We start from the raw sequence: 72,089 nt of genomic DNA, 5'->3' as shown, positions 1-72,089 counted from the left end.
GCCTACAATGATATAACGAGGTTTTTCCAATTTCGTTGATGTTTTTAAATTCCATAGTACATTTTTCGTGTTTCCGAGTTCAGGGTAAGTATATGTTTCAAATGATCTAAATGGTATAAACAAATGTTTTTCTTTTTCAACTATTTTCATTAACTTTAAACGCTGGCTATCATCAACACTAACATGAGGAACTTTCCAAACAATATTCTTAATATTCACACTACATTTAGTTGCATCATCACTTTTTTTAATCAATGCATTTAAATCACTATTTGATCTAGTTAATATGAGTTCTATTCGTGAATTTAATAAAATTTTTCTATAATGCTCAAAAAAGCCTAACCAGTATTTTAGTGGTATACATGCTGTAAAATGACCATTTGTGTCTGATATGGATGAACTATTTTTGAAAGTCCATCCAGCATTTTCATAACAATAATAATTATCTGGTGTACTTGAAAGATATCCTTTGATAGAACTTGTAATATCTAACATTCGTGAACTATCTATCTCGATACCATTTAATTCTAAACGAACTTGTTCAAAAAGAAAAGATAATCCAATTATTACCTAGTTTTACTTTATCTTTATCTTCAATGTTGCCTTCGATGTATAAAAAGTTTTCATGTAAATATGGGTATACATCAGTTTGTTGTACACATATCCTAATTTCATCATTATTATTAAAAGCTTTAGTATAAGGAATATATGAGTGAAAATCAAAATTAGTTATTTTCGAATCTGACACATAACCCATATCAACTTCCAAAATATCATTTTCAGGCATTTCGATTACTTTTTAATTCAAATCCAAGTTGTCTTAAAATATTTTTATTCTTCGACGTAAGATTTATTTCTGTTTTTCTCCTTGTTGCTCGGTCAGATTTCGTTTTGGGAATGGAAGATTTTTTATGTGACGGTTCCTTTATATCTAATATTTTGTTTTGGAAATTAAAAAATTTCAACCCCATTTTATGAACCGTACCGTCTGATATGAAAAACTGTTGTAATTTTTTCACCTAAATTCTTTAGCGGTCTTTGATCCTGACCAACTAACTTTACCGTTATATTATTTATTTCATTTGTTATCAATGGATAATATATTAAGTTGCTAGGTGCTTCAACAATTTTTGATCCGTGTACTGCTGTAGGGTAAAACTCATAGACTGAGTGTGAGGGTTTGTTACCATCAAATGATCCTTGAGCAATACTACATAATACTTTTATTGAATTAATCATACTAATATTAACAGTTTTTTGAGATTCGTGTAATTTATTCGGTTCTAATTCCACTTCATCAAATCCTAAAACATGGCTTAAACTATTATCAATAGTGAAATCGATTGTTTCAGAACAGTGAACATACGATTTAAATGTATTGATGTTTGGAAATATGCTAAGTACAATATTTGGATGGGTTTTTTTAATCATGTTTTTAATATATTCATTTATTTGACTTAGTTTATAATACCCTGGTTCTATTTCAAGCTTTAAGATTTCTTTATCCGTTTGTTCACTCAGAATGTGTTCATTACTTTTTGAGAAAAAATCGAAAGATTTATTAATATTACTCGTATATGATTCCGTGAAATATTTAGATAAATGTCTTGGATTATGATCAATAGCATTCTTATCTGATTCTAGTGAAGAACTACTGCTTACAGAAACATCGCGTTTATTTATTATTGTATTGTTCTTTATAATTATTCTCAATTTATTATTGCTTTCATTAATATTAGGAAAAGAATTATATGTCTGAAGATTTAATAATGCTATTTCTGAGTCCTCAGCTATAGTTAGTGATGGAAAAAAATTTGTTGATAACTCTGTAGTGTTACCTGATAAACTTATTGTTGTTGATTCATACATTGTAAAAAATCAATACATAAATGACCACAAATAAATGTATTATAATTTTGATATTTTGAGTAGTTATATAAAATATTGTATCCTTTAAAACGATTTTGGAGTTCAATTGGTGGTGGTAAATTACCAAAGCTATCAAAATACCATATGTTGTTATATTTTTTAAAGTAAGCTACCCAATGCGATCCTTTTTGACTTATTCCAGCAAGGTTAATAACCGCATATTCGTTTTTAAAAATAGTTTTTGGTAAGCTGTCACGTGAAAATACACCACGGAAATGTGGAATTTTTAATTGTGCAACATGTTTTATAATGTCTTGAGAGGAAAGAGGTCTATTAGGTAGCATAGTAATTAGTTTTTTTTCTTAATATTTCTTCTTTTCTTCACACCTAAACCTAATTTGTCTAAGTATAAATCTTTACCATTACGAACATTCAAATATAAGCCTTTACCAATTTTTTTCGTTTGTCCATTTTTAGAATCTTTAACAGCTTTATAGATATTTTCTGCACCAGACGCAAGACTACCGAGGGCTGAAAGTCCTGCAAATATTGGTATCAAAGGTATAGCAGAACCCCTTTGATTTGGTACCTTAATTTTTCTAACTTTTTTAGACTTTCTTCTAGATATTCTTTTTCTTACTGCTCCAACTAATTTACCACCTTTTTTAGCTTTGCAACAACCCATACCAATTTTACGTTTAGCTTTCATAATGTTAGTAACGGTGTAGGCTGCAGCTTTTTCCCCGAATGAACTATCTTTTGCTTTCACCCTATCCCACGCTTGAAATTCTAATTTTTTATCAGCTAAATTACGGTTTGTTACGTCTTTATTTTTTAAATACGCTATATCGTGGTCACGACAAGCCTCATCAAGAAGATTTATAGGTTTATCACCTCTAGCCAATCTTTTTTCAAGTTTTGTTCCAGGTCCACAATATTTATAACCTGGTAAATGTGCTTCGAACGGAAGTTTATTTATTAGTGTATTAACGAGACCTTTACCGGTTATACACTTTCGCACTCTCGGCATTTCCTATATATACTAAGTATTTTTTCTTAGTTCACAACTATTATATATACAAAAAAAAAATGCGTTTTATAGAACAGAATAGTAAATTAACTAGCATATTAAGAACCACTAAATATTAAAAATATAGACACAGAAATTTCTAATAAAGCAATCTCAAGACATGGACCTTTACTACCAGATAGTATCCGATGTATTATTGTTGGATCTAGTGGCTCTGGTAAAACAAATGTAATGTTTAATCTTCTCACACATGTAAATGGTTTAAAATTTGAAAACGTTTATTTGTATACAAAAACGCTTAACCAAGAAAAATATATTTTATTGAAACAAATTTTTGATGGTCTAGAAGGAGTGAAGCTGTTTATTTTCACGGAAGCTGAAGAAGTAGTTAAACCACAAATAACGAATCCAAATTCTATTTTTATTTTTGATGATGTGTTGTGTGATACTCAAATACCCATTCAAGATTATTTTAGTATGGGGAGACATTTTGGTGCTAATTCAGTTTTCTTTTTAGTTCAAAGTTATTCTAAAGTTTTAACACGATTGGTACGCGATAACTGTAATTTATTAGTGGTGTTCAAACAAGACGAACGTAATTTAAAACATATATTTAATGATCATATTTCAACTGATATGGATTATCTAGATTTTCAAAAAATGTGTATTTATTGTTGGGGCTATGAAAAATATGGTTTTCTTGTTATAGATAAAACTAGAAATGTTAATGATGGTCGGTACAGACGTGGTTTTGATGTCTATATAAGCTTGGTGTAAACTGAAATATTTTTTAGTTTGCTAAAATGTCAGAAAACAAAATATTACTTAACAATTTGATAGAATCAAAAAATAATATTAAGCGGAAAATTATGGAGTTAAAGCGCGGTGTTTTAGATTCTGAATATACACTTAACGAAACATTTAAACCGATTATAGAACCACTTAATATGCTAGTTAATGACAATAAAATGAATAATATTATTGATGAGGAATTATCTGTTACAACAAATGAGGAAAATGCTGATCCTCAATTATATGAATTCAACAATTTCATGAAATTACCTCCAAATAGAAGATCATATAATCCATCTTATGGTATGCGTTATGATAATATTGATAATCAACTAAAAATTGGTAACTTCCCAGTATTCATTGCCAACAATAAAATTTATGTAGCAGACAAAGACTATGATTGGACCCCAGGTCTATGGTCGTTACTTTGTGAAAAAAACCCTAAATTAACTACACGTCAGGATTTTAAATCGTATTACAAAATATTAGATGCTACAGAGGTTCACTTAAATGTTAACGGAGGACCTAAATCTAGCCAATCTCATAAATGGACTTTTATTGTTAAGCCATATTATACTGAAAAAATGTTACAATTGAAGACAACAAAAAGAGCGAAACTTGATGTCAGTTTTATAGCTTCAAAGGCAGCGGAAGCTGTTCATTCAAAAGATCCAATCACATTTGAAAAACCTACTGACTTAGAAAAGTCAGACGATTTTAAGTCAAAAGAAGGATCTGGTATATTATATAAGAATGTACAACCTAATACACAAATCATTTATTATGATAATCCAAATGAGTTAGTGTCTAGGCTTGCTCTTTTAATGGCTTCTAAAGAGGCTCGGAATACAGGTGTAAGTAATGAAATAATATCAATAATTGAAGAACTACGTGAACGAAAAATTATTGTTTAATTTAAAAAAAAAAAAAAATATATATAAATATTACCACACCTCCTCTATACAATTATTTGTATTGTCTTCTAAAAAGTATTTTTTGAGTGAATTTAAATTTGAATTAAAAAAAATAAATGGTATTTTTTTAGAATTAATTATTAACAAATCATATTTCTGAATTATAGTATCCACCCATTCATCGATTTCTTCCCAGCTTAATTTGTCTTCTTCTTCTTCTTCTTCATCCTCTTTCTGATCCAATAAATCTTTTCTATACCTATAATATTTTAATATATGGTTTAAAAATAGAAGATGTTTTACATTTTTTTATACTACCAATAATCAATTTGTTCATCTTCTTCAACATCATCCTCATCTTCTATCTTGAACTCCTTAAAATATTCTCTAATGAGTTCAATTTTCTTGGTATGTTTTAAGTCGTCCGGAATCCAAGGAACATAATCACAACATGTTATAATTTCCAAGTTGTAATTGGAAAAAGTTTGTTTTATAAATTTTTGATTGTTGATGCAAATCATTATGAACTGTAAAATAATGTAATAAAAATTAAGGTGATAGAAAAAAAATTATTTCAACTAGTTTACATATTAATCTATTATGACTTCATTAAGAGATATAGCCAACGAATTACATAGACTAGCTAGAAAAATATTTCCAAGACGTAAAGTTATTACAAGGTTCATGGATGAACTTTGGCAAATTGATTTAATGGATATGCAGGCGCATTCGAGGAAAAATAGTGGTTTCAAATATATTTTAGTTGTTATTGATACGTTTACTAAATACGTATGGTTAGAACCTTTAAAAAATAAATCAGCAATTACTATAAAAGATGCGATGATGAAAATATTAAAAACTCATCAGCCTAAATTTATTCAATCGGATTTTGGATCAGAATTTCTTAATGAGAAATTTCAAAATATTATGAAAAAATATAACATTAAACATTATTCAACTTATAGTAGTATCAAGGCGGGGATGGTAGAACGAGTGATTAGAACTTTAAAAAATTATATTTATACAAATTTTACAGCTCAAGGCAGTTGGGACTGGATAAAAGCATTACCAAAACTAGTAAACAGATATAATAATAGTAGACACAGAACAATTAGTTGTACTCCACAAGAAGCCTCATTCTGTTACACATAAAAGTTATTCTAGCAAAAGTTTAGAGAAAAAACCAAAATTTAAGTTAAATGAAAAGGTTAGAATATCAAAATTTAAACACATTTTTAATAAATCTTACACGCCAAGTTGGACTATGGAAATTTTTACTATAAGCAACATTTTAGATACGAATCCTATAACCTACAAATTGTCTGATGAGAAAGGTGAGCTAATTTTAGGATGTTTTTATGAGCAAGAAATTAAAAAGACTAATTACCCTGATACATATCTTATAGAACGTGTCTTGAAAAGATCAAAAGGAAAAATGTATGTAAAGTATTTAGGACTAGATTCATCTCATAACTCATGGTTGAAAACAGAAAATATTGTAAAATAACTTTTATTTAAAAAAAAACTAAAAATAAAAATATAATTTCTTTATATTAAATTATTAAAAATAGTAACTTAGTTATATATTTAAAAATTAAAGATTTATGTGTCTAGTTGACTAATATAAAATGTTAAACCAGTTAGGATCTTGTAGTTTATATGCTGATCTTTCAGAGCCAGCGAGGAAGATTTTATCCAGTCTACACTTCATTTGTACCCGTTCATCTCTATTGGTGGTTGAATGATGGACGCAATTGACAATACCCAATACCGGTCTAGAAAATCTGGTAGATTCTATCCGTTCAAAGTGGTACATATTTAGTTTTTTATGACCACCACATACAGTACGTTTAAATGCAGGATTTGATGCCAATAAAGACAAAACTTCACCGTTATCGTTTATGGTTACTGCAGCATTCATATCGAATTGCTCAATGGATGGATGTAGAAATATTTTCAAAATATCATTATTGGCTACGTAATCCGGTCTTCTCCTAACATAATATGTACCACCTGCATGTTCATTCCTCCACTTGCGTAGCACAATACGTGCATTGCCATCAAGTATATGACCGATAGGATATACATACTTGGCACCATTATCTATCGTTGGTACAAACGATGGAAATATCTCTTTTAGTTTTTCATCATCAAGCTCTCTATTATGATAAAATAGTATGATATCTGTTTCTGAAACGTCATCAATTGTTTGATTAATATCATCGTCTGTCTCAAAGATAAAAATAAGAGCTAATTCTCCAGGCATTGCTGCAGTCACATTGAGTGAACGGAATGTTCGAAAAATTTCCAAGAAACGGTTGAATCGCGCCATCTAAATAACAGAATTATTTAAATAATTTTTTTAACATATAAAATTATTTACATATTTAAATTTTATAATGTTCATAAATATTTGTAGTGACCATGTGCTATTGTATCTATCCCATTTTCCAATATTATTCGCTTGTCATCGCTTGCACTAAGTGCGAGTTTGTAAATTTTTTTTTAATATACTTGATGTTTTTCTAATTGAATTGTGTTTATAGATTGATATGTTATTGTATTGTTCTGACTAAAAGTGTTTTGACTAGAATATGCTTTTAAAACGCTGATATAATGTTCCATTTTCATATTTTTTTCAATCACATACTTTTTTACTCCTTTTGCTTTCTTTGTTTCTTTTCCTCCAACATTAAAAGCATACAGTTTCGGTCGCAAGGTTACAAATTCAAGTAAAATCAAACTTTTTAATTCGTCTTTAAAGTAACCTGGTACATTCTTCCTCCTTTCTGAAAAACATGGATGATCTTTGGGAAAATTTGATGTATCGAAATATGGTGACAAATCATTTGTGAGATCAGTCATAAAATCGTCTGTAATAATTTCATAGATTAAGGAATCTGTATCGGAGTAGCATAATCTAATGTTGCGACCATACTTAGGCTTCATTACATTATAGTGAAAATTATACATAATAGTTTTGGAAATATCTAGAATAGCTAATCCTACATATATGGGTTTATCAAATTTAAGTTTCTCCTTGAACATGTGTATAGCCATTAGATTATTAGAATAAATTGTACGATCTTTAAAACTAGGTTTTATCATTAAACGATGTGCCTGTCGATCAGTTGTAACCAATTTCATATTCATACGTTTTCTCACGTTTTCCATACATTTTCCAAAAACAGAATTGATAGCGAGTTTCCAAAACGCATTTTCAAACTCATTTGTTGCGTTTCGTCTCATTTCAGTACAAAGTTTCACGTAGGGTGCCATCCATTTCTTTTACTCGAATTTAACAATTCTATGTACTTTTGTCACAACTAAACCGTTTGCGATAGCTTGCTTCAGTGAACGATAATGTACAACATAATTTCGTTTAGGATTAAAAGTAGTCATCAATTTGTTCACCTTTGAATTAGGTGGGAATGTAAATTCGGGTAAAAATGGGAAATCGTTATGATCATTGTGTAAATGCTCAGGGTAATCAACATCAACTTCTAATATATAACCATACTTTGAATTGTTTGGTATTGTTGTAATATCTAATGATAAATCTTTTAACCATTCGAAATTACGAAAAGGTAAAACCGATAGCATAGCTTTCCCATAGAGGTTTACACAGTCAAAATATGTAAGCCAAGACGTGGGTTTACCAGGATTGTAATTAATTCCCTCGACATTAGGGATCTTAGATTTTACGTGTCGTTTAACACTGTTACACATATCTCCGCGAATACCGGTTTCAAGCATGAGATGCATATCATAATCTTTTAGCCTTTCAAGTTCAACATTAGTAAATTTCAACATTGCTTGGAATGCAAATCCTGGAGCTGTAAAATAATGTGATGCATCAAGATGAAATGTGTTCATACAAAGATTTCGAAATGACTCGAAAACATCGGCTAATATTAAAATATCAGTCAATAGATAGTGATCAGAATATTCACCTAAAGTTTTTATTCTAAATGTATTCCAAACAGTTTTCGCATGGTTATAATCTTGGTTACTGATTTCTTCATCATTTAGTGAGTTGTAAAAGTGTTTTTTGGATGGTAAATAAGTCTGTTCAAGTTTATCCCAGTTATTCACGTATTCGTAGGGGAAACAACCTTTACGACATACTAAATCTAATTTATCTATTGAAAAAAATCGTAATGTCTCTTTAAACCTAGATTTGTCGTCGGCTAAATTATTAGCAAGCGTACTTAAAGGCTCTGACATAAATCTAAACGTATCTATGAATTTTATTTTCATAGTTTTGGAAATTTCTTTGCTAAATGATATATATTTTTCACTCGAATTAGGAATAACATCAATTCGTTTGTTATTTATTCCTAATTGATGTACTATGAAATGACTATCGTACGCTAAGTTATGAAAATAAATTGGAATGAAAGTTACATTTTTCAACTTGAAATTACAGGTCAAACATAATACATTTCTAAATTTACCCGTAAAATGACAGTGGTCTCTAACTTTTATGGTATTGATAAAAGATCGCTTACATATTTCACAATTGCTAGCGTTTTGAAATCGATTTGTTTCTTCACTAGTTAAAGGATTCATTGCTATGTTTGTCTGATATAATTTATCTACTTCTTCTCCGACTTTTATAAGAGCTTCCATACATTTTTTGGCAGCATTTTCACCTCTGTAAATAACTGGTTTTTTAGGTATTTTAAATTCATTAACTAATTCAGGTGGAATGGTTGTGTAATTAATTTTAACATAAAAGCCAAAACTCATCGGTTTGTGTTGAAAAGTTTTAATAGATTTCTGTTTTTCATTTGACTGTTCCATAAGAGGTTTTAAAAAACATTCAAAATCTGCATAGATCACTTTTGGTACGCGTTGAGTAGCTATATAATTTGTAAATTTGATTACAGAATCATCATGATCTTCAAGCATAACTGGTCTGCTTAATTTATGTTGAGAACAGAATTTTTTATGTTCTCGTAGTCCTCCAAACCCCCATAATTTATTCTTACAAGGTGTGTTGTTAAAAATAGTAAAACATCGTTTGCAAATATTTATTTGTTCTTTGTGTTTAGTTCTTTGAGACCTAATAAGTCTTGAAAAATTGGATATAAAGCAATAATGTTGTCGTGAAGTGTTGCTAAGTAAAAGTAAGTCAAAATGGTTTCGTTTTTCAATATCGGAAACTAGTATTGGATAAATTAATGATTTACTATCTAGTCCATATATGTTAATGGAAACATTATTGATCTTTGCAAATTTTCTTACTTCTTTAATCGAAGTTGGGAATGTGATACACTTGAAATCAAATTTATTTTTAGTCTCTAAATAATCAAAATATTTTTTAGAGAATTTACTTTTATTATTACGCCTATCAAACTTAGACAATATTGCATACTTAAAACTTTTTTCGTCGTTATTATTTATGTTAACTATAGCTCTTCTACCCTGAATTTTTTGTGGTAGAGGAATGTATGATGAACCTTCTAAAGGATTTACAACATTTATGCGCAGCTGTATACCATCAATATTTCGAAGAGACCAACCACTGCCTTTAGCAATAAATTCACTTTCTTCCTTCAAAAGTTTACAATATATTATTCAACAATACCGTAAAATCTGATCCTGATGTTGTGAATGTGTTTTTTGTTTTAAACGAAATATCTTGCAACTCAAAAGTTAAAACATTTTCATACACACAATCCAAGTGAAGATTAAATTTAATTGAGTTATTTTTACACGCTTCCTTAATTTTTGGTAAAATAAATGTAGTAGCATATTTGAAAAAAAGTCTAGAAACTTTAACTTGGTTTTTAAAAAGAAAGTTTTCGACCTGGACCTAAATCTTCCTATTTCTTGTAAACCATCACCAGTTGAACTCAAACGAATGTTTTTGGTAATTTTCATGTTTTTTTTTTTTTTTAAACTAGAAATATAAAACCAAGAGTCACATAATCATATACAAATACAACAACAACAAAATTATTGATAAATTTAAATATTTTCTTTTATTGTTTTTATTATGTTATACATTTTTTTTTATTATTTCTTCATCTAATTTATTTTTTATTTTATTTTTATAATTCTTTCTTCTCCTAGCATGTTTGCTAGGCTTGCCTAGTGCCTTAATTATTTTTATTTTTTCCTTAGGATCTAATAAAAGCGTAGATGTTTGTTGTGCCATACCTTGATTGAACAGTGTTCGAATGCGTTTGATACCTTGATAGTAGTGAGGACTGTTACGATATTCTAAAAAAAAAGAATCATAATGTTCATTCTTCATACTATTTTTTTTTTTTTTAAAGACACTCAATATTTTTCATCCGTTGGTGACATAATTAAAATATATATTTTTTATTAGCACTGCTTTCAAATAAATGACGGCGACTTAAATAAAAAAATATGATTTTAAAAAGCACTACACAACTGGAGTAGAAAATTAGAACTGATAGCTCAATTTACACATCCGTTGGTGACATAATTAAAATATATATTTTATTAGCACTGCTATCAAATAAATGACGGCGACTTAAATAAAAAATATATTTTTAAAGAGCACTACACAACAAGAGTACAAAATTAGAACTGATAGCTTAATTTATGCATCCGTTGGTGACATAATTAAAATATATATTTTTATTAGCACTGCTATCAAATAAATGACGGCGACTTAAATAAAAAATATATTTTTAAAGAGCACTACACAACAAGAGTACAAAATTAGAACTGATAGCTTAATTTATGCATCCGTTGGTGACATAATTAAAATATATATTTTTATTAGCACTGCTATCAAATAAATGACGGCGACTTAAATAAAAAATATATTTTTAAAGAGCACTACACAACAAGAGTACAAAATTAAATGTCTTTAAGTAAAAAATTATTACACTTACATAGCTAAGAATGATATAGTACTGTCGAAAACACTTCACTAGCAGGAGACGGTGTTTCCACTGGTAAAAGACGATCACAGACTGATGTTTAAAACACACGACTAGGCAGTATTTATGCAGTCGAAAGGAGGTTATTCTCCTCCTCATATTATAATTTTAAAGACATTCACAACATATACCATTTCTATAGTGTATTAAAAAAAAAAATTAAATCGACCTCGCTTGGAGAATATAGTTAAACGTCTATAGCAGTTAGGTTCCTCAAGGATTATAACACGTAGCGCGCAACGAGTCGTAGGGTTTCTGTGGTCCGTGGTTAGTTCATTGAATCGTATTTATACATTTTTTTTTTAGCTATTGTACAATGATTGTTACAATGTTACAACTGGAATGAATAAAAGAAGGTTAATTATCTTTCTCATATTATTATTTCGAAGACACTCTACATGGTATTATAAAAAACAGAATCATCCCACTCCGTACATATTTTCGCTTAAGTTATTTTTACCATACAAATTTGAACGTTAGCACTATGGTGGGATATTTTTTATTTGTCAAGATTGGAATAAAACGAGAAAAAACATAAACATCAGAGTTATATTAACATTAGTTGTGTGACAGTACAGTTCGAATTTATTTTACAAACAAAATGTCGATTCTGGAATCATCCGACGAGGACTTCTTCGCAGTAAGTTAACTAACTAATAATAATAATAATAATATGAATGATATAAAAAAACTTTTTAGGAGACCTCGCAGAGAAATGATGAATCAAGCTCGTTTGATCCACCGCAAGTGAAGAAACCCAAAGTAGTTAGCAAAAATATAAGAAAACAGCCAAAAAACAACAAAACGGTATTATTTAATTATATACTTTTTTTGTTTTTTTTTTTTAAATAGTAAAATTATGTATTTTTAGTCAACAATTTTTCAAAAAGCGTTAAAGGATGCAGTTATTTTAGATGAAGCGAACTATGAAGAATCGATGCTGCTTTTACGTGACAATGATCAAAAATGCGTCATTAATATTAAAACACCGAGTCCAACGTCTTATATAATTATACAAGAATATTTGGTAAATGATGTATTAGGATTATCCTATAGTGAGAGGTGAGAATTTTTTTTTTATTTTGGTACCAAAACGTAGCATAATTAATTTTTTTATAGATGGCGAAAAGTGAACCGATCTGCTAAAATTGGTCTTACAAATAATAAGGCGAATTCTAAAATCAACAATTTATTGAAAAATCTATTTGATGAATTGGGAGAAAAATTTTTATCAGATGAATCTCGCACAATAAAAATGACAAAGGAATGATATTATTACAGCTATATCAACTATTTTAAATACATGATGGTGGAGGTTCTTTTCATAATAATAATATTAATATTGTATGGTATTAACGTAATGATATATTGTTAAGACGAGTTATATTTTTTACTTATATACCATTGTTTTTTTTTCAGTAGTATAGCAGAGGTATAATACCACCTGTTATATTTTATACTAGTATCATTATAGTATTAAAATAAATTAGAAATCATTGTTTTTTTTTTCAGCAGTATAACAATATTAATAATGGTAGAGAACATTTCATCATAATAATAATATTGTATGATTTTAACGTAACGATATACTGTTAAGATAAGATTATATAGTATTACAATAAAATATTTTAAATTAGAAATCATTGTTTTTTTTTTCAGTAGTATAGTAAAGGTATATAATAATAATATTAATGTTTATTCACGTGTAAAGAAAGTTAACTAGACTCGAACATTACCCACATAAACCGCATAAACCCAGATCACGCAACGTATAGAATACAACAAACCACAGGGTTCCATTGACGCGGTGTGTCTTGTTCAATGAATCGTAGTAATTTTTTTATGTAATGGTTGCTATGAATCAAATGATTATATTTATTACAAGGCGAAACTGTTTCACTAAAAAGTAAGTAGGATTTTTTTTTTTACTATCAAACTTAGTGTATGAGTAAGAGCTGTTAGTTCAAAATGGACAGCGATTGCCTATCCATCGTCTGCTAGAACGGTAAGGCGTTGCAAACGACGGCGGCGACCGCGTAAAATGCGAACACAACGGCGACGGATAGGTTCTTACACATCTCTTGAAACTGATACTACCGCATCGCGAAGTCGATCGGTAAGTGTTAATTCCAGTACTAGTTTTTTTTCATTATCACCCCCAACGTCAACGGTCGCTCTCGTCGACTTCATATTCTCCTTGGAGCTCGAGTAGCGACGTGAAGTCTTTTCATAGCAAATTAACACTGTGGTTGGAATGTAAGTTTTAAGGGAGGTATTTATTATTGTTGAAAACATGAACGTTGGAGATCACTGTAAGCTGATTTTTAATTAGTAAAATAAAAAAAATATTTCAATATATATTTTTTTTTAAAGGTTAACAGATAGAGTTGTTGGAAATTATTGTCATGTGTACTCTACGCTATGAGACTTAAATATGAGTAATTATATAATTTATATATATATATAACACAATTGATTAGTTAATAGAATGTTTATTAAACACTTTTTTAAATTCACAATACAATTACATTATTTAATAAGATTAATAATACTTTAAAAATAATCCTCGTTCACTCAGATTTTGTTGAATTTTTTATTCTGTAAGCGCTTGGATCGACGAGCATCTGGCGTTTTCACAATTAATACTGAAATATCATTTTCTAAGTTTTGATTTAATATTTTAACACTATTTTTGGTTGCTTCGATAATTATATATTTTAACAAACGACACTTTCGACAGGAGCACCATTCTAAATGTGAAGGCATTATAATACCTTCTTGTAAGACGGCTATTTCTAAACTAAAACGAGTGAAATATTTTTTTAAATAATTAGCTTGTATACGTTTTCCCTCTCTCAATACATATATTTTTTTTCCTTTTCGAAATTATACTATAGTTACTAGAAGTTCTCGCATAATCAAATTTATAATTTGATCATAATTAATTTTTAATTCATGGATGAATAGCGCATTTGTATCCGTTGCAAACATTTGAAAATCATAGTTTGCGACAAAAGCCGTTATGAAATCAATACGTCGACATTCACTTGAAAAATTATTAACATCATTAAGTATAGCTGAATATATATCGTTAAAAGATTTTTGATACAACTTCAACTTATTTAAGCGTTCAGTTATATGTGCTTCAATACAATTTGAAATCATCTGAAGTGTCAACAAATTTATACGCGTCAATTTCATACGTTCATTTTTATTACGTAATATCACTGAATCTGTTTTAGGGTTGGTAGTACAACTAAAATCTGAACCTAATTGTATTCGCTTTGCATTGTTTTGAATTGTGTTCACAATGTTGTTGAATGTTTGAAATTCCATCAGAGTACGCCACTGTTTTTCATCAAGAATTAGCTGGTCTTGACTATTTTTATAATCTAAATAAACAATAATAGTGACGGAGTGAATTAAAGTATGACTCAACCTCAACCTACCTAGCCTAGCATGAGTGCTATCAATCCACATCCTATTAAATTTATCCTAGAAAGTCACGCCTTAACCTACTACACCACTGCGTCTACAATGTGAATTCATGGTTTTACTAGTATTTAAAGAGTTAATTTAAATGTAAGAATGTTGTAATAAATTAACACCTTTTTTTTTATTTAATAGGTTTTAAAATCAATGAGGTGAACCCTTCTTTAACCGAAGATAACCACAATCTGGAGACCATCTTGCATGCTCGATCCAAGGTTCGTCGTTCGGCTCCCAAGATCTCAGACCTTGACGACAATAAAAACATGAGACATCATCATTTGATCCATCACCAATATAAATAAAACCGGCTTCACTCATAAGTTCTCGCTTTGAAATAAGTAGTGTATTACTACATTTATCAAAAGTCTTGTTACGCGTTTTACAATCTAAATAGTCTAATGTACAAAAAACATCACATTCACTATTATAATCATCCATTATTATACTGTTTAAATTGAATTAAAATTACTGTAATTTATTTGAAACATGTTTTTATATATGATTTATTTCTTCCACTTCTTATTTAGTAAAACACTCAATGTTACAAATAATTTTCTATACTAAACAATATATAAGGTTAAACTATAATTTGTAAAAATGGGCGGTAAAGCCCCAAATTACTACTTCTTGCATGTACTATTATGTACTCGATATCAAAATGGTTTATGTGGAATATGTTATTGGAAAATTCACCGACATAGGAACATTAATACACAAACACAGAAGCAAAATAGTAAAATAAAAAAACTCAAAATTACCGTATATTGTTAAATATCTGTAAAATGGGCACACGGATAGATATGGTTACTGGAATTATTTCATTTTACATTTACCTAAACCCTGTTATATTATTTAGTAAAAGTTCAAGACTGTCGTTATTTTCCACTTGTTATCGCGCATTACTACTATTAAACTCAACCAGTTTTGTTGATTTTGTTTGAATGCAAATTAAAATTAGTTTTTTTTTCAAGATGAATTCTATACAAGATGGTCAGTAGATTTTATTTATGTATACACATTTAAATGTACACAAATATTGATTGACAAAAAATATGAAAAATGTACAATAATACATTATATTTTGAATAGTCAACTTTATTTTTGAAGCATAATTAAAAAAAAAATAAATTACCGACACTCAAAATTAAATGACATATATTTTATAGCAAATTTTCCAAGGTTTAAAACAAGTTTTTTTTTATTCACTGCGTTTGGCGATTAAAATAGAAACCGTAACAATTAAAACGATTTTTTTTTACTTTTTAGAAACATCCTTTACAATTCAAAATCGATATATTTAAAAAAAAAGTAGGGATCGCTATTTTTGAAACCTTAAATTGATATGAAAATGTTTTTTTAGCCTTTATTTAAATATACATGTAAAAGGAAACCTGTTCTACTAATGTAAAATGTATAAGGTTTCCAAAGGGTTAGATAGAATGGTTAAGTTAGGTTTGGTTAACAAATCGTTCTTATTTTACATAATTAAATTAATTGTATTTTATGTCATCAAGACAGAACACTTAATACATTATGTTTTCTGTTATATTATATAGTCAAACCAGTTTAGAATTTTTAATACTACTCATTTTTTAATTTTACAAGTGATGTGTAATATAGTATTAATAGATGAGAAACAGCGTCACGCCAAAATAATAAAGTTTGTGTAAACTTATAATATAGGCTGGTTGAATTTAATTACAATATGTATTATAGTCAGGTAATCGCAATGAAGTAAGCGAAAAAGCGAGCTGCAGTGTGATCAGATTGACAAAATTACATTTCTCTGGTAGATATTTTTAATTTTGTTTCACTAACTACAACTATTTGTTACAAACCATTTGTATTTTCGGTTAAAAAAATGTATCACATGACATTATCATGTGAAATTCGAATTTACCTATTGATCTGTATAGTTGATCGGTTAGGTTTAACAACTTATGTTACGTATCAGCAGTTTATATAAATACATATGGTGGGAATTGTCAACCATACGCGGGTGCTGCACCGGCACAACTCGTCATTCGTGTAATTTGGGTTTCATAATAAACATTAGCGAATATTATTATTTATACTAATCTAATTGTGTTTTACTTTCATGCTAAGGTATAACAAATTGGCGACGAAGAAAACTCTTTATTTCTCACATAGACCATACTGTCTATTAAAAGTAAATTAAAATTATTTACGTGTCTAAGAAGCTCAGTGAATTTGTAATAAAATGTTTTTAAAAAATGGTTGAAACCAAAGAAACCGTTTAATTCAATCAAGTAATTAGAACATCCGGAACATTTGAACCTGGAATGGACGTGACCATATTCGAATCTAAGCTGACAAATTTTTTTCTGGCAAACGGAATCGAAAACGAAGTTCAAAAGAAAGCCATATTGCTTTCATCAGTTAGTGAAGAAATTCATAAAATTTTATTCAGTTTATGCGTTCCAAGCACACCAGACACTCAGACGTATGCTACACTTATTGGTCTTTTAAATAAATACTATAAGCCAGTAAAGTCCTACTTCGCCGCGAGACATGCGTTTTATCAAGCCAAAAAACGTACAGATGAAACAGTTGCTGAATGGGGTGCCCGAGTCAAAAACCTTGCATCCAAATGCAATTTCTCGTCAGAATTATCTACTGTCATCCGTGATATTTTCGTAGTGGGTATGGATCCGGGAAAAGTGCAAGACCGACTACTTGAAGAAGATGCTTCTAAAGTAAGCACAACATTTACAAGCCTCTCAGAAATAGCTACTGCTAAAGAGGCTACTTTGAAAGAAAAAAATGGCTGGGAGAAGGACGAAGCCGACCTCAAATACCAGAGGCAGTCGCGCAAGTTCAAACCAGCTGATCGTCGGACAACTTCAGATAAACCAAGGTGCGGGGTATGCTGTCGTTCAAACCACGCCCAAAAAGACTGCAAATACAAGAACTACAGCTGTAACATTTGTAATGTCAAAGGTCACCTGGCTCCTATGTGTACTAAAAAGGGTAAGAATGATCAACCAAACTATAATAAGTCTGCCCATAATAAATTTATATCACAGAATTCGAATGAAAATGTAGATGAAAATGTAGATGAAAATGATATTATGTATAATTTATCTGATACGTAACAACTTATAAAAAAAAAATGTTTATTTCTATTTCAAGTGGTCACACTGTCGGTCACCTTCTTGATTACATCGTATAGGTTATTTTTACTCTATGATTATAATATAGGTAACAAGTTAGGGTTCTTAAGACCTCGTGCTACCAATGCTGCCATAGCCATATTTCTGGTATTTAATTCGTATTTAGAGCCAACTACTTTCACAAGCTTCGTAAAGAGTTTTAATTTTATATCGTCTGAAAACAAAAAACAAAAATATAATTAAGTTGAAAATTTATTATATACTTAAATTTTTAGAATATATATATATATATACAGCTGCAGTTTTGCAGTAACAAGTCACAAAAAATTAAAAACATAATACAAAGTTTTTGCGAAACAAATTTCTTATTAAATCTAACACATGAGTTTTAGATTATTTTTCTAGTAATCAAAAACTAAATTTTAATTTTTAAATTTCTTATGCTTAAAACATGGCGTGAAAATTTTTATTATTATAATTTTAGAAAAATAAGTAATTAAAGTTTTTGCTAATAACTTTAAAAGTAAGTCAGACCGACCAAAACTGACTTCATTATCGTCATCAGCTTAAAAAAACCAGTACAGTGTGGTCGGGGCATAGTGGGGACGGAGCAAAGTTGGGCCGGGGCATAGTGGGGACGGGGAGGTCACAGGTTTACAGGAATTTTTAAATCTGAAAGTGTTAAAATCACTTTCGAAAAAACGCCTCGATGCAAATCGGTAGTTAGTATTTTCAAGCCAGTACAGTCCAAACCAGCAAAGTTAGAAAGTTTTAATTTGAGGTTATGTATTTACAAATAAGCATCAATGCGTTAATTTGAAAGTGATTTTATCCGAGAGGCCTAGTACAGTAGAATTTATATTCTAATATATTTTCCATTAGGCCTATGCATAATGGAATCAAAGCAACGAGACAACGGAGAGGTCACAGGTCTACAGGAATTATTATAAATTAAATTTGTGTTTGTTTAATAAGAGTATAGGAGCAGTATCATAAAGAAAAATCGATTTTCTTACATTTAAATTAAAATAATACGTATACTGGTACTGTGATGGAGAAAACAATAAATTTTAGCTACATATATTACTTATTAGTTAAATATTACTAACGTGTATAGCCACTAGCGGTCGGCTGTTGCCTGTTATTTAACAATAACCTTTTATGGAGATTTTAAAAATTGTGTTATTTTAATAAAAGCATAGGAGCGGTATCATAATGTTAAATGTTCACGAGATTTAATCTAGTCATAAAATAAAGTATTATCATTCATGACTTAATTATTATTAAAATATATCTTAATTTGAACATAGTAATAAAATAATGAAATATTTTATACAAAATTAGATCTACAAGTTCATAAACTAAACAATTAAAATTAGCACGAAGCAGATTATCTAATATTAGACAATTAAAACAATCAAGCGTGAACCTCTTCAAATGAATAACAGTATAATAATATGCAAAACATTAGTGTTCCTTTAAAAAAATTGTGTAGTAAAAAATACATTTTGGGGCGGTATACTGCATAAAAACCAACTCTTAATCTGAATCCAAAAAACAACAGTCATCTTCATAATTTGCAGGTAGTTGGACCTTATATACTCATAGTTGACCTTCGGTCGGTAATATAACGCGGGTGATAAAATAACGAGATAACGACAGTGGTTTTGTCGTGTCAGAATCATTAAGTGTCTGAATAAGTACACGGATAGGTTTTTTCCCCAATAAATCGTGTACCTATTATAATCAGTTGCACGATTTAGTCGTCTGTGATATCATGTAATGATATCACAAATTTCAACCCAAAGGTCTTAAAATTACGGCTTAAAACCCCGAAAAACAAAAAAAACTGTACCCCCCTTGGGGGGTGGGAAATGGGTATAATTTAAATTTGATACAACTGACGTGTGCGGGCCGGGCATACTAAATAAATATTCCTTATAAATTTCATCTCGATCCGACTCTTTTTCTCGAAATTGTAGCCAGTAAAAGTTCTACTCGTACGATTTGTTTTTTGTTTTTTCAAATTTCGTCTGTGGAGAAGTAAACTTTTTCAACTTTTACCCCCCCAAACACTTTTTTAATATTCCAAAAATACATATTTCTATAAAATTCTATGACCAAATTTCATTATTTTTTGGTGTTTATATTATATATTTTGCTAGGTAGGTATCATTATACTTTATATATATATATATATATATACATTAACATGGCTAACATCGTGACAAATTTATTTAAGTACCAATAACAAATGACAACTCTGTTGTGGTTTGTGAATACTAATAAAATATATTACAACTTTTATAAGACATTTTCAGTGTTGAGTGTTGAGGGGATGGGTGTAAACTACAATTACTAATAATTCAAAATATTATTTATGAATATAAATAATATTTATAATCATGTCAAATTGAAATAATTAAATTATAGGTATATACTAATTTATATTATAAAATCAGTCACTAGTCATCATTGCAACGGTCAACTTGTTTATCCTCTTCATCCGTACATAACTTTTTGTCTTAGATTTTTCGTTTGCAAAAGTTCGGATAATATCTTCGAAGTCTAATGATTTTAAAAATTCACTTTCGATGCTCAAAGTTCCAAGGTTTTAGTATTTTAGTTTGGAGGTTAAATTTTGTTGATGTAAATATAATTGCAACACTATCATTAGGTATGTGGCATTAGGCATTGTTGGCAACTTTAATATGATCTTTTTAACAATATTTATTTTCTGCAAAGGTATTAAAATCAGAAACTGAATAGATACATAACACTGGAATGCTATTATTTAAGACCTTAACCTAGTCATGGTAGCCTTAAATACCGGTCTAGTAATTTGAACAGCATTTAATAAAGCAACATCTGTTTTTAAAAATTGCATGTTTTCAATAAAGAAGTCACATTTGAAAATCATTTTCTTCGCTTTTCTTTTTGCATGATATAACTTGAGGCGGAGTCCAATACACTTGTTCTGGCCCTTTTTTTATTTTTATAGTTTTGTTTAGTTGAATATTATCATTAAAAGTCAACACTAACAAAAAAAAAAAATTGTTCTGTAACTTCTATTACTGTGATCTCCAAATCTCTTGGTTTGATACCAAATTAATCACGAAATTTCTATTCAATATAGTAGAGGATTTTATTAAATATTTATTAAGATATATTCAATAAAAATTGTGTATTATATTATGTAGTATGACAATTGAATCGGTAGCAATAATTAATATTTCATAATATTAAGTATTGGCTATGCTGTAACGGATTAAGCTCACCGAGCACATGCATGTTTGACCTTCTGAAGTACTTGAGCTCGTGACATCTATTATTTCTAGATAATCTAACCAAAAAGGCCTTTTTTTATGAATTTATAGGGATTAATTGATATCTAAATCGATATTATATGCCAGTGGATACAAACTATAATGCAGCGTACATAAACAGTGTTAATTAAATTAAAAACCAATGTTTTGCATATTTACGTTGACTTCTGAACACACATTTGCTATTTCAGTTTTTAGCTCATTAACGTTTAATAATGTTTTACTGTAAACTTTTATTACCCAACTGTGTTAAATCTTGTTGTTGAAATGTTACCTGAAATCGGTCAACGACTAATAGAGTAAATCAAGAGTACTACGGTGTTAAACGTTGAAACGGTTTTCAAATAAAATCAATCAATCGATTTCAGTAGTGTCGAATAAAATTTTGATTACAGTTAAATCTAATTAAATCGACTTGCAAATAAAAACACGTTGTAAGTACTTGTAAATCGTAATTGTTAAAAGTTAAAACTATTACTAAATAGTAAATAGGTACAGACTACAGTATACACTAGTCGCTAAAGTAATCAGATATTATTGAGTATTTAAACTTTTAAGGTTAACCGTTAACGACAATGCGTGTAATATTATAACATTGTGTACAGTGAATGAAATAGTAGAATATTTACTGATCATTGTAATATGTGAAATAAGAAGAGGTACAGCTTGGACCAAATATTTTATTTTTTAGTTTTGAACCATAATTTTAAAAAAAAAAACCTATCATCCCATTTGAAAATCAAAAGTTGCTATCGAAAAAACTAATTTTAAAAGGGTGGTAAAACCAAAAAAAAATTGTGAAAAATTGAGATCACGTTGTATAAAAATACTATGGTTAAAAAAAATTAAATTATTAATTAAACCCAGTGGGATAATGAGTGCTTCACGATAAGTGGATCACCCTGTATATTAAATATATAAAACATTTAATTAAGTTAAATATTTTTTAAATATCACCAAAACTTCGAAAATTCCTAGAAGGTGTTTTTACCGTAGTTTTTTTTTTACCTAATCACATAAAACAAAAAGGAAATATAATATTTTTAAAAAAATCGAATTATCAAGAATATTTTTTATCGAAGAAACCCCAAAAAACCTAGTCGTACCATTTGCGTTGCTTGTACAGTAGTTGTTATTGTACATTTTGTTCAATCAAATAGGTGCATCTGTTTGGACGCCTACAAAGAACACACGCCGTTTCTATTTAGACATAGTTGAACTTGTTCAAACAATGTATATTGTGCTCGTGTACATTTTTCTATACGTAAGTTATTAAGCTTTCATTCGTCCAACTTAACGCTGTTTTTTGAGAGTTATAAACGATTATTATTTCATCATGCAAAAATTCACTATTTTTTTGTAGTTTTCGTTATTTTGGAAATATCATTGGGTAATATCTTTTTGTATTTTACCTATGCTACTTTATTCTCAGGATAAATATCCGAAATTATCAGTGTAGTTATGATTTTAAGTTAATCAATTAAATTGAATAAACTGTATTGGTTGATGTAGATTACTTAAATGTATTATATATATATATATATATTTGAGTAATCTACATCAACCAATACAGTACACATATATATTTCCCTTACAAACCTATGTGTGCAAAAGTGAATATATATATATTGATACCTAATTTTTTATATTTAAATTTAGTTACACGAGGTCTGCCGTATCCAGGTAAGTAATAATTAACAATACACGGAGCGTTATATATTTCACTTAAATTGTACACATTTCTTTATCTTGTACATAAATTGTTTTATAATACTATTGTTAAGAATTGCAGTAGAAGTAGAATAACAGTATATAGTTATCAATTATTTTTTTTCCTATATTATACCAAACGTAACTTTTAAATTAGTAAACGGTAATTTAATTTGTATCGTTTGTTGTATTAGGTTTAAATGACGCGCAGCAAGACGAAAAAGGTCAGTACAGACTGTAGAGACGGTTGTTACTTAAAACTTTAAGTGCATAATTTCTCACATATTTAAAAAAAAAATAGTTTTGATTATTTTAGTTGTTTAGAAGTTTACATGTTACACTACTATTATAGTTGCTGTAGAGAGATAAATTCTCGACAGAGGTTATCCCCTTTTACCCTTATACTCATTATACAAACACAATACCGTTTAAATATTTATTATTATTTATCCAGTTTAAAATATAGACATGTTTCTGGGCTGGATTCAAACAATAATTTGTGTGGATAAAAATGTGTTAGGTCGTTCAATGGCGGCCGAGTCTGTTGTGTATAGAGCGACCCGGTCACGGTTCAATCCCCGGCCGTACAACTAAACTTTTTGAATTTTTTTCGACCATTTTTTTCGGGGGTTATTATCAGGTTATTTCTTGTTTAGAAGCAGGTTATTATCGGGTCATTATAAAATAAAAATTGCAAAAATTAAGTGCAGGATAGGAGATTGTAGGTATAGAGAGAAAAGGGGTAGAAGAGGATATTTTTGAAGTTCAATAAAGCCCTGTCTACAGTTTAGACATACGGTGTTTGGCTGTGGAGACCTCCCCTAAAAAAGTTACCATTTTGAAACTTATTCTTCATTATTTAATATTTATACTTACATATATACATATACACACATGTACATATTTTATATTCGTTATATACAAAAATTATAACATTCAAATATTCATTATTATTTATTTACACATAAAGCAATCCGATCCATTTTACCCCTTATAGTAAGGGAAGATTAACGTTCACTAGCAAAAAAAACCGAAGCGTTACAATGTTTTTTTCAATTTACTTATACATTCGTACTAATTGTAAGAGTTAAAAATATTGATATCTTCTAATGCATTTTTCCCCTGTACCATTATGCCAATTTTTAATTAGCTAGCAGTAAACTGATTTTTATAATTTACTGAATTAGGCGAAAAAGCTGTGGGTGAATTTCCAGATGTCGTAAAAGGTCAGTATAGATTATAGATTATGTAGAGGGGGTAAAAACAAAAAAAAAGTGTGAAAAATTAATATCACGTGGTATAAAAAAAATATGAAAAAAAAAAAATTTTAATTTCTTATTAAACCCTATGAGATATTGAGTGGTTCACGATAAGTGGATCACCCTGTATATACATACAGAGTGTAATGTAAAGTTCTACCGAGCTTCAAATGAGACATTCAGGATGCTTTATGGGTACAATAAATGGTATTCATTGTTTTTTAATTTAAAAATTATTTAAAATAGAAATCGTATCTCATTAAAAAATTGTTTTACGAAAAAAAAAAAATTTTCAGATTTGAATTCAGAATTCAGGAGAAAAAATTTTAGGTTAGATTTTCATTCTCTATTCAGTGGTTTTCTTAGAATTATTTTATATTAAATGATGTGTCGCATGTCATATGTTGGTTTTAGTCACATGCCGGCCACTCAGTGGCCACTCGGTGGTCACCCTGTGGACGTATGTGTGACCAGATACCAAAAAATCATGTTACATATCAATCCAACACGATTTTTTCTCCCAATTTCAAATCTGATATAATTTTTTTCGTGAGACAATTTTTTAATGAGATACAAGTTCTATTTTAAATAATTTTGATAATAAAAAAAAATGAATACCATTTATTATACCCATCAGAGCATCCTGAATGTCTCATTTGAAGCTCGGTAAAACTTTACATTACCCCTGTTTATTATATATGTACATTTTATACTCGACTCGTATATTATTATTTATTTTTAGTATATTTTATGATTATAATTTTTTATCAAATAACAACCCATCGAAATTGACCTTGAGTAGAATCAAAACAATGAAATAACAGAATTTAATGGCCACTGATTTGACAAAAAAAAAATTATATGATGAATTTAATAACTTCATAACTTAATTTAGCGAACGTTTGTAAGTTAAGTTCTGCTGGCTTCGTGAAAATATAACAACAAATACATTTCTGTCGAATATAACTTAATGAGTACAAAAAATTTATATTTATTTTAACATATCTAACTTAATTTCTGATTGTTTTTAGATTGTGTGAAAAATATCACATCAGGTATGTTTTTTCATCACATTTTACCTCATTTCAGTTCCTTAAATTGAAGAGTTTCCAATTTGAAGTTATGTTTATTCGTTTAGTTAAGTGCACCCGTGTTAGTACAAATTAACTATGCTCGCACAAGTTTTAATTTTTAATTTAAAAATTTTTAAACTTATTAATTACCTAATCAATAATGTGTGCACTGTAATGTGTCCGCATAATTTGTGATTTATGCAATATGTAACCCAAATTAAATAGGATTTATATTTTTCAGTGTTTTTTTTTTAAATTATACATAACTCGTGTTAAAATTATTTATATGTTTTCTGTAGTGGTCGGAAACGCGGCTAAGCAAGTGGGAAAATGTTTTAGTGGGGAAAACCTAAAAGAATGCTGTGGCCTAACGCACGGTAAACAAAGATTACTTATATTCTATTTTTAATTTGTATCTATTTAAAAATTCATACCTTATTAATTTGATAATTCATATTTAAAAAATTTCAATAGTTCTGTGAGTTAATTTCCTAAAAAAAAAAAACAATTTCAGCTTCAGAACAAGGTCTTCCAGGTCATCACCAGGGATCATAAGGTAATCTAATCTAATATATTATTTATATTATAAATATATATATATATATATATATATATATAAAGGCCAAATCGCCAAATACGAACATACTTTTTGAGCACCCCCCCCCCCGCCCCTCCCATCGCAAAACTTTTTACAATCTGATAGACATTTTTTTTATTTTGCCGAGTAACGGAAAGTTGCCCGAAATTTTAGATTTTTTCTAATATTTTTTTTTAGAAAGCTGAGAAAATGTTACATCATGTTATGTGTAAATTTCAAGTAAAAAATTTGGAAAACTATCTATACTTTACATAATTATTTCAACTATTTTACTGTAATCGTTTTATCAAATTTTCTATGGATTTTCAACAAATTTTTGGTTTTCTAAGCGTTTATTACCTATATTATAGGGAACCTAGTTTGAAATTTACACATTTTATGAAAACAAATTTCTCAGCTTTCTGAAAAAAAAAAAAGAATAATACTCGAATTTTTGGCAACACAAAAAATCAACTTTTTAAATTGTAAACTCAATTTAAATTACTTACTCAAAAAAAAAAAAAAAACCAATTTTTTTTTTAGAAAACCGAGATTATTTTACATAAGAAAATTATTATTAATAGTTTGTTTTGATGGGCGAAAATACTAAAAACCCGATAAAATAGAAGACTAAATAAAAAACTAAAATACTTTGTACGATAATGGCCAAAATAGTAAAAAAAAAAATGTTCAGGGGTAAATTAAAAAAATATGTTTTAAAATTCTAATTGTAACATACGCAAACAATTTACAATTCGTTTTTATCAACTTAAATTATTTTAAAATAAATTATAGTTTAAGCTATGAATGATAATAGGTAACTAAAATACCATCGTAACAAATAAAATTATATTTTTCAGTTACAGAAAGGATCCAATTATACAGTTTTTGTTAAACACAATATAATTATCATTAAAATGTGTACATTTATCCTAATCCTAATTATATATTTCACTAAATCGTAATAAACATTAATTACTATTTGGTAAACTTAACGTGTTTTATTTTTTATAAGTTTGTTAAAAAATACTTGTTATTATTGATAAACTGACTGGTTTGAATTAAAAGACAATAGTGGTCTGATTGATTGAGATCCTTATTAAGAGATTTCTTTTGTGACAATTAATTTTTATTTAGTTTGAAATGACAGTTCAAAATTCTATAAAACTTATGTGGTTCCAGCAATGATGCGTTAAAACGTAAATATTGGACATTAAGTGATATATCTGATAGAAATATACTTTGATTAACTGTTTTTAGGTCAAATTAATGTTGTGTTTTTAGTAAATATTATTAATTACTTTGAAAGTAATTATTTAAAACTGGCAATCGATTAGTCAACATTTTCAGCTAATTATTCCTTGAGTTTATTAAACATAAAAATTATCATTTAAACGGTTGATAGAGCCTAAAAAATACTTGAAAAGGTAAATATTTAGTAATTTTATTATATTTTAAAATTATTTAAAGAATTATGTTTTATTAAGAAACAACTTGTTTTCGGTACAAACAATATAATATTAATATCGTGTTACGGCGCACCGGGTATGCAATTTAACTTCATACGTGCCAACTAACCAAACGGTTGTCTCTTTTTTTATTACCACATATTGTTTTATTTTTTCTAACTAGCTCCCAATTTATTTTGTAAAACAGAAGCAATTAATAGCTGATATACCGAGCGATCCATCCGATGTAAGACACTTATTTTTTCAAAAAATTTGAATGTTTTAAATAATATTTTAGCTTCGATGCAAAGCGAGAAGGTTTTTTTTTTATCTGTATACACTGTAACTTTTTTAATACTGGACCAATTCCTTCGAATAGCAACTCTATAAATCGAAATTTTCATCTAGTTGGTACTTCGGGGGGTTAAAAGTTGAAAAAGTTTAATTCTTCACAGACAAAGGTTGAAAAAACAAAAAAAAAACCGTACGAGTTTTTAAGTTAGAACTTTTACTGGCTATAATTTCGAGAAAAATAGTCGGATCGAGTTGAAATGTATAAAAAATAATTATTTGGTATGCCCGCACACGTCAGTTGTGTCAAACTTAAACTATACCCATTTCCCACCCCCCTAGGGGGGGTACAAGTTTTTTTGTTTTTCGGGGTTTTTAGACGTAATTTTAAAACTTTTGGGTTGAAAATTTGCCAGTAGTTGGAACTCATATGTACCCATAACATATTAAACGGAAAAAAAATTCGGCACTACAGTTTTTTTTTAATTGCCGGGAAACTGTGTTTTCGCAGATTTCGTATATTTTAACAAAAACACCTAAAATCTTTAAAAAAAATTGATCAAATCATTAAAACAATTTTACGTATATCTATGCAGAAGGACACTATTAGGTTTTGTGCTCAAGTACCACTTTTGACTTAAAGTTTATTATTTTATTACTATGTACAGATTAAGATAAATTTTAATAATAATTAAGTCATAAATGATAATACTTTATTTTATAACTAGATCAAATCTCGTGAACATTTAACATCATGATACTGCTCCTATGATATTATTAAAAAAACACAATTTTTAAAATCTCCATAAAAGGTTATTGTTAAATAACAGGCAACAGCCGACCGCTAGTTGCTATACACGTTAGTAATATTTAACTAATAACTAATATATGTAGGTAAAATTTATTGTTTTCTCCATCACAGTACCAGTATACGATTTATTTTAATTTAAATGTAAGAAAATCGATTTTTCTTTAGAAAATGACAAGAAATTAATATACAGGATGAGGCAGTGAAACGGCGATTTTCTAATGTATTTAAATGGTAAAACCCGTTTCACTATCCCACCCTTTACATTTTAAAAATCTATGAAAAGGTATTTTTAGTTGCATTTTATTTTGTACATTGTCAATCTAGTGATTTTATCCGAGAGGACTAGTACAGTAGAGTATAGGCATAATGTAATCAAAGCAATGAGGAAACGGAGAGGTCACAGGTCTACAAGAATTATTATAAATAAAAGTGATAAAATTGAATAAAATCGCTTTCAAATAAACGCTTTGATGCTCATTTGTAAATACAGAACCTTCATTTAAAACTTCCTAACTTTGCTGGTTTATACAGCGCTAGGTTTGGACTGTACTGGCTTGAAAATACTAACTACCGATTTGCATCGAAGCGTTTTTTCGAAAGTGATTTTATCACTTTCAGATTTAAAAATTCCTGTAAACCTGTGACCTCCCCGTCCCCAATATGCCCCGACCCAACTATGCTCCGTCCCCACTATGCACCGACCCCACTGTACTGGTTTTTTTTTTTTTTATACTCTTCAGTACATATTTTACCACATATTGCAATACTTTGAAAATGCCTTTACCTTCATCCATTATATGTAGAAGAAGTTTTTTTTGAACATATGTTTTAAATTCCATTAATATGTAGGTAAATTCTAAATCTCAAGAGTATCAACCAGCACAATTAAGAAAGAAGCATGATGTTTTTAGTAGTTATTTAATTTAAAAGTGTTAACATTACTGTCGCTTCGGTGCAAATTTGTAAATAGTAAGTACACTGTACAGAAAAAATTAAGTACAGTCGAAACCATTACAGATCAAACCAAGCTCAGTGTTAGCCAGTTCTGTCGAAACCAAGCACAGTATAACCAAGCTCAATTATAAATTAGCATAGCGGTTCAAGAGGGGTGATTAATTTGAAAGTTATTAAATTACATTCAAGAAAACTCTTCGATGCGAATCTGTGGATATTAGAACTCATTTTGGTGGTTTTTTACTGTGCTGGTTTATACTCTGCTCGGTTTGAACTGTACTGATTTAGACTGTACTCGATTTATACTTTACTAAGTTATACTTCATACAGATTCGCATAGGAGCGTTCGAAAGTGATTTAATAACTTTAAAATTAAACCATTCGCTTGAACCATTATGCTTATTTATAATTGAGCTTGGTTTCGACTAAACTGGTTTAGACAATACTTGGTTTATACTATACTGGTTAAAAAAACACTACTAATTTGGACTGTACTGGCTTACACTTTGCATTTATTATTCAGAAACAATTTGCTGAAAATTTTGAATTGTCAATAACCACTTTTGGATCATTTCTTTTTAAGTTTTTTAGGTTTAAAGTTTAGGAAGGGAGGTGGAGGGCGGTGGAGTAATGCGTGCAGATAATAATAACTCTATGCGCTTACTCTACCGTACTCCACTTTTCGTCTTATATTTTAACCTTTAATAACTTAAAAAGTAATTATCTAAAACTGTTTATTTGGTTAAGAAAATATTCAAATAACTGTTAGTTATTATTTCTTTAAAAATCTTACAAAAAATCAAAAAACGCTAAGACATTATTTGTTTTCAAACTAAACACAATAAAACGTATAAAGATTTGTTTGAAACTAGTAATCCTTAGTTTAAGACATTCTATCTTTTTCTTTTGATGTGATTTGTAGACATATTATGATGTATTACTAATTTAACTGAATACAAATAATTGCAATAAATAGCATGCCAGAAAGACAAAAAAAAACACTTAACAAAAATAAATTTCTAGTATGTAAGTATTTTAAGTATTATTAATATAAAATAAAAAAGGAGAAAGTTGTAGGTATATTTTATAGATGTAGACTGGCCGTTAAAAATAAAAGTTTGCTCCCACTTGAAAAATATAAAGTTGGCATCAAAAAAAGAAGATTCTGAAAGTTCTAACGCTCTGTCTCAATAATAAGGGGTTTTTAAATTGGTAAACTGTTTTTGTTTTTCCATATAATACGATTTTAATGATTTTTGGCCTTGATTTTTACGGTTTTTGTGACGATTAAAATAAAATCAATATTAAACAAATAAATTTGGAATTAGAGATACTTTTTACTCAAATATTTTCAGGTCCTAATGATGGATGACCATGGTGATCACCATGATTCACCATGGTTTCAAAAAAATTTAATAATTCAGAAGTAATTTTAGATTTCTAGGACATGAAAATATTTGAGTAAAAAATATCTCTAATTCCAAATTTATTTGTTTAATATTGATTTTATTTTAATCGTCACAAAAACCGTAAAAATCGAGGTCGAAAATCATTAAAATCGTATTATATGAAAAAACAAAAACAGTTTACCGACACCCCTTAATATAGAGCATTAGAACTTTCAGGCTCTTATTTTTTTTATGTAAACTTTATATTTCTCAAGTGGGAGCAAACTTTTTATTTTTAACGGCCAGTCTAATATATATTTATGTGTATGTATTAGATAAGATTGATAATGATAATAAAGTCAGTTGTTCGGCAACCACCAGTACAAATACTTATGTTGTTCGATTTATGTTAACAACCTAACAAAATGTACAGACCAAAATAAGAGTCCGTTGAGAGGATGACTTCTTCTTTGCCCAAACTCCTCGGACCACAATATAAGCGCTCAGCGTTACTGGTCGGTTCGGGGACATAGGTGATTCCTCCGGGGCGAACCACAAAATTACTGTTCCTAGTTACAATATTTGTAAATTAAATTGTATAAATATTTTCGAACCTACTTTGACGTTTTACGTTGACGGCTTGTTCGGCTGTGGAACTTTGTAAGGAGCGGTAGGAGCGGAAATAAGAACTTAAGGCCGGTGGTAGGGGGGCTCAGGTAACCCGGAAATGTCATTTGGGACCGTTAGTACGCAGTACTGATGCGTTTCCCCTTAAGCAAGCGATAACACTGTAGACCTGTTAGCTCGTGATTTAGAGAAGACAAATATTAGCACCAAGCCAACATATCTTGTCAATTGTTCGTAAGTTAGTATTTGGTAGACAGACAACTTACAAGGTACAGATAAAGGCTTAGAGGCACCAGAGCTTATTTACGTATGGTAATTATTTTGCTTCTGTTACTATGTAGTAGTTGGCACATTGTAGATACAATACAGGGTGATTCACTCAATATCTCATAGGGTGTAAAAAGAAATTAAATTTTTTTTTCATATTGTTATTATACATTGTGATCTCAATTTTTCACAATTTTTTTGTTTTCACTCCCCTCCCAACTTTGTTTTTTTGATAGCAACTTTTGAAACTTAAATGGTAAAGTATATATTTTATCAACTTTTTATATTGAGAATAATTTACTAAAAATGTTGACTGGTCAACAACCAGTTTCAGATAACTATTTTTGAAGTTATTGACGTTTCAAGTTTGGGGCAGTAGGAAAGGCGCAGTGTAGTAATGTGGGGTAAAAAAAATTTTTTTTTAAAAAAATTGAGATCACATTGTATAAAAACAACATGAAAAACAAAATTGTAATTTCTTATTAAACCCTATGAGATATAGAGTGGTTCACGATAAGTGGATCACTCTATATGCCGATAGTATTGTAACACAAAATCAAATTTAAAGTAAAAAGAAAAATAATGATTAATAAGTGGTAAAACCTTATATTAGTTTCACTATTTACCCAATAGAAGAATTTTAATTTATAGTATATATTATTGAAAAAGGGATTGTTTAATATTTTGTAAATGACTAACGCCAGTTTTGTACCTTGTTTTATCTTTATTAATAAATCCTAAAAACGTGTGACAGTGAAATGGCAAATAATTTTTTAAATTACATTTGACTATTTTCGTATTTACTTAAATTATTTAAGTCTTGCGTGTACATGATGTAAAATGTTGTAGGATAAAATGTGACGTTGCCATATTATGGTTGTTGTGGTGCTAGTAGTAACTTTAATTCTTCCCGATTTTAACAATTCCCCCCACGCCGTATGCGAAGCCCAAATTGTAAAAGCAACTGTCTAAGATGTCACTAACGAAACAATCAATTTCGTTTTCTAGGAATTGCAACATAGTGGTTTCTTGCGGAATCAGTGTCTTGCTCTTTTTGTACTCAAAGTCTTCGAGTAAATTCTGTGCAGTCCAATCTCTGTGTGACTGAATGTTGCAATGTCGGTAGCTAAAAAAATACATGTGCTTGTTATACACTTCCAAGAAATATTGGCTTATGGTCTTTAGTTCGAAATCCACCACGTTCTCGTCGATAACTTGTTGGGACAATTTCGACGACGTGCTCGGTCCTATAGCTAAAGTAAACTCGGTCAATTTTTCAGTAGCGACCCTTACACTGTGCATAGGTCTCGATTTAGGGTCCAGCGAAGAAAGAGTGTCCAACGCGTCTGACATGCATTGAAACCTTGGCGACGTGCTGTAGAGTTTGATCAGCAGCAAACGAAAACAATCGTAATACCTTTGAAGCCAAGTATCTGACGTTCCCTTGTCGTATTGGCAAACTTGTATTAAAATATTTATGAGACTCTTGTAGTTTAAAACAATATCGCTGTACTTACACATGAGCACAGTACAGATCTCCTTGTATCGTTTCAGGACGTTGGATTCATCGACGGGATTCCGGTTCGAGGATATGGCTTCGAGTATTACAGATATGGGATCCAACATTTCTTTGCGATTTTTTTTTAAGATTTTAACGTTGTCCAAGAACTGCCATCCCGAATGACGCACCAACGTATTTAATTTATTAGCTAGTTCTGATTTTTTTAATTCGCTTATAACTTGTGTCGAATTAAGTACAACAACCCAAACCAGTATTGGATTCAAAGTATGTAAATGCATTATTGTAGCGTCTAATAAAGCGAAACACAGAATGACTAGTCGATGGAAATCTTTAACTAAAGACGACAGTGTTCAAAAGCTTTGATTACAATTTTGATTAATTCATTTTGTTGTTTAAACACATGTGAAATATATTTTCTAACAATATTCACGCGGTGATTTTGATTTACACGCAACGTTCCTCTAGTTTGTTAACTTAAACACACTTGTTATTTGCACAGTGACAGCGGAGTCGGCTCGAGTCTGATTACTCGTGTAGTTTGCACAATTTTATTAAAACTTTTAAAAAAAAATTTTCCGCTAAAATCGTATTCGGTCTATAACGAACATTAAAAAAAAAAAATGATTCAAATGGGTCTAACCGTTCTCAAGTAATGCGCTGACCAACGAACACCATTTCATTTTTTATTATAATCAGAATCTTTCATTTCTGATTAGCATTGGTTTCTCCAATTTTAACTTTTTTTTATGTAACTTTATTTCTGTTAATCTGTTTTTCAATAAGTATCAGCAGTCCTTGAATTGCTTATCGTGTACTTTTTTGTCTTCTAAATCCAAATTGGTCAATTTTTAGGTACACTTCCACTTTTCCTTCTATTCTTCGATTCATTATTTTTGTTAAAACTTTTGTTACATATTTGGCCTTCATAGATTTGGTAAAGGCATTCGATAAAGTTAACTGGAATAAAATGCTTCTGACACTAAGAAAAATTGGTGTCTAACAACACGACCTAAAAATCATCCATAGTCTTTACAACAAGAAGACAGCTTGCATTAATAAAGTAGAAACCACTGCAAATGCTCAAATACAAAAAGGAGTCCGACAAAACTGTTCGTTAACACAATCACTTTTTAATTGCTACATCGAAAAAGTTATAAGTACAGCGAAAGCAAAGCTAACAAGCCTAAATATTAGAATCAAAATTGGCGGAGAAATGTTTTCAATGATACGTTTTGCAGATGATATCGTGGTGATAGAAGACAGCGAAGGTGTCATTCAGCGTACAGTTGATAAAATGTATGAAATTATAACCATAGTGATTTAAGTAAAAGTCCATAAACTTTTAGTTTTGTGTGAAGGGGCAACTTGGATTTAGAGTGAAGAAATTGTATCAAAATGTTAAGACGTACGTTCAGTTTAATTTTAAAATGACAGTATAATTATCAATTAAGAGTGGGATAATATAAGGTTGTAACACAGATAAGATATCTTATCTGTGGTTATAATATAATATCTGGGTCTCTGGTAGATCGAAGACGGCAGCGGATCGCGTTTTTGGTAATCGCTTTGTGGAATTGCGAGGACAAAGTGATATCTTAATTAATATTAACATTCAATGTGTGCATTGTGCACGTGTACGTTTTCAGTAGCTATGGACAAAACGCATTATGAAGCGGCAGTGAACACGTGTGTCTTATTTAACCCTGGTACCCATATTTAATGTTCAATAAATAAATCGTTATCTCGATGACGGGAAATCGTAACAGGAATTTTCCACGCAAATTTCAGAATGATCCCCAGCCCGAAAACATATCCATGTCAAATTTTTAAATGATTGTGAATTTTATAGAAATTATCATGTTATCATAACGTTCACATTAGTTATTATTATTGTAACGAAATGGACATTTTAAAGTTAATATAATTTTGTGATATGTTGGCAATATTAGACTATTATATCAATCGTAATCTTCTATATTGAGATGTAGATTTTCCAACTCAGCGGTACATTCTTCTGTCCTCACAATACCTATTGTCGGATTGAGTTCTTCGATATATTCTGTAAGTGATCGTATGGCGCTAAAGTGGACCGTGCAGAAAGTCGATTTCAGATGAGACAAGTAAGTTTTCGCGTTCTCCAAACTATTGTACTCGATCCCGATCGGTTCAGGCACAGTACTGTCAATTTTTTTTCGAGATTTGATTTCTTCTCCGAGCCGGCTCATGTATGGTATTGTAAATTCTCGATTGTCTATAACGAATTGATTGGCAGCGTCGCATCCGAAAGGCTGACAAAGCGTGACCAGTATTGAAACTAAAAAGCTGACCACGCTGGCCAGCGTCTCTGTGCCGTTGATAAGATTTCTAAGAGCGCCCAGCAAGATGTACACGTGTAAATCTTCGGACAACTTCAACGTAGTGCCGAATTCTACCACTATATTGCGCCATTTTTGGGCGTAGTGTAAGAAGGGCCCCGACTTAACAGGGTAATCCAGTAAATATGTCATGTGCTTTACCGACAGACGGAACATGATGATTTTGAAAAAGTCATAGCACGCGTTATAGTACAGTATAACGGGATATAGATTGGTGTTGGTCCAGTCCAGGGCACGCGCATTTGCCCAAGCCGTATACAGTACCGCGCTAGTGTTGTTCCATTTCATTCTCAAGTTGTACACGTTTTGCAGGTCGGCTTTGAGCCTTTCGTGCGTGCCCAGGTTGTGGAAAAAAAGCGCTTGGATTTTCGTACTGATTTCGAGCCTTCGTCTCAACGCGTCGTCACTAATTATATCGTTTTTCTCCAGCTGAGCTTTGGCCGCGTCCAAGTGCTGTACGAGTATAGTTGTCTTATAATAAACCGGTCCGGAGGTCCGAAGTGATTTCAAAACGCTGCCGTAGGAGTCGAATGTATTGCCTTGGCGGCACCCGGCCAGGTCGGCATCCAGCTTCTGGATGACGTAGACTAGAGATTCGAAAATTTTCGGATCGTCTTCCGCCGAATTTTTAGTTTGCTCGTAAACACCACCTACCAAGCTGGTAAACAAATATAGTATCCACAAGGCGCCAATACGCCGTATTCTATTCAATCCGAACAACGACACTATCTGGAACTTCACTACTGTTGTAATACTGCTGATGGAAGTTACCAACCCTCTTAGTTCGGTATTGTACGGTTTTTCGAGTAAAACCTTAAATACCCGCATGTGTGTACGCCCTCCAAACAGATATCCGCATCTTAAGTCCTTTTGGAGTTGATCGTTTTGAATATTATCTTTGTCCGTGTACTCGTATCCGGTTTCCAATGGCTGCACCGAAGTGTAAACGAACAACATTAAACCCAAAACGATTTTCGCAGTCGGTAGTTCGGGGCGCAACATATTTCAGTATTGAAAAATATTAAATCGGTCAAAAAGTTTGCTCAGCTCGTAAGATGTCGAAATTTTGGTGATCGAAGATGAAATTATCGTTAACAAGACAAAATGTTAATTAAGATCTTATTCGTATTTATGACACTTTTTCATTGTTGGTGTATTTGTTTAGACGATATTTTTTGATTGTCAAATGTACGTTTAATAATATAATTTTTGAATTCAGCTGTTTAAATAATAAAAAGACAGTGCGATTGGGGCGGGTAGGACACGGGTCTCCTACAGAAATTATTAAAACTGAAAGTGATAAACCTTTTCTCCTATCCCCAACTTAAAACTTTATTGACTAAGGAAATAGTTGTCTCAAACTGGTTATCAGTCAACATTTTTAGTACATTGTTCTCAACTTAAAATGTTAACGAAATATATGCATTACCATTTAGGTTTCAAATGTTAATATAAAAACAATTGGGAGGGGATAATAAAAATTTGTGGATAACTGAGATCACATTATATGAAAACACTGAAAATATAAAATAATGAATTAAACCCAATGAGATATTAAGTGGTTCACGATAAAATAATCACCTAGCATTCGGTACAAATAAGTACACATGTTATTGTTTTACAACACATGAACATTTTATATTTATTTATTGTAACTTATTTTTTTTTTTCGTCGCGATGTTTAACTAGTGTCTGAACTCTTTGTAAAAACTACATAGGTTCGGTGATCTTAATGTGTACGTTGTCTGTAATTAGGACACATTTTTTTATTAAAAATTTAATTTATTTTGTTTAATGACTATGACGTATACATGATGAAATTTTAAACACTTGTGCTTACGCATCGATATTATTTGTTTATCCGCTTGAAAACATATGCATGTCGAAAAAATGTTTAAAACAAAAACGAGAAAAAAAGCCAATACGTATATAGTGGGGACGGTGAGGTTTACAGGAATTATTACAATTGAATGTGATAAAATTACTTTCAAACAAACGCTTCGATGCGTATCAGTAGTTAGTATTTTCAAACCAGTAACGTCAAAACTAAGCATAGTATAAACCAGCACAGTAAGAAAATATTAAAGTGAGGTGCAGTGTTTACAATAACACCACCACTTTCAAAAAAATCGGCTTAAGTAACATTTTCTTATTTTTTTTTTTTAATTAGATGTTTATAAAATGCAATAACAATAATCAGAAAATGTACCTACCAAAAGTATGTAAATAAAGTGAGTTATTTTCATAAAATGAATGAATTAACTAAAAAAAAATTGTTTTTTGTTGTGTACCTATTCAAAATCTGGCTATAAAATTTGGCTTAATTTTAGTATATTTTTCATATGGAATTTTTAAGTGCACACTACTTTACTTGCAGCTGTACATAACAGATTAGCATTAATGCTGTAACTCTCATCTATAGCCGAAGACGACTTAGTTTGAGTGTTTTCAGAATCGGAGGATTTTTTTTTATGGGTTGTTCTTCAATCCCTAATTTTGATTTTAAATTTGACAAAATGGTATATTGATTTTGAGTAACGATCAAGTACAAACTTTTAGGTTTTACAATGTTGTTAAATTCTTTTGCTATCTCAGACCAAACTAAATTAAGATATTGTAGTTAACCGTTTTCGAATATAGAATTTCCATGAATTAGAAGTTTTTGTTCAAGTTAATGAGGATAGACCAAAGGTTTCTTTCTTCGGTTAGTCTGCATATAAAAAAAAAATACTGTTATCTTTAGGAAAACGAGACGCAAGGAGGACGTTATACTATTTTTGTATTAGGTGGTTCGGTGTAGATAAAATTGTAATGTAAATTTACTTCTATAGAAATAAAGAAATTCTTTATTGATCATCAATTTTTTATCAGACCATTTTATCGTCGTTTCCTATTTCAATTAAGACATTTTTCCTTTTAAATCATTTATAAAAAGAGTAAAAGGCATTCTGCGTTAACATGTGTCCCAAAAAAATTACATATTTTGTAATTTAACATTACGACGCTCTAAATTTTTGTTTTAAAATGGTCAAATAGTCCCAAATTTGAATGAATTAATCTTTAAACATAGTCCACCTATAAACATCGACAAACGAAACAAATATCATAAACCCTTATCCAAAGAAGGAAAATATGTTTATTATATTGTGAATTACTATGTATGGGGAACTATGGCAAAAAATGTTTATAGACCGACGATCAATCCTAATCGTTTCCCCACTAATACTAAACATTAATTTGTAAGCCCATCGTTGTCATTAAGTACAATGCAATGGATAGTGGCTTTTTTTATTACAACACAAAACACATATTTTTGATAGTTATATTAATAACGTGTTATTATAATACTACCTAGTTAAAAAAAATAACAAATAAATAACAATAATTACTAACAAATGAAAAAAGTGAAGATTTGTAGAAGCATAAACACTTTTAATATAACTTAAACGACCTTATTAAAATAAAACGTTTATGTTTTGTATTACATTTTCGAATTGCTAAATTAAAAATCGGTCTTATAGACACCATAGAGAAATGTAAAAAGCTTCACATAAAAAATAACAATTAAAACCCGTCCAATAGATGTGTCGGAAAATGTATAGGCCCATATTGTTGTCGGCCATACAAATGATTGGCCTTTGTAAATGTGAACACTTGAAGAGCCATTATTATTTTTTTGAATATTATCATTCAAGGTTTCAGTTCTTCAATCATATAGTATTCTTTAAGTTCCTATAAAAAAAAATGCTCAAAGTTCGTTTAAAAATCAAAATTATGTTGTAAAAATGTTTACTAACAACACTATTACAACAACAATAATGCAAAAAAAGAAAATACATATGTATTTCTAGCTTTACTACATATCGCCGCCCCGGCAAAAATTTTAATTTTACAAGAGAACCAAAAAACAAATTTATTTTCACTAAAATATTATGGGATGTAATTTGTTTTTTTGTTATTTTTTCTCAGGTACACGTCAGACGTTCTAAAATGCGATAAAGAAATAACTTTAACCCGTTGCGTTGGTCCGAGATACATGTTTAGTTGTTACTTGTTACCTTTGATTTTGAACTGAAAGAGCTGAGATTTTGACTATATATGATTTCCACCAGCGTGGGACTCTAGGCATACTTTTATAGTTAAAAACGAAAAATTACTTGTCATCTAATACCGAAAACTATAGTTATAAAATTTGCATAGCTCAGAGACTTTCAAACTGTTTTCTTTCATACAAATTGGTAAATATACAATTTTCTATAGATCATTTAAAAAATGATCCAAGCAGCAGAAACTATATTTAGCCTGTGTAATTTTACACAGTCTATAATATTAACATTGTTATGTAAATATGAGATTATTCACGTAGCAACTTGAAAAATAGTAGCCAATAATTACAAATTTCAAAGATTAAAAAAAAAATATTGACATAGAGTTAAAGACTACATCATAAAACCAAGTGGGACTGTAAAATTTCAATTCCATGGAAGGGTAAATGAACATACCAACAGTTCTTATTAACTTTTATTGGTGGTAGCTAAACCTCGTATCTCTTCCCAAACATCATTCAAGCGTTGTAATATAACTACAATAAATATATTAATATTTAAAAGAATATTTATTAACTTTCAACCAATATACTAGCATAATTTAATAGTAATCTACTAGCTCTTATTTATATTTATGTAGAATAACTAATCTAAGTATTTATACAAAATCATGTTATAAATGTGAGTAAAAAGTGCACTTTAATAGTATGTGTATGGTATTTTTGTGAAAAGTTATTCGAATAAATTTCTCTTTAACAATTTATTACTTAGATGATTGTTTGTTAAGTTTTAATTCGAATAATGCACAGTTCTGCTTGCTCGTATTTAGTATTGAATATGTTTAGTTAATGTTTTATCTTATACACATTTTTGTAAATTTATTTATTAGACATTTTGATTTCCAAATTGGTATATTTATCGTACACGTGTTACATAAAACCAACTATGTAGTTATCTTGATATATATTTATTTATTTTTACTATATATTCCTATATGACGAAAATGAAATGAGAGAATCAATCTCAAATTTTTTTATAGAAATGGTAAATTAGGAACAACAAAAAAAAAAAAAATGTTAATAAAACTCAATATTGAGGTCGTATGTTCTTGTACCTGGGGAACTAAGTAGCCATACTTAATCCAACGATAATTAAAGTATTAAACCTAGAAAAGAACAGCTACCCATAATAATATGCCCCCCCCCTAGAACCTAACCGAACCGATTTCTTTGTGTAGCAACTCTATAGATCAGAAATCATACCTGAAAGGTACTTTAGGGGGCCAAAAATTTAAAAAAGTCACCCCTTCCCCATCAAAATCGAGAAAAACACCTAAAAAATGTACAACACTTTCAACTTAAAATTACGATGCACTATAACTTTTTTAAAAATAATCCAAAAAATTCCAAATTTTTCAAACATAGTACTAACGATAAACATTAACGGACCAAAAAAATATTTTAAACCCTTTCCCCTAGAAGAGATAGTATTTTTTTCTTTATTTCCCTTTTTCAATCAAAGTTTTGCAGATTTAAATCTGAAAATTAGACCGAAGGTTGATCTAAAATGGAACTATAACGTGTACAATTTTCTCAAAAATTTGTAGTCAAATTTTTTTTTTTATTAAGGAAAAACCCCAAAAATAGGGTAAATTTACACTTTAGCCGTAGTCAGTTTCTAGGTTGCTATGTGTGTGTGAATCAACAGCCAATAGGTAATGAAAATATTTTCATTATATTGTTAATTATGATATATGGGTAACTATGACAGTACATTTTTATAGACAGACGATTAACTCTTATCGTAACCACCCTGCACAAGAATAAATATTAAATTTTAAGTACATTATTGCTAGTCCCACGACATCTTCTAAACCGCTATAACTGGTTTGAACATACTATCCACAGATTCGCATCGAAGCGTTTATTTAAAAGTGATTTTATCACTTTTAGTTATAATAAAATCTGTAGACCTGTGACCTCTCCGTCCCCAATATTTTTTTTTTTAATTTTACGAATACGTTAATTAAAATTATATACTCGAAAATCATTGTGTTCTTTCTATAATAATTTAATACTGTTTTTTTACATTAAATTATTTTGGATTATTATCATTAAAATACAATATTCGTTTTTTCGTCTTTTTCACGATTTCTAAAATGTTGATCAAGAGTAATAGTATCATAGAATAGATAAAATATGGTCTTAAAACAGATTAACTAGTCTGTGATAGTTCCTTCTGTTCATACATCTATAACAGATTATACAAAACCATACCACAATTTTTTTTTTACATATTTTTTTGCGCAAATTCATTTAAATAATAATGTATATATTAAATAATTAAATGTAATAATTTGTTACAAATTCTGGCATAATCTATGGAAATGTAATGGTGTAAATTGTCTAATACAATATAAAATCTTCTATTTAACTGTAAAATATGTAAATAACTTTATCATTTCTTTTCGATGTTAAACACAAAAAAGTTGTATTAAATAGGTACTCTATTAATTACTCTTTACCGATTTCAAATCAAAAGTAATATACAGCCATAATTTTAATAATTTTAATTTTAATATATACTCTATTATTTATGAAAAATAAATTTAACTAATAAACAATACAGTTTTTGTTTCCTGATTTTTTGAAAACGTTTGGGTTTTATGTAATCCAAATCATAAATTTAATTAAAAACATATAGTATACGAATTAAAAATATATATAATTTTACCATAATTGTTTAACTATTTTTGCTATTCGTAAAAAATATCTATGAAAAACAAGAAAAAATCACAAAACATTTCAAAGTTATACGGTGATAGTAATTTAAAAACGATTTTGTTTTGATTCACGCAAATCTATATTATAACAAAACTTTTTAAGAAGAGGTAAATTTTTTAAATGTTCAGCCTAGTACAGTATCTTTCAAATGCGGTTTTTTCTATAGGTATAACTATAAAGTAATAGAACTTGGAATTCTAATTATGAAAATTTGTCTAAAGAAACTTATTATTACTACAAATTATGATTAAGATCAAGACTCTATAAACGGCCTATACTAGATAACTTTGTAGATATTATTTTTGAACAATACATTGATCTTAACGGTTAATAAAATAAATAATTTAGTATGAAACTATACTTTTAAATTCTTAATTTTGTTTACATTCAAGATATGAATTACCTTTAATATATCAATAATTAGGCTCTATAAAATATCTAACTAAAGATATCATATTTTACTGTTAGAACTCTAATTTTAAATTATTGTTAAATTTTAGTTTTTATTAAGATTGATAAAGTGTTTCTTTTTTTTAAATAATCGTACCTGTCTATATAACTAAAATACACTTAGTTCGAAAAATGTATAAAACTTGAAAAAAGTCGAAAAAAAATGATATAAATAGAGTTAAAAAAAAGTAACTAAAAGTTTTTTAAAATCAACTTCTAAAAAAATATAGTAAAACGTCAAAAAAATACATATTTACTACAATATGGAACGGGTTACTGACATCATCAAGATTTCCGAACATGTTTAGACATGATTGAACTTTCACCCGAGTGTATCATTATATGCTTTTTAAGAATTCCGGATTATGAAAATGTCTTCTTACATTACTCAAATTGAAAAGGCCTCTTACCAGTATGTGTCCTTATGTTAATTTTAAAAGTTCTGGAGTGTGAAAACATCGTTTTACATGTCTCACATTGAAAAGGTTTCTCGCCAGTATGTGTCCTTATATGGATTAAGATATCCAGATTCTGAAAAAGTATTTTTACAAATCTTACATTGAAAAGGCTTCTCGCCAGTATGTGTCCTTATACGGTTTTTAAGATGCCATAATTGTAAAAATGTCTTCCTGCATAATTCACATTGAAAAGGCCTCTTACCAGTATGTGAAATTTTGTTCTTTTTAAGAGTTCCACAATATGAAAATGTCTTCATGCATAACTCACATTAAAAAGGCCATTCGCCTCTGTGTGTCCTTATGTGGATTTTAAGAGTTGCGGCTTGTGAAAACGTCTTCTCACATTTCTCACATTGAAAAGGTTTCTCGCCATTATGTGTCCTTATATGGATTTTAAAATATCTAGATTTTGAAAAAGTCCTTTTACATATCTCACATTGAAAAGGCCTCTTACCAGTATTTACCCTTATGCGAATTTTAAAAGTTTCGGATTGTGAAAACGTCTTTTTACATATCTCACATTGAAAAGGTTTCTCGCCATTATGTGTCCTTATATAGATTTTAGATATCTAGATTCTGAAAAAGTCTTTTTTTGGTTAGGTGTGTAAATTTGTGTAATTATCAAAATAATCGGCAGAGGTTGGTCCAAATGTTTGTTAATTTTTCGGCGTTTATTTATGAATAGTGTCATTTTTTTTGTTTTATGATTATCAAAATGACGACAATAAAATTACAATTACGCAATAGAAAGAGTATTCACATATTCGTTCTTGATATATGCTATATCTTGATTTTCTTCAATTTGTATCGTTGATTTGAAATAACAATCATTATCGATTTCGTCGACCTCCCATTTATTTACAACCCCGTTGTTTGGCTTGATATTACTAAAATAACAACATTTGTAGAGTAATGAGTTAATATTTTTGTGTCTCCTAAAATTTGTTTTTGAAGTTTGGGTTGATGTAAATCCTTGCTATATTACAATTACGTACCAAGTTATTTTGAACATTAACTGTTAAAAATATTATAACGAAGCATGCTATATTATAAAGTTAAGAACCATTTATCTAAGTTAAATATTCCGCAAAGAAAGGGAAACCGGTTTTTTGTTATCTGGTTATATAATTGACGATAAAAAAACGCATTCAGATAAAAAAACGGACTTGCCTAGTAGAAAGAGTGTCCACATATTCGTCTTTTACAACCGCTAAATCTTTATTTTCTTCAATTTGTATTGTAGATTTGAAATAACAATCAATATCGATTTCGTCTACCTCCCATTTATTTACAGACATGGTGTTTGGTTTGCTAAAATTAAAAAACACATTTGTATAGTATTAATGAGGTATTATTTTGTTGAAGGAGAAAATTGTTATAATAATAATGATTATTATGTGAACAGTTAACATATAAACTTACTCAATAGTCAGAGGCTCTGGAATTGAATTTGAAATGTTGTCGACTTCAGTTTTTTCAACTTTAATACTTGTCAAATTTCTCTTTCGAAAATGGTTTACACACAATTATTAGTAAAATATTGATTACTCAATGGTTTAAAATTAGGATAATCAACTCATTATTAAAAATGTGATGGAAAATTGAACTTACCCAGTGAAACGGGAGTCCATAGATTTATTCATTATGACTGATAAATCTTGATTTCTATCTTGAATTTGAAATTATAGATTTAAACTATTTCTAGTTTAATTACCGTTACGCTGTTTGAATTGCTAACAAAAAAATGTAAATACTGAAAATTTTTTTTTAATAAAGTAAATTTTCAATAAAAATTAGTACAAAAATAATATTTATTACATTTTATTAATTTGCGTTTAAAATAATACATTATAATACTGTAATTTTTGACCAATTTTAATTAGTTCCTTATATAGCTTAAGACAAGGAATTATAGTTGATCTAATGTTATTTCGAGTTTAACATAGGATTATTAGTTATGTTGGAAGCAACTATTAATTAATGATTTAATGTTATTTTTTGTTATTATAAGGATGAAAAAAAAGTATTTAAAATTAAAATATATACTTGAAAGTTTGTAATAAAACAAGTCAATTTGGATACAGCTCAATTTAGAAATCATGTGCTTTTGTACTTGCGGAACAAAGTAGCCATAATCGATCCAACGATATTTAAACCTAGATAAGAACTTCTACCAATAATAACACCCTTCCTTCCGCAGAATGATTAAAAATACTTAATCGAAGTACATACAATATGATTGGAACTTCCAGTAACGGCTAATGTAATTCCTATTCGAACAGTTAATCATAATATTATTAATCATAATAATTTTATAGCTGTCTACGCCACACGTCTCATTTTCACTGATAAATATTATTATAATCTTCCTTTCGTATTATGTAGCCATTAAATTGTTATTTTTGTTTTCCTATCTTATATTACATTATACCTTAAAATTGTGACTTATATCATTACTAGTTCATGTCCAACAAACAGTATCTTGTCATTACGACAACTCATTTTGTTGCGTTATTAAAACCCACTCAAAACCTACACTAACACCTTTAATCGAAACAATAGCGATGCGCACAATATTAGAAATAGAATTGCCGTTTATTTATACAACCTAAAAAAACAAAAAATTATTCCATGTTATTCAGTTCAAAAAGCTAACCTTAAAAGAGGTGTCACATCATTTTCAGTCCCTTTCGGCCCCTAACTCAAAAAATGATTAGAGACCAGAAATAAATGATAAGTGATAAAAGATAAAAGCTAAGACATAATTGATAAGAGATAAAAGAAAAAAGATAAATTATGAGAGATTAGAGATGAATGATAAGAGATAGGTGCTAAATGATAAGAGTTTGAAGATAAATGATTAGAAACAAGAGATAAGAAATGAATAATAAAATATTAGTGATAAGAGATAAATGATTAAAGACTAGAGGTAAGAAAAAAATGATAAGAAAAGTGATAAGAGAAGAGTTAGGGGCTGAAAAAGACTGAAAATGATGTGACCCCTCTTTAAGGTGAGCTTTTTGCACTAAATAACAGGGAATAATTTTTTTTTTTAAATCATTTTTTTTTTACTTAACTGTCGAAATCTTCAATTTTTTATTCATCGAAAAAATGAAAACGGAGGGCTTATTTGGTGGTGATGACGATAGTATAGGCTTAATTTGTTATATGTTCTGGCCAAAACGTTTGCATGACGACGACGAGCCGTTATTATTAACTATGATAGCTAGGCAAAACCTAGAGCTGAGAATGAGCTAAAACGAGTCCAAGGACAAGTTAAGGCCTAACCTGACCAGGCCGTGTTCCACTGGGTATGTGGGTTAGACTATTTTTTGTCGCTTATTGTGTGTGTCGTTTTTTGGTTAGGTAGTTTCTAGCTGGGAGGCAAAATATGAAAATGTCATTTCCATATTGTATAGTAAACATTGTTTAATCTACTTAAAACTAATGCCAATATCACTGTTGTATAAGTATAAAAAATTGCGTTACTTAAGTTGGTAATTTCCTGTCAAAGTTTGGGCCAAATTTGGCGGGTTTTGTACAGTGATAAGGTTTGTTTTCCATTACGTGTCGATTGCATGCATCGCCCTCCCTTTAGTTTGGAACTACTTTATTTCTGTAAGATGGCTTATCAAATATGCTATAAATTATTAAAATATATTTGTTTAATGTTTCAAAAAATAGATCATTGGTATAAATTAATATTATTAGTGTGGAACATAAATTCTAAAAAAAATTTTAATATTTTTTTTCACCAAAAAAAAAAAACGCATAACACAAAATTATTCGGTTTTAAACTTTAACTTGAATAAAAATTGTTTGCATACAATACTTAAACATTTATATATAACAAAGCCAATGACTGAAAACGTGACGAGTACCAGAGATATTATATCTAAAAGGTAGTATTCGTACCACGTGAGATCAAACGCTTTTGTCTTTAGATGTTGTGCACCATCATGTCGTACGACGTATTCAGTCCAGTAAGCGGCTACTTTAGCAGGCGACATTGGGCGGTCCTTAAAACGCTTGGTTGCTAGTTTAGCGTTAGACAAGTACCTAATTGTGAGTACAAAAGAACAAATTTAAAAAAATAATAAGTTTCCTAAAACACCTAAAACATAATTTGTATTGGAATAACATTGATTGCAAATTAATGAACTAAAGTAATTAAATTAAGTCTATCCATAGGATTCCAATTATATAATTATATTTGAATAAAAAATATTTTGTACAATTTATGATATTATCTACCAGCCTAACATTATATAACCATGCACTGATAATTGCCCCAAAGGAAATCATTTTTATTGATGTAAGATGTCTATATAAAAAAAAAATTGTAAAAACTATATATTATGTATAATACTATTACTGAATTTTGTAGATAAGAATTTACTTAATACAAACAAGAGTTTCGATTAAATTATACACTGATCCTACACTATGCAAACGTTTGCTGTTCGAGTTATTATTTTACTCTCCATACGTATTGTCTATAAAAATAGTTTTTTTTGTTTTTCCTATGTGTAATGTTCCATATTTCAATATTATTAATAAATAACGTGATATTTTTTACTGCGGTTCTTACTTTTTATCGTTAATTAATTTATTAACCGATTCGAAAATCAGAGTTTCGGTGACAGTCATCACGTCGAGTGAAATGGCCATTCCGGCTTCGACGAGATTACCAATGTTCCTCGGTTGATCGTAGAATAGCGGAAACCCTAACATCGGAACTCCGGCATCGACAGCTTCAAACACACCAGATATCCCGCCATGTCCGATGAACAGCTTGACATTCGGATGCACTAGGATACAAATCGGTTCGCTCGTTTACAGTTGTGAATTAATAATAATCTAGGTACTTCTTTATACACATCCTCCCTGCGATTCTTACAGAGAATATCACGTTGAGGGAACCACTTTTTCGTCATCACGTTGTCCGGTTTGTCGTCCATTTCGCACTCGTATTTCCACAGTATTCTCTGGGGGAGTCGTGCAAGAGCTAGTTTGAATGCGTTTCTAATGTGGTCAGGAAACGACGACATTTTTATTGACGATCCGAACGTGAAGTAAATAACTCCATTCGGTGAATTTTCAATAAACTCTCGTATATCCTGAAGTTTTTTCAAAATTTTAACCGATTAATTAAATGCATGCCGCGCAATTTTTAGCATTTTTGGCATGCAAGACGCAACGCAAAGGTTCAAAGTATAAAAAAAGGTGGCCAAAAATAATTAAATAAATAAAAAAATATTATCTAAGAAAAATATAATTTAAAAAATCGATTTAAACCCACTTGTTGTTGCATATTTAAATGTTTGAAAATACACCTGTATTTGAAAACTTAAAATTGAAAACAATACAAAACCATAACCGGTAAGTTGATAAAAATACAAATGACCTTTCGGTTACATTTGTTTACCATTTTTATGGCGATAATCATGTAATTAAAGCACAAAATGTTTAAATTAGCTGCTGATATTTACTATTTGTATTACGGCGGTTGTTTAAAATTGCGTACACGTCATCATATCTTTTTTTTTTTTTTGAACAATTGTTTGTTTTTACTATGGCTTAAACCTCTCGAAATTTACACATGAGCCACTTCATGACCGTCGTTTTGCTAATGACTCTTCTTATACAATCCAATGAAAACAATTATTTAAAAGCATGGATTAGATGTATTAAAAATCAACGACCGAGTAAATAATAAAAACATTATTGACGATACTCTTAAGTGCTTAGACTTTTCATTCTTCACCAATCTCAATATCAATTTTATTATAGTAAGTACTCATAAAGTTAAACTGAATTACACATACTTTGCTAAATGGAATAGTAGTTGTAGAATAATATATGAAATATGTCTTAAAACCAATCAAGCTACTTCAATTTAAACATTTTGCGAAACTATACTTCATCAAACCCTAACCACTAGTTTAAGCGGAAAGGGGAACATATTACTTACGTCATACATATACCTAAGCCCATTGCATTATTTGGGACTTACATTTGGTATGGCGTTGGGTTCGGGAAGGTGGATACCGCCGATTTCTATGATATTCGGCGGCATGGGTCTGGCCATTTCGACGATGAAATGACTGTTGACAAACACCAAAGACGGTTTGACCGGCTCTATCCGGTCGTACGGTCTGGGGTCGGACTTGACGGCCATTGTTTCGACGTACCACAACAGAGACCTGCTGTATTTGTACGTGAGAAAGTTGAGCAACCGCTGTTGGAACGTCTTGGGGTAGCCGAAAGACAGCATAAAATTGGACACGTACGCGGGGTTCGGGTCTTCGCCAAGAAACGACGATTCCATGTAGGTCGGCATTGGCGACGGGAACAGGTAAATCAGTGGCAAACGGAGACGACGGACCAACGCTGACATACAGTCCGTGGCAAGTGATTCGGTGACGATGACGTCGAACTCGTCGGCGTTGCCCGCAGCCATGATGGTTTTCATTTTGGCGTTTGCAAATACGCTGTCACAAGATTGTCTATTGCGGTGCACCACGTAGTCGATTAGATTGTTCGGAGGTCTTAACCGTTCTTTGAATCCTACCAGATCCATATTCAACCGCAACGGTCCCTCCAAGACGAATTCCGTGTAGTTTGGGCGTTTTCCATCGGGAAACCACGTGAAAACCGTAACGTTATGCCCGAAGTCGGTCAGCGCATGCAAAAATCCGTTCATGAAATTCCAATGGCTTTTGCTCGATATCGTGTTCACGGCTAACACCCGTAATCCTGCCTGTGTCGGGTGAAAACACAACGCGGCGAACGGCAATAACGTCGAGGCGAACCGCACTAAAAACATGATTATAACTCTTCGGGAAAATTATTGTGTTGATCTTCTGTAATAACCGATCGGACTAGTCGATACCACGAGCGAGTTTTATATTCCGTTTATGAAAACAGTCATCACTTTGTGTTTTATCGACAGATAATCGAAGAATAGTTTATTCATATAGAAACATTTCAATGTATGCCTATGTCGGTCGGCTTTCGATACCATGTTCAAGATAAGTGCAATTGCCTCTCCCCTTGGAGAAATATAAAAATGCATTATCTTAATACCCATTATAGATTAGAAAAATACATTCAATTAACATAAAGTATAACAATTACATACTATCTAAATTGAAGTATCACAAAACAATTTTTTGAAAAAATGCTCAAATCTTGTAGAGTTTTACATTAAGTTTAATTTTTTTTGTTAAAAATTAATCAGCAAAATTGTTTTTCATTTAGAGACATGCCTACAAATCTTATGTAAAATGAATATTAATAAAAATGTTATAAATTAATAGAATAATTGTTTTTTTTTTTGTATTTAAAATTTGAATTTAGTTTATAACGACACAATACTTAAAGAAGAAAAAAATTAATTTTTAGTACTCTTTTTTTATGTAAGAAAAAAATAATCTAAATCAGTTGTTTACTTTGAAAAAAATATTTTAAAATAGGGATTTACGCTGTTGTTGACCTCGGGCTTTATACACAATGTTAAATGAAGGTGGTTGAAGGGGGTTTTTGAATACAATTTAAGAGACGATAATAATACCATTAAGATGAGGTTTTTTTTATTACAAGCAAATGATATTTAAATGTATACTGTTAACAATTATTGCGACGTACTCATTAGAGTAAAGGTTGTCTAGAGGTCACATACAAGTTGTTACATGAACTTAACTTTCACAAAATGTTTGTATTAATTGAATATAATAAAATATATTTATAGACAGCGTACTTGTATCCACAACAAGGCACGTAAAAGATACACACATGTACCTACATACATTTATATTATACAACAAAAAAAAATGTAAAGTTTGTAGTTGTACAAACAAAAGCTATTTTGAATCTTATTTATTTTGCTTTCTAAAGCAACAATAGTTTATGCAAATAAGAGTGAAGTTATCTAAACACACTTATCTAGAGTCTAGACAGTTATTCTGTCTATCTGGTACTACGATGTCGAATTTGCACAACTCGCTTGCTGAAGTAGCCAAGATAGTACGACTTGAGATTTGACATGAAAATGTTTTAATAATTTTAGCATAAACGCAGTTTCAACTACAACAAAAAATATAAATTTTTTTTTTTTATATAAGTTTTTATAACACTTAAAAAGTTAACATGGACAATATCGTATAATTTCTTTGAAATTAAAACATAATCTTCGTTTTTTGGTACTTTGTAAAACAATAATCGTCAAAACTGTATCTGAAACAATTTTTTTGGTTTAATCAACTTTTTTGGGGTTTAAAAATGTTTGACGGTATCGAAAAAAAGCCCATTTTATTTCTTTAACTAGAACAAACAACTGAACTCATATTTTTTATCACTTGAACTTGATGGACACAAGTGTTTTTAATACAGCTTATATTATCAAATAATTAATCGTTGACAACTATCACTTAAGCTATATAATATATCATAAGATATCTATTGTTTTATAAAGCACGTGAAAACCATGAGTGTTTATAATACAGCTTATATTAACAAATAATTAAATGTCATATTATTGATATATCATTGAAAAAACTTCCTCTTAATGTATTTAATATAACATAAGATATTGATCATTCCAGTTGACAACACGATTTATTATTTTGAAATTTTCTTTCCTTACATTTTTATGAAAGTAGTAGAAAAATTAAACATGCTATGTGGCAGGGAAATCAACAGAGATTTACTTTTCATGAAAATGAACTACTTTTTCGCATGGGGCGGTAAGATATTATAATATAAAATATAACTAGCATTCACTTTTACACTCCATTGATGATACAATATTACTGTTTGTCTGTTGATATGTTTATAATGAAAAGGGTAAGAGTGAATGTATGTAGGTGCACTTTTTGATGCATGACAAAAGCTGTAATTTTTTCTTGAACGTGAAACAAGGATGGAGTTTGTAAGTATGTGTTTATTAAAATAGAAATATGAAGTTTTGTAGAATAAATAGAAAAACGGAGAAAGAGTCAGGAGAGGATGTTTCTTTGCTTCCCAATTTTCAATTGATAAGCCGACGTATCTTATTCTGCACAGAAGAGAGTAAAAACTCATTTAAGATCAAGAATAAATGATAACCGTCTTAATAGTTCATCTATTATCTCTAACGAATCAGAAATTACCACGATGGAACTATTAATATAAAATTCGTGCCGAAAAATTGAATTTTGTTAAGTCATTTAAATTTTTGCGAGGGCGCTAAATAAACAGTGCTCCAGGGCACTAGAAATGTAAAAACGTCTTTGAGTAAAGCAACTATAAAATAGATAATGCCAGCTGACCTTACTTGTATAAGCAGAGTTGGGCATTATCCGAATGATTATTATTCAAACTAAAAAATTACTTTGATTAAATGATTCATTCCTATTTTTTTTTTTTTTAATACTTTTTTACCTTACAGCTTATTTTGCTATTGATGATATAATTAAAAAAAAACTTAATTACGTTAAAATAGTTATTCGAATAAAAAAAAAAAGTATTCGAATCGTCTTAGAAAGTTTGAGTTCTTTATTTTTATTGTTTTTTTTTTTAAATTAATTATTGACGTTTTTTTTCTATATTTTTTACATTAGCCTACGCACCTGTTATTCCGTTTTGTGCCACTATTGGAAAACAACGAGGTTATTCCGCATTGGCGATGGGAATCACTTTGACTGGCTTGCAGATACCTAGTCTTGTTGTACGACCTTTGCTAGGAAGCGTCACGGACGCCTACCAATGCCGGAAATTGATGTTTCTCATTGGAGAGGTGCTTTCAGCACTAGCAGTTCTCGGATTGATATTTTTACCTGGTGCAACGGTCGCAGAAAGTATCGCCGATGAGATCGTGTTTAACACCTTGCTGTACTGGGTGTTCTTTTTTTTATTGTTTTTCTTATACCTTGGATGTGTAATGCGGTCGCTCATGGAGGATACGATCTGTGTCAGTCTACTCGGTACATCGATGTTCCTAGTCGATAAATATTTCTTTATTAATCATAAAATATGTTTTCACGCTTAGACAGAATGTAACTATTTTTTTTCTCTCCAGGAGACAATGTACACAATTACGGACAACAAAGAGTTTGGGGAGCAATTGGTTACGGTATAATTTCTATAGTTTCTGGGGTGGTCGTCGACTGGTTTAGCATAGGACAAGCTCATGACGACTTTAGACCCGGATTCGTGATAGCATTTATATGCGTAGCCTTCGACGTGTACGTTTCGGCTAAAATCAAGGTAATCTACAATTAGAATACATTTTGGTTTCGGTCAATTTGATCTAACAAACAAATTAATATTGCGATTACCGAAACCATATAAATTTCGATAGATTGTTTATACTATCTGTTATTATTTTAAAGTTATATAGTTTTGGTACAGAGGTATTTTGTAACTAACTACACTAAAGAACCTGTATAATTTCAGGTTGAACAAGTTAAAAAAACAGAAACTTTTAGTGGCAATATGAAAACAGTTTTGACTGATTTTAGAGTAATCGTATTTTTAATTGCAACCATTTCGTTCGGTTTCTTTTATACCTTTGTTCTGTATTTTGTCATCTGGTAAGATACAATATCATATGGATAGCATAGTGCACAGGTGTTCGGTTTTTTTTAATTTGCAGGAAACATTTTGTACAGTATACATAACGCTATATCAGTGTGTTATATATAATTTCAAGTCCTCTAATAGTGAAAATATGAATCTTTGTGATCCAATATTCGCACCAAAATTGTGTAGGGGACTTTTAGGTATTATTTTTTATATAAAGTGTGATCTCAATTTTTTACATTTTGAATTTTTTTACACTTCTCTTAACTTATTTTTTTGACAGTAACTTTTGAAACTTAAATCGTAACGCATACATTTTATTAACTTTTTTAAATTGAGAAAAGTGTACTAAAAATGTTGACTGGTCGATATCCAGTTTTGGATAACTATTTTTAAAATTATAAAAGTTTTAAAGTTAGGACGGGTAGTGCTATTCAAGTTTCAACATTTTCCATAAAAACACTAAGTTGATAGGTTGGATAAGTTGACAATAAGTTGGTAAAAACAAAAAAAAATTGTGAAAATTGGGATCACATTGTATAAAAAAAAATAATTTCTTATCAACCCTATGAGATAATGTGGTTCACGATAAAATGACCACTCAGTATATATCTGTGCACTGTGTCGTCATTATCTAGATTCCAACACATCATTTTGGAACAAATAATAACCGTTAATAGTTTTTTTTTTAATCTTGTAAAATTGTAATTAACAATACACAATTTTTTCTATTCCGCATTTAGGTACCTCGAAGACATAACCAATTTACATCATCCTGAATATGAACCCCATATAAAAACTATTCAAGGGCTTTCTCAGACTATTCAATGTTTTTTAGGTGAAGTACCATTCTATTTTGTTTCTAGTAAGTGATCGTTTGTGTGCTCAGACATGGCAAAAAAATTGCGAATAACATAAAATATGTTTTCTTGTATTTATAAGGTTATATAATCAAAAAGGTGGGTCATATGAACGTGTTTTCATTGACGTTCGTGGCTTATGCAATCAGATTCGCTCTTTATTCGATTATTGAAAATCCGGTGGTTGCTTTGAGCGTGGAAATATTTCATGGAATCACTTTTGCACTACCGTATTCTGCCGGAGTCGCGTATGCCGCTAAATTGGCTCCGGTTGCTGCGGAAGGGACGATGCAAGGATTGGTTGGAATGACAATGAAGGGCATAGGTTTGTAACAGTTGAAGTTTGTATTTGTCTATGTGAATGCTTTGTTGATTTGCGTATAATTATATTGATTTCATTTACAGATGTTTTGTATTCTTTTAGGTATTCCGATGGGAAATTTTGTCGGAGGTTATATAATCAAGAATTTAGGAATCGTAGATGCTTTTAGAATATTCAGTATAGGTTCGCTTATGGTTTGTATCGTTGTATCAACAATGAATCTTATTGTAAAACGCATGTACAAAACCGAAAATAATGTTGTCCAGACTAGTTGAAATCATTCGATACGCACCTATTGTTATACGGTCATAATTAAACCTGATAATGTTTTTTTTGTTTTGTAAATATTGTAAACTATCGGTAATCCTCAAATGTCCTTATATATTTTACTTAATAACTGTACTACCAACTATGTGGTCCATAAACATCTAACCTAATGTTTAAAAACGTTTAATTTTAAGTGTTTAGAACTGAGAATTAGAACGAATACATCACTTCTCCCTACGTTCTAGTATATTTATTTTTAATTATATTATAAGCTTCCCGAGGAATATAAAGTGATATTTTTACAAACGATATAAAAAAGTAATAGGTTTGTTTTAGAAGTTCTAGTTACGATCTTGTGTTTTGAATGGTTTTTTATTTTATTTAGAACTTAGATATTTAATGATAAAACTGTTTTGATAATAATCACTGACATAAAAATGCAAAACTTAACAAATGTAATGGTCATGTTTCACTTGAACGTCGCTTCTCGCCATAAACCAGCCTAGTCAGCATTAATTATAGCATACAATAGATAGGGTCAGCAGGCACACACTGGATAATAGCTATGTGCACCGTGTCCTATCAAATGAGATCTAACATCACTGGAACAAAACATCTTACCTTAGGGTGGGGTTGGAAGTTTTTTTTAATTTTCTAGGCGCGATTTTAAGATTTAAGAAATGTGCTTGGTTTTGCCTGCACTGGTTTATACTGGACTATGCTGGATTAAACTGTGCTGGTTTTTTTTTATATTAAAATTAATTTACTATAAATATTGACTGAAGATTAAGTAAAAGATTAAATAAAAATAATTTAATATCTATATATTTTATCTATTTATTCATTTTAATATCCTATCACTTATTTCTTAGTGTAAAACGTAATGAAATGTCTTGTATCCAGCCCAATGATATATCCATGTTAAATTTTGAAACGGGATAAATTATATTTCACTAAATTATACTATATTTTTATCTTGACTGTTTAAATTTAATTTAAAACCGGATAAACAAAATATAACGTGAAATATAATACAAAATACAAAGGTTGACCAATTTAAGATCTTTTTATAACCAAAATTAATTATTATTAATTATGAAAAAAAATTCAAATTTTTCTGAAATTTTGTGTAAAAAGACTTCTAAAGTGGTCAAGTCAAAGGTTTTTTTGGTCTTTGAATTTGAATTTAATATCACTTTTCAATTTCGACTGGGCAAAAAAATCTTATGTAAAAAAAAAAAAGGTTGATTGAAATTAATTAATCATAAATATGTAGAAGTAGGCATAAATAAAGCTTGAAACTACTGTCGTAAAAATGGTCACAAAATAAACATTTCTTATGAATTTCAATTCGATTCGACCATTTTTCCAATTCCGAAAGTGTAGCTAGTAAAAGTTAAAACTTGGAAACTTGTTTAGCTTTTTTTTGTTTTTCCTGATTGTATTAGTGAACGAGTGAACTTTTCATCTTTTAATCTCTCAATATACAAACTACATAAAATGTGTGTTTTGCAGAGTGGCTTTTAAAAGGCATTGGTCCAGTATTGTAAAAGTGAATGTGGGTACAAAATGAAAAAAAAGTCATATTATAGTAAAACCAATAGCTTTTCAGCAAGCTATTTCAGCAGGCATTGACTCAAATGTAATTGAGTTTTACATAAAAACCGGGATAAACATTGCATGAAAATTAAAAGTCTATATGTATAATATGTTAGCGTTTTGTAAATTTAAAAATTATTTTATTTTATTAAGTTAATCGCCAAATATTATAATATAAATTACGGTAATGCTACTAAAATCACGTTAAAAAACATAATATTATGTTTTCCAATACTCTGATGTTGTTTCACTTATATGACTTACAATATGAACTAAATGAAAATTAGTATTGTATTTCTTTATTTAACTATTATATTTTATTAGTACTATGGTATGACCTATGTATGGTTAAAGGTTGTCCAATGTAATATTTTAAACAGATCATAACGATTGAGATTGATGAAACGAGAACCAATAGAAGATAACAGTTTTACTTTGAACATGTAAAATATCATAAACGAATTTGTATGGCTTTTGCCAATTTCTGTTTAAATATTCAACTATATAAATATCATAGCTAGGCGTAGCAAGCAACGCCGTCTAACATTTAGAGATATCTTTTAAATTAAAAAAAAAATTGTTTTCTAATAGTCGAGAAAGCAGTACCGGACATAACCTGCTTTTACCCTTTTATAGTTCTCTGTATACGGTGATTATTTCATCGTGAACCACTCAATAACTCATAGTGTTTAATAAGCAATTACATTTTTATTTCATATTGTTTTCATATAATGTGATCTCAATATTTCACAATTTTTTGTGTTTTTAACCTCTTTCGAAGCTAATTATTTTATAATATGGGCTTTTGAAACTTAAAATATGGTAACGTGTAATATATTATATTAACATTAATGTAAATTGAGAATGTTTTACTAAAAATGTTGACTTGTTGATAAACAGCTTTGAACCATATTTTTAAAGTTATAAGAGTTTAAAAGTTAGGACGAGAGGAGAAGTGTGGGTGGGAATTGCACGCAGATAAAAATAATGCTACACTCCGATTTTCCTCTTGCCTTAAACAAAAAACTAAACAATTATTTTCAATTTAAAAAGTTAATGCAATGTATGCGTTACCATTAAAGTTTTAAATGTTGATATAAAAAAAACCAAGTTGGGAGAGGGGTAAGAACAAAAAAACAAATGTGCTAATTGAGATCACATTGTATAAAAATAATATGAAAAATAACAAATTCAATTTTTACTTAACTCTATGAGATATTATGTGGTTGACGATAAAGTGATCACCCAGTATATTTTTCAAACCTGTCACTGAAATTCGGTATAAATGTTTAAAAAAATATATTTAATTTGTATGCGTCTATTCGCACCAATGCGATTATAGGTTTAAAAATATTTTTTTATAGAAAACAATGTTACATAGATAATGTTCTATAAGTATTATTCATGTATTCTACAAATCAATATATTCGGTATTAGTTTAAAAAGGTGTATGGGGGGGCAACTAAACTTAAAGGTAGCGTGTCCAAAATATCTAAATTTTTGTAGGTTTTTTTTACTAAGAGATTTGTGTAATGTGATTGAATTTGAGCTTACAGCGTTTTGGGTTAGTACTTTACCTAGCTCTTCCTTCAGGTGGAACTTAAAAATTATAAGCCTAAAAAATCTAAATTTATTTTCTATTTTTATCATGCATGCCAGTTTATAGCACTTATTAGTACATTGATACTACAGCTGTAAAATATAACAACATTGTATACAATAGTAATTTGAAACCTCTAATGTAGTTAAACTGTTTTGTGGCTACTGCAGTGGCCGTGTAAGTAAAAAGCTGAACTTATATTGTGATATTTCTTAGAACGGACATTTATAATATTTAAATAGTAAAATGTAGTAATATTGAATAGTAATATTTAACTATTAATTAATTAAATTAAATCATCGTGTCGAAATATTCAATTTTAGTAAGTACTGCCGTTTTTCTTTTGGTCTTTTAAATAACTTTTTGTGTACGATTTGAGACTAAAAATTCTTTTAAATTAATATAAAGCTCTAACCTAACACTTTTTTTATTATAGTAATTTCACAACACAATTAATTTGATATTAGTATAGACAATATACTGTTTAAAGGATTATCATAAATAACTCAGGCGTTCTTATAGACACTTATATTGTCTTCAAAACGAAAATGAATATGTATTTTATGCGTGCAAACAAACATATACCCCATCTGTATCGCCAATATTGTTTTAATAAAATCGTTGACTTCGATCCCATAAATACTGAAAACGTTGAATTTTTAAGTACAGTCGAATATAAAGTACACTATTAAAACAGTTAAAATGATACATATTAAAATTATTCTTTTGCTCAGTCTGACAGCGTATGTGGCGTAAGTATTTTTTCGGACAATTTTTTTTTGAAAAATATTTCATCAAATCTATGGTTTTCGTGTATTCAATTTTAATATAATTATAAACGTTTGATTTATAGGTGTGGCAGTTGTTGGTCTAAAGGTAAATGTTACATAAGGTATACAAGATAAAATAACTATATCATATAAGATTTAGTAAAAAAAAAAAAAACTCAATGAGTCCACTGATCAACGGAATCTCGCAAAAGCCTGTTATATATATATATATACATATATACATACAGGGTGATACATTAATGATAATACGCTTATTTTTTTTTTGAAAACATTTTTTTACACAAACTGAAGTGTCTCCAATAACCAAAACTACAAGAATTCCAGGTTTTAGTTGCAAATTTGATTGTACTTGTATTTTATTGTAAGGTGTATGTTTTACAACGATATGTTATTTTATTTTCATCATCGATGAACAAAAAGTAGTCAAAGTAAACGAATGTAACCAAATAACGGCTGAAAACTTAAACGCTTGATTTTCTTTTCAAACAAAGAATATTTCGCCGAAAATACAGAGCAATCTTTAGCAATTGATTTTTTGATTATTTTTTTTATGCTAACTACTAAAAGTAACGATAATTATGTAAAATATTGAAATTCGTCATAAACAGTCGAACAAACGGTGGCCTTAGTTGACAGCTGTTAAAGAATACTTATGACGTGAGTCTTCTTCTTTTTTTTTTTTTTAGATTTAGCTGCTACGGCTGACGATACACAAATACAAATTTACACGTCTGGGGACAAAATATATATTACAGGCAAATCGTGAAATGTAGTACCTACATTTTTTTTATGTTACTTATTACTACTCACAACTTTCGAAATTTGATAGTGCAGCTTACTAAACGATGTACTAAATTTTGAAACAAGGTTTTAACTTTTATGCTTTTCAGTTATTGGTTTTACACATCGATCGTCATGGCATATAATCTAGAAATATTTGTCAGGCTAGTGTATGTGAATTTGTATAGCAGGTTGAGTATGACAATTTATTGATAAAAATAATATTAATAACAATTTATACTCAATAATAGGTGTAAACAATTTTTCTCCGTGGTAGGAATGTAATTTAAATAATAGTTTATACTTTTGTTATATATACAGGGTGGCCCACAAAGATTTGACAAATGAAATTACTTTTGATCTATTGAATATTTTTGAGATTTTTTTTATAATATATTATACTCATTTGTGCTATAAACAAATGTTTGGTTTTTATCGCACTTACCTGTTTCACTTTTTAAATTTTTTTATATAACATATTTTTTTTTCAAGATAGCCATTTTATTCAAAAGAACTGGTGAAACAAATTTGTATTTTAATTCGTCCGTTCAAAAGTTATGTTCATCTGAAAGTGAGGATGACTGGCGACGGGAATTGGAGTGCGGTAGAGTAAACTGTGAAGATTATTTTTATGTAAAAATGATTTCATTAAAAAATAAAAGATTTTATCAAATAAATATTAAAGTAACTTATTATAAATTTTAAATTATACTGAATCATCTCGTTAACCAACATTTCACAGATTCAGATCAAAGCATTTTCTTAGATAAGTGTAGTTATTTTAATATAACAACATGCTAATAACCGATGTGCAATAACTGTGTAGATCCAGATTACATTTAAATAATTATAATTATGTTTTCACTAAAATTACCATTACATAGTATTTGAAAAAATAAAGTATTAACCTTTGTATTTTGAAATAATAAAACTAATAAGAAAACTCTCTAACATTAATCAAAACTGCAAAGTATCATCATTAATAGTACAATTATTCATAAAAGTTTATAATCATTTTTAATAATTTATAAAAAGTCATACAACAATTTTTTTTATTAGGATTTAAATACAAATTTTCAAAAAAATTTAGTAATTTAGCAGTGTACATCATTTTGTTTAGAATGTAGTAATAAATGTAGTAAATGTTTAATACTTATTAAAATAAAATGTGTGTTTTTTAACTGGTATTACTGTATTATTGTTTGATATTTGGGAATACAAAGTCGGGGGTTTCGTTTCCATTTATAAAAAACCATAGAACACGTAAATTTAATATTCCCAAATATTCTCCAGTTTTGCGAAAGAAACCAATAAATTCTAATCTATGTTTTCTAAAAAATTCGGAATAGTTTTCATAATGTTGTTCGAAGTATTCATCATCAATTTTAGCCTCTTGATACTTATGTTCAGTATGTTTTCGCCCAGTATAATTTTTCATTAAACCGTTTACTCCTTTTGCTAATATTGTTATAGATGCAGTTATCTTCTCGTCGTTGGTTTTGTATGTTTCACTCAATAAAATCAGTACTTTGTTTAAGATGTGGTCTTCACTATATGCAAAACGAAGTACATCATTTAATGCACATATAAAACTATCATGTTCGCTTCGAGCCTTTATTCCTATCCTCTGATAAAAAGCCAAATGAACCCAAATGTAACTGTACAATTTTGCCTTTAATACGTCCATAATGACTTTGGGTAATTTAATGTATTTTAACGGATTTGTTGTCCATTCTTCCTTATAGTATGGATTTTGGATATTATAAATTTCCCTTTTTATTACTTTATTCGGTTTGTTCCAGTCAATGGCAAGGCCATTGATGTTTTCATAGAAACTGAATGGTAAATCTATTGGTTCAACGCCAATAGATAATTTACGAATTTCATTCTGGAAATAATGTTGATACTTGTTGTCATACATTTCAATAAATTTATCAAACACTTTATGTATATCACGTCCTCTGTTGTAATCTTTTAAGATGTAGTCAAACCTTTTCATTAGGTAATTATGGTTTCGGCATGACGTTATCAACTCCTGTAGAGTTTCGTTAATCTCCGGTAAATGATCGTCTAAAAATGTTTGAGGTTCTAACTTAGAACGTTGTAGTCCTTGCAGCCCTAATAGATTTATATGCAGTTTCCAAAGCCATGCGCTTACCATAAATTTTCCTTTGTATGCCATTTCTATCATATTGTAAACGTAATTGAAAATAAAGTTTAAAACAATTTCAACTTTCGGTAAAAAAAATTTCAAAATTACAAAATTCGTGCACAGTATTTCTTGTAATTTGCAGATGAATTTAAATTGAGTAAGAATTCTGTTGTTTTTTGATGCGCCATCGTAATTCGTGGTCAGTGTTGTTATTTCGTCACTGCTTAAATAAATGGGCTCGGAACTCAAAGTCTTGTACTCGTTCAATATCTGAATAAAACTACTTGGATACTCCCCAATATAGAAAAACTGTTGTAGTATTTCAACCTAAAAACATACAAATATTTAAATGTTGATTCGATTATTTATTTTTAATGTTTATTTTATTCAAAAATGACCTTATTGGTTACTGTAACAATAATGGAAGAGAAGTAGGGAGAGACTAATGAACTACTCTCCAACAGTTAATACCGATTTCAATAAGTCTAGGTCTAATTCTATGGTGGAAATTCTGGTCATATTATTTGAATAATTGTTAAAATTTACTATAATCCTTTCTGTTAGAAGCCAATTATTGATGATTCATATTAAAATATTACATAAAGACCAATACGATTTGACATATAATTTAGGAGGATGTACTTGATTTAACCAATTTCCCTTTTATTTTAAGGGATCTTTGAAATATCTCCCTGATTTTTTTTTAGATTTAGAAAATACTTCTGGATCTATAAGCAGGTAAGGGCTACTGATTACATTAAAAGTATTAGACTTTGAGTGAACAACAATAAATAAGTTTAATAGATATTTGACTAACAGACAATGGCATTCTCCCGTAGGTAGTTATATTAGTTCGATTCCTATCACAGTGCTAAAAAGTAAATTATTTTATGACGATATAGCTACATGAAGGATAAAACTTTATACATAAAGGCACAAAACCGAAAAAAAGCGTAACGAAAAAAGCGTTACCACACGGCGATAGGAGGGGGGGTGGGAATGGGGTTGGGGTTGGGGGTGAGAATTAGTTCTGGCACATAACCGAAAAAAAAGTTATCAAAAAAGCGTAACGAAAAGTTTTTCAGCCGAGTCTGCAACCACGAAAGAGCATTTTCATGTCTCGTGAAATACCGAATAAATTTAAATTAGTTGTGAAGTTATAATTTAAAAAAAAAAAATTACATGGAGCTTCCAGCATAAGCCAAGGAGATTAAAAAATTAGGTACAATTAAGTTTCTGGCTAAAATTGTAGTGTTTATTATCTGGCCAAAAGTAACTTAACATAGAGAATTAAACTATTTTGAATTTATTATTTAGTTCTAATTTGAACGTACAACATATCTCTTATCTCTTATCAGATAACACTTTTTTCGTTACGTTTTTTTTCGGTTACGCACCACAGCTAATTCTCACCACCAACCCCAACCCCATTCCCACCCCAACTTCATCTTTAACCCCATGTCTTTTTTCGTTACGCTTTTGTAACGAACGCTTTTTTCGGTTATGTGCCAGAGCTAAGACATGAAAATGTCAAAAACGTTACCACATGAACATGGGCATGGGGTGGGAGTTAGGGGGTTGGAGATAGGGGGTGGGAGATAGGGGGTGAGTGATATGGATGGAAGATAAGGGGTTGGAAATAGGGGTTGGAGATAGGGGTAGAAGATAGGGGTGGGAGATAGGGGTGGGAGATAGTGGGTAGGGGATAGGGGTAGGATATAGGAGATAAGAGATAAGAGATATGTTGTACGTTCAACGTTCAAACTAGAACTAAATGATAAATTCAAATTAGTTAAAGGGCCCAAATTCTCTATGAATTGTTTTAAGCCAAATATTAAACACTATAACATTAGCCAGAAACTTGTTGTTTTAATATACTATCTTGTTACTGCTTCTTAATATACTATATCATTATATATAATTCCACCACTATTCTAAATTCATTCGGTACTTCAACGAGACATGAAAATGCTCTTTCGTGGTTGCAGACTCGGCTGAAAAATGGATGATTTTTTGGTTTACAAAACTCAATCGGGTACATCATCACTTCAGGGGTCTACATATACACAACTTTTTTCTTAAACACGACAAACTGTAAACGGATGATTATGCTTTTAAGTGCCTAGGTTAGGTTAGGTTAAGTTGCGTAAGTGTATTAGTATTTATACTGAAAAATGATAATTACAAAAAAAAAACATTTTTTAAGTACCTTCCTTAAAATTAAGTATTTTTTCTTTTTACTTAGTTGTAGTTATTTAAATACGTACGTCATAAATATTTCTAATTCTTAATATGTTTTTGTATACTAGAATCTCTCGTAAAGCCTCTGAATTCGATATCGCGTTAGTTATTTCTGAGACAGTTGGTCTGCGTACAGCTGTTTCATATAATTTTTTATAATTTGTTATACGACGTGTTTCTTTATCGTTATCCTCCTGTGCATTACCCTCTATTGATAAACAGAAGATAAACTTGAGTGTTAAAACAAAAATGATTAATTGAAATCGCATGATAACTGCTAAATACTATCAAGTTATGAAAATATACAGTGAACTTATAATGTATGTATAATGTAATGTATGTATAACGTATAAGGTATATATGTATAATACACGTATACTATTTTAAAACTAGTTCACACCGTTCATCGACAAAAATATTTACCAATTGTGTGTTTGTTATTATCTCGAATATGTATGATCGTGTTATTTTGTACAAAGATGTCTTGAGTCAACAAATACATTGGTACCTACTAAACTATGCAAGTGCGTAGACTAGCTGATGAATAACAACATATTTTATTAAAAAAAACAACCTAAATAAATTCAATAGTTAATAGAAATATTTACATGTTTTTATCGTTTTAAAAGAGTTGGAGGTGAATTTTTTATACCACTAAAATACCTTTCTGGCGTGATTTCTGATCCATAGACTCGCCACACACAAAAATATAATAACAACACAAGTTTGCCTAATCAATACCTTCTAAGCTACCCATTGAAGATAATATCAATGATTTCACGATAATAAAATAAAACAACCCACCCGTAGACCATGTTATTTTTAAGTTATCAATAAAAGTACAACTATTTAAACAACCACAACTAGCTGTATAATGTTAGACTCCAAAATTAAATTTAAACTTCTAGGGTCGTGGCATAGTGGGGACGATGCATGGTGGAGACGGAGAGGTCACAGGTCTACAGGAATTTTGAAATCTAAAAGTGATAAAATCACTTTTGAAAAAACGCTTCGATGCAAATCGGTAGTTAGTATTTTCAAGCCATATTTATGAAGTTATTAAGTTTTTTGTGGCTAGTGTAAAATTTCAATTTTTAGACTCGTGTCGTTTTTTAAATGACCGATTCAACTGAGGTGCTGGTATTTACAAATAAGCATCAAAGCGTTTATTTGAAAGTGATTTTATTCACTTTTGTAACTTTTATTTATAACAACTATTCCTGTAGACGTGTGATCTCTCCGTCGCCTCGTTGCTTTGATTCCATTATGCCATTATTCTACTTTTTTAATTGAGTTTTATTTTACAAGATCAAACACAGTTTGAAGCCTAAGCCAACAGAATATTATACATGTTTTTTAGACCTATATATTCGCACACGGTTTACATGGTTTGAAATATAAAATCTTATTAGTATGATTATCAAAAGCTGTATATGGATCTGTATGCTTCTTTTTAAAAGTGGGTATTTATGTGTGGTTCAATATTTTTATAAAAGTTGATGATTAAAAAAAAATATATTTGTATAAATAAGAATATATGTGTTGATGTCAAGGTAATGTCCTCTATGGTAGTCATTATAGTAGAGTTTTATTATTTAACAGGCATTAAAAGTGTCTTTGTTATTTATTCGGGATTGCATAGTCGATGGTTCTGTTTCCATTTATATAAAATAATATAGTTTTAATTTTAATTTTACCCATCTTTCTTTAGTCTCACGAAAGAACGTTGAAAACATACTTCTATAATTTCCAAGAAAGTTGGAATCATTTTTACATTCACGTTCGACGAATTCGGTATCAATTTTAGCTACTTTACGTCTACTATTTGGTTCAATATAATTTCCCAGTATGCGGTTTACTTCTCCTGATAATTTGTCTACAGTTTGAGATATCTTCTTGTCATCGGGCTCATATGTTTCACTCAATAAAATTAGCACTTCGTTAAAGAATTGGTCATCAATGTAAGCATAATATAATACCATATTTACATCATATAGAAAACCTTCATACTCGCTTCGAAGACTGGTCCGCATTTCCGCTTTGTAATTAAATTTTTTTTTCGTGGGTCAAAATTTGCGCGACAGTGTGGATGCGACTATCTTTTGATAACAAACTAAATTTACCCAAATATAGCCGTAAAATTTTGCCTTTAAAACTTCCAAAATTATTTCTTGATATTTCTTGTGTTTAAAAGGTTCTGCTGCCCATTTACACTCATCGCATTGGTTTTTAACATTTTCAATTTCCTCTTCGAATATACCGTATATAATATTTCCTTTAAAGATGAGAAGTCTTTGAAAATGCTATTTGAGAAATCCCACATGGAATCCATTGACAAGTCTTTAACATCCGAAGGAAATTGTTCCTCGTCCTTGACGAAACGTTGAAATTTATCGTCATACATATTTAAAAATTTATCAATTATAAAAAGTTGACCAGATTCTTCGTTGTAATAATTAAAAACGTTGTCATACTTTTCCATTAGGTATTTGTTATTTTGACACAAAATTATCAATTTCTCTAGAATTTCGTTAATCTCCGGTAAGCGTTCTATTAGCAATGTTGTTTTCCTAAACCGTAGCTGTACATGCAGTTTCCAAAGCCATTCGCTCACTGGGAATTTTGCTCTGTACGACATTTCTATCATATTGTACACGTAGTCAGCAATAACTTTTAAAGAACTTTCGACTTTTGGTAAACTAAACTTCAAGAATACAATATTTGTGCACTGTATTTCTTGCATTTTGCGGCAAAATTTAAATTGAGTATGAATTCTATTGGTTTTTGATCCTTCGTTGTAATTTGAGGTCAGTGTTGTTATTTCTTCGTTGCTTAAATGAATGGGCTCGGAACTCAATGTCTTGTACGTGTTCAATTGCTGAATAAAATCAGCTGGATACTGTCCACCAAAGAAGAATTGTTGTAAATGTTCCACCTAAAAACATAAAGTACCAAAATGTAGTTTTGAGTATTATTTTACGTGTCAATAACAACCAAAAACGACCAAATTGGTTAATTTAAATCACTGTATCGTTTTCACTATGTAGTTTACTGTATGACATTCGTTTACCATTAGGTAATAGGAAGGAAGTATCGTAAGTAATTAATAAAGTACTCTTTCTCAGGTAGAGATATAGAGAGTCACCCAAAGCAAATTCTTGGATCCACTGCTAATCTTAGTTATATCAATTTGATTCCTACCTCGGTGCTTAAGATTAATTATTTGCTGGCAATGTAGCTTTTATTAAGACAGAGAAAAATTGGGATAATTCAAAATAAGCTGCAGAATCTAATCTCAGTTGTATTAATACACGGATGGAAAAAAATCCTAGCGCTGAATCTAATAGACTTGTGAGTATACTAAAAGTTTCTGAGGCAATTTCTATAAACATTGTATATACTAACAAGTACTCAATGTCTCCTTGAGACAATAATTTTCTTTTTTATAAAAATTATACACATTTACAGTGTGGTATAATTATGACAGTTTGTTTATACTTAATCAAGTACTAAACTGTCCACAGTTAGTTTAGAGGAGAATTAGAAGATTATACTATAGCTCTGTACCAGATCCAAATACTACCTGTCTCAATGCAATATTTCTTAAAAATAGTAAGAAAACAATTTAATTACACCAATTGTACATATCATCAATGTAGTACTAGTAATGGCATAGTCTCCGATGCATTGAAAGAATGAAGGATTGTTCCCATTCAAAAAACGGGGTAGGGGGGTTGGGTGGGTAATACACATTTTACTAATCCAAGGCAGATGATTCCATTCACTGACCAAGCATTTTAGATTTTACATATACTATAGGAATTCAGTGTTCCCATCTAGATAGTGAACATAATTAAAGCTATTTACAATAACACAGAAATTAAAATAGAGCACTATCGGAGATGTCAGACCCAGTTTATGTCACCATAAGGAGGTGCACTTATCCCATTGTTATTTAATTTAGTATCAGAGTAATTTAACAATAATTAATGTTAGTGATGGAATAATACAATGGAACTCAAGGATAAATCTTCTCGCTTTTGTCAAAGACATTAGGCTTTTTTAGGAAATGGCCAAGTAAAGGTAAAAGAAATTTGTAAAAAAACGTACAGCAGAGAGCGGAATAGGGAGAATTGTGTATGAATGATGAAAAAACTGAGTGTATGGTAATAAGTCGATTAAAGAAGCAAAAATTATGAGTTTGAAAGACGCATATTCAAGAGGTCACATATTTTAAATACTTGGGTCCTCTTTTAATACAAGACGATGACTTAAAAATTACTAGAATACAAAAGGCCGATAAGTGTTATTTTGGCTTTGGAAAACTCATTATCCATTTAAAAAAAATGTATAGTACATATATATCGATACGACCAAAATGTTATGTGCCTTTGAGACATGACACCCTAGATAATCAGAGGAAAGCTGATAAATTGTATTTGAGAAAACATTTCTAAGAAGAATGTATGGCCCATGGTGTTTACACCCAAACAGGGTAACGAAGAAAAAGACATAAAAATGTACTGAATGAACTATTACAATGACCGGATATTCTAAATTATGTAAAACATTGGAACCCGATTTGCAGTGGAGGATAGCAGCAGTCGATAGGGAGAAATGTAGAGAAATAGTTTTTGGTCAATGGCAGGAAAAACCAAAGATGATTCTATTGATAAGCTAAAAAATATGATTTTTTAATGATTTAACTTAAATGGTTTTTCAAATTTCTACATACAGTAACATTAATTCAGAAATCCAGATTGGAGTGACACACTTTAAAATATGTGTTTAAGAAAACGATTTTAAATAAATAAATTATAATAATACAGACTTTTTGATACATATGACTATGATCTATAGTAATCTATGCTCTACTAAGGACTTCATTTAAAACTCAACGTCATTCCAACTGACATATCACACAACTTCACTCAAAAACACTTCCGGGCATATTAAACAAGTGTCTCAACTGCAATATTGGTCCAGAGATCTACTTATTGATACGTTAAAATATATAAATTGAACTATTAGCAATCAAACAGTCGTAATTAACATAATTTAACACTTCAATAGTCGCATCATTTAATGTAACACGAGTTGTAGCCCAGTATATGTGAGATACGCGATTAACTTTTTAGTTACGTGCAATTAACATCAAGTATTCTAGTCGATAACTACATAATACTTACACTTTTTAAAAAAACTAAAACTTTTTTTTTTTTTAAATTAAGGAATTTATTTAAATGTAACTAACCTGTATAATATACAGGTAATATTATGTAATATTATGATTATTTCCGATCTATAATCTCCTTGTGATATATATTATCTTGATAGTATAGTCTTAATTATGTGTTCTGACCTAACGTTTTTTAGTAGTCTTATAATATTTGGCCTTAATCGATTTACTGGTAATATTTATCAATATTTAACATTTCTCATAAATCAATTTTCGTGGTTCACTAGTAAGTGCCTATTTAACAATTCTTATATATATATATATATATATCCTACAACTAGATGTGTCTGCATAAAGTGTGGACACTCTTAACTTTATTTTCATAACATAATGCGCCTCCATAATGACGTCAGCACTGTGACTCTTACCATGTCGTTAAAAACGTGAGGTTAGGATAGGTTAGGTGGGATAAAATGGACAAATTTTCCGAATGACCCTCAGCCATAAGACATATCTATGTCAAAAGTTTTAAATGAATATAGAACAGAAAACTCTGCTATGGAGTCAGAGCATAGCAGTTGGAACTAAGCGTATCGACTGCCCCAACGAAAAAGGTCGTATACCAAATAAACATTCAAATTTAAATTCTTATTCTGTTTTTTAACATATCAGTTTGAAAATTTGGATACATGTTATAACACGCTAAAATTATATAACATGGAACATGCCTTACTATTATTTATATTATTTAAATCCTAGTTTACAAGTTGGATGCCAAGTTGTATACAAATTAAATAATTTTATTGGTTTATTAAAATTGAATAAACCAATCACAGGCCATATTGTTATTTTATACTAAATATATATATGTTCATTAAACCTATACTGAAAGTCGCAGTTTATACAAGTCGCAGCCCGCTATAAAAGTTTTATGTGTTATCAATAATACATTTCTAAACAACAATTAAAGCAAACATTTTAGTTACTATTAAATGTATAAATTACACAAACATCTATAAGATGTTGATTGTTAGTTTGTCTAACGAATCTCTTAAATGTCATGGTCCTTTTCAATACTCAAGTTTTTTTAGGTTATAGATTTTTATGCAATTTTACAGGTGAACAAAATTAACATATGCAGACCTACTGTAAATCCCTGTTATTAGATATACCAACACATTTTGCAACAAAATGTAATGTACCGTTATCACACACAGCGGTTTGAAAAATATTAGAATTTTGTGTATCTTATGAATTTGATATTTTGGCGAACAAAAATTATGAATTTATGAACTATATACAGGGTGATCCACTTATCGTGAACCACTCAATATCTCATAGGGTTTAATAAGAAATAAAAATTTTTTTTTTCATATTGTTTTAATACAATGTGATATCAATTTTTCACAATTATTTTTGTTTTTACCGCCTCCTTACTATGTTTTTTTGATAGCAACTTATGAAACTCTACAAAAAATTGTGAAATTTTGAGATCACATTGTATAAAAAAAATTTCAATTTCTTATTAAAATCCTATGAGATATTGAGTGGTTCACGATAAGTGGATCACCCTGTATAGACTGCGATTTCCTATATATAATAAAATTACATTATAGTCACCTAGTTTTACCTATACCGTTATCGCTTTTTTTTTTTTGAAAAGCTACATTTATTACAAACTATTATTATTATATCTTCAAAGCGGAACTTAGAATGTATTGTTTTGTTAATAATGCGTATTTACTATACATCTTTTAAATTTTTTCAGCGATTATTAGTAAACAAAAAGGGTTAACAAATTGTACATATATTTCAAGTTATAAAAGATTATAGCACCTACTTATTTGCAGAACAATTTTTTCAAAATGTTAAGAAATAGAGTCAACATTGACAAAATAATACAATAGGATAAATATGGCCAAATGATAAAATATGAATTTTATGTATTAATATAGTAATTCAGTTTTGAAAATCATAAAAGTACAACATATAATTGTATAATTGTAATTAATACAATAATAATAAATCATCACTGTTTAAGAAAACATTCTAATGACAATTATTTAGAAAGAATTAATTGTATTTAAATTGCAACTAAAAATATATATGAAATTGTTGTATTCGATTAAACTTCCAGCAAACGAGCACGGTTTGATTGGTGTTTTTTATGTTCAGGCACGCTATAACCTTTAAAAATGTAAAAAAATATTATA

General features: G+C 29.6%; 2 protein-coding genes across 3 annotated transcripts; one reads left to right on the top strand and one right to left on the bottom strand.

Moving 5' to 3' along the window:
* Positions 1-48,109: 48,109 nt before the first annotated feature.
* On the bottom strand, positions 48,110-50,471 carry LOC126843889 (UDP-glucosyltransferase 2-like). The gene is made up of 3 exons (XM_050581685.1): positions 49,539-50,471; positions 48,423-48,642; positions 48,110-48,333 (listed from the first exon to the last, which is right to left on the bottom strand). Exons 1-3 carry the CDS (start codon positions 50,349-50,351, stop codon positions 48,110-48,112), a joined length of 1,257 nt encoding a protein of 418 aa, XP_050437642.1. The 5' UTR covers positions 50,352-50,471.
* Positions 50,472-52,083: 1,612 nt separating this feature from the next.
* On the top strand, positions 52,084-55,771 carry LOC126843901 (major facilitator superfamily domain-containing protein 6-A-like). Of its 2 annotated transcripts, none has more exons than XM_050581706.1 (7): positions 52,084-52,269; positions 53,125-53,487; positions 53,583-53,770; positions 53,960-54,096; positions 54,829-54,923; positions 55,028-55,270; positions 55,370-55,771. In XM_050581706.1, exons 1-7 carry the CDS (start codon positions 52,176-52,178, stop codon positions 55,540-55,542), a joined length of 1,293 nt encoding a protein of 430 aa, XP_050437663.1. In that variant the 5' UTR covers positions 52,084-52,175; the 3' UTR covers positions 55,543-55,771. The 2 variants fall into 2 exon arrangements, with proteins under 2 accessions (XP_050437663.1, XP_050437661.1); XM_050581704.1 differs by having other exon boundaries at positions 52,085-52,269; positions 54,829-54,950.
* Positions 55,772-72,089: the final 16,318 nt, after the last annotated feature.

This window comes from Adelges cooleyi, unplaced genomic scaffold, assembly GCF_023614345.1.
Source record: "Adelges cooleyi isolate 19-005CV unplaced genomic scaffold, UGA_ACOO_1.1 ACOO_flye_CR_arks_rails_tigmint_CR_PRNA_575, whole genome shotgun sequence".
Lineage (NCBI taxonomy): Eukaryota > Metazoa > Arthropoda > Insecta > Hemiptera > Adelgidae > Adelges > Adelges cooleyi.
Note: the sequence above shows the minus strand (reverse complement) of the source record. Positions and strands in the feature narration are given on the sequence as shown.

Bases quoted from the DNA above. Each gene is read 5' to 3' on its own strand.
- LOC126843889 (XM_050581685.1), bottom strand. From the start codon at position 50,351: ATGTTTTTAGTGCGGTTCGCCTCGACGTTATTGCCGTTCGCCGCGTTG. The intron at 48,643-49,538 runs GTAAGTCCCAAA...AAAAAACTTCAG, and splicing joins AACCCAACGCCATACCAAAT to GATATACGAGAGTTTATTGA. The intron at 48,334-48,422 runs GTAAGAATCGCA...TTTGTATCCTAG, and splicing joins CCCTCAACGTGATATTCTCT to TGCATCCGAATGTCAAGCTG.
- LOC126843901 (XM_050581704.1), top strand. From the start codon at position 52,176: ATGAAAGTAGTAGAAAAATTAAACATGCTATGTGGCAGGGAAATCAAC. The intron at 53,771-53,959 runs GTAATCTACAAT...GTATAATTTCAG, and splicing joins ACGTTTCGGCTAAAATCAAG to GTTGAACAAGTTAAAAAAAC. The intron at 54,097-54,828 runs GTAAGATACAAT...TTCCGCATTTAG, and splicing joins GTTCTGTATTTTGTCATCTG to GTACCTCGAAGACATAACCA.